Raw genomic sequence first — 71,582 nt, 5'->3', positions numbered from 1 at the left:
AGAGGGGGCTCGGGGAGGGAGGGCAAAAACAAACAAAAGACTAACCTTCACCCAAACCTCCACCTCCCCCCGGCCCTCAAACCACAAACAAACAGGAGACTTCCAAATAACCATAATGCTGTGAAGACATTAAAACAGAGGACAGGGCTGAGGGCAGGGCGACAGCTCTCTGAGGAGGTGCCGTTGAACTGAGACCTGAATGAATGATGTGGGCCTGTGAGCATCTGGGGAAAGGGTATTCAGCAAACAGCCCCTCAAGGAGGCACATGGCTTGTCGGGAAAGCCAAGGCAGTCACATTTCCATGGCTTCCCCAACACCCAGGGCAGCTCCGGGGACCTGGCCCCAGGGCCAAAGTCCCAGCAGGTGGTGGCAGAACTGGGGCGAGGTCTGTGGCTCCCTGAATCCAGGCAGCCCAGGGCTCTGAGCAGCCAGCTGGCGCAAGTCACCTCCCCAGACCATCCCCCCATGCCGCTGCGCCTCTGCTTGCCTGTTGCCTCTGACCCCCCACCCCCACCATCAGCTGCCTGACTGCGACAGTCCTCAACCCTAGCAGCCCGCAAACAGAATTCGGGCAACTTCAGAGGCTGGGGGGACAGGATCGGGACACACTTCCCAACAGCTGGACTCACCCTCCACCCCACCTCATCTTGTTTCTGAGTCAGGAAGCTGCATCTCCCCACCTCTCCCCCAGGGCTGATGGCTCCCCAGGAAAGGCACGGCCAGTGCTGTCCTCATCCTCCCTCCACAGTCCCCTCACCTGGTGGCAAAGGGACAGTGCTTGACAGTTTCCTAGACTTGGCACTAAGCCCTTCCCTGGGTGGGGTGGGCAGAGGAGTCCCTGCCTTTTTTTTTTTTTCCATGCTTGTTCAGCAGAAAAACAGGTGCACTCTGCCTCCTTAGCGACACCTGGGTCCTGCTCTGTGCTGACCGCCTGGGGCCTGTGAGGTTTTATTACTCCTTTGGTCTCTGAACTCTGCTGACTTCCCCCAGGAGAACATTTTCCTGGGACTTGTTGATAAGATAAAGGGTCACAGTGTGAATTCTGTCTTTGCCTCCACCAAGCCTCAAATTAGAAACTCTCCCTTGCACCAAGGAGAAGAAAAACACCACCTGCCCTGGGTCCCTTGAAACGAGGCATCTTGGAAACCAAGTCAGGCCTGATTGTCTGGGTCTTTTATGTGTCTCTTGTGTTCTCTCTCCATATGTGCTTTCTCTTAGGAATTTGGACTACTTGTTCCTTTTGGGGAAAGAGGATGCTAAATATTTTTAAAGAGATACAACTTAATTATTTCTACTTAAACTTATTAGGGCTTCCCAGATGGGGCTTCCCAGGTGGCACTAGTGGTAAAGAACCCACCTGCCAGTGCAGGAGATGTAAGAGACTCAGGTTCAATCCCTGGGTCAGGAAGATCCCCTGGAGGAGGCCATGGCAACCCACTCTAGTACTCTTGCCTGGAGAATCCCATGGACAGAGGAACCTGGAGGACTATAGTCCCTACGGTTGCAAAGAGTTGGACAGGACAGAAGCGACTTAGCATGCATACTTATCAGTACTAAATAAGTCACTAAAATATTGAACAAAGCTGCTCAATTCAGAAATATCTCTATTAGCAAAATAATTAGGGAATAACTGAATAACTTATGACAGACTGGAATGCCAGGCTGCCGTTTCAAGGGATAATTATGAAAATTACCTAGGGACATGGAGACATGTTATGAAAGTCATATTAGGTGACTAAAGCAAAATACACTCGTATGCCTGGGTAAAACCATGTTGGCACATGGACAGTAGCGTGATGGCCATAGGGAGAGGAGAAAAGGGGTCCTTATTTCTCCTAAAGGTCTGCTCATGACAGTTTAGGTATTCTCCCAAGGGCTATTAAATCTAAATGTATTGTCTGCTGTGCCCTTCATCCATTCTCAGGCCTCCCTAGCAGAGTGTTAACTCTTGGGACAGGCCTGGGCCTGGGACACTTCCTGCCAAGACGTTAAGGGCCTGCACAGTCTGTGCTGGGCTTTTCAGCTTAAGCTCAGAGTGTACTCCTGGGTTCTGCTTCAAGCACATGCGGCAGTGACCCACAGGCAGGCCCCCAGCTTCTGTATTTGAGACCCCACGGGGGAGGAGGTGGGACCCTCCCACACAGCATAGAGTGGGGTCTGTGGAGCCACACTGCCCTCCAGCGGGGTGGATACTTTGCCAGGGGCTGCATCTGACATACCCCCTCTCTCCTTTCTTGCAGTAAGTTGACGCTGTACCATTTGTGTTTGGTGTGAGAGGTTTGTCCTCAGTGACCTTGAATCTTATATTCATCTCCCCCCTGGGGAAGGGCACTTCCCTGCCTAAAAAAAAAGTTATTTATTTATATATTTGTTTGTACTGGTCTTCACTGCTGCATGCACGCAGGCTTTCTCTAGTTGTGGTGAGTGGGAGCTGCTCTCTAGTCGTGGTGTGTGGGCTTCTTGTTGGGGTGGCTTCTCTTGTTGCAGCTCGTGGCTCAGTAGTTGTGGCACTCAAACTTAGTTGCCCCGTGGCACATGGAATCTTTCTAGACCAGGGATCGAACCCAAGTCTCCTGCATCAGCCGGTGGATTCTTAACCACTGAGCCACCAGGGGAGGCCTTACCTGCCTTTTAACGTTGATGGCACAGCCTGGTCACTCAATGAGCAGTGAAATCTTAACATTTCTATTTCTACAAGGTCTGTCCAAGGCAATCTAGGCTTTTTCTGTCATGGTCCTGAGAGCACTTCCAGCTTCTTTCCATTGCCCAAGGCCAAAGCCATTTCCATGTTTTTAGGTATTTGTTATAGTTTCCCCCACTTCTCAGTACTGCATCAAGATCTACTGAAGGCAAGAGAGGGGGATGACAGAGGATGAGATGGTTGGGTGGCATCACTGACTTGATGGACATGAGTCTGAGCAAGCTCCGGGAGTTGGTGATGGACAGGGAAGCCTGGCGTGCTGGAGTCCATGGGGTCACAAAGAGTTGAACATGACTGAACTAAACTGATTAATTTCTTGTGGCTGCTGTAACGAATTACCACAAATTTATTGGATTAAAGTCACACAAATGTATTAACTTACAATTCTGGAGGTCATGAGTCTGACAAGGGTCTCAGTGGGCTAAAATCAGGTGTCAGCAGAGCTGTATTCCTCTCTGGAGCCTGTAAAGGAGAATCCATTTCTCTGCCTTTTCCAGCTTCTAGAAACCTTCCTCCATCCTCAAGGCCAACAGCATCAGACTGAGTGTTTCTCATGCTGCTGTCAACTAAAACAGATGTTCAACTTGAGAGTTGCTTGAAGTTTTATCTGGGGCAAAACGAGGACTGCAGCCCAGGAGATAGCATCTCAAATATCTGAGAGACTGCTCCAAAGCGGCAGTGGGGGAAGGTCAACACATAAGGGTTTGGTGAAGGGGGAGTTCAATGCCATAAAGCACTCATTTTACAAAAGGTTTTTTGTTAGTCGTGAGGGTCTGATGGCACCGTGAAGGGATTTAGTGCTTCTCTATCTATACATGATTATCCGGGTCATGAAGATCTTTTTTGTAGAGTTCTTCTGTGTATTCTTTCCACCTCTTCTTAATATCTTCTGCTTCTGTTAGGTCCATACCATTCTGTCCTTTATTGAGCCCATCTTTGCATGAAATGTTCCCTTGGTATCTCTAATTTTCTTGAAGAGATCTCTAGTCTTTCCCATTCTGTTCTTTTCCTCTATTTCTTTCCATTGATTGCTGAAGAAGGCTTTCTTATCTCTTCTTGCTAGTCTTTGGAACTCTGCGTTCAGATGCTTATATCTTTCCTTTTCTCCTTTGCTTTTCACCTCTCTTCTTTTCACAGCTATTTGTAAGGCCTCCCCAGACAGCCATTTTGCTTTTTTGCATTTCTTTTCCATGGGGATGGTCTTGATCCCTGTCTCCTGTACAATGTCACGAACCTCATTCCATAGCTCATCAGGCACTCTATCTATCAGATCTAGTCCCTTAAATCTATTTCTCACTTCCACTGTGTAATCATAAGGGATTTGATTTAGGTCATACCTGAATGGTCTAGCGGTTTTCCCTACTTTCTTCAATTTGAGTCTGAATTTGGTAATAAGGAGTTCATGATCTGAGCCACAGTCACCTCCTGGTCTTGTTTTTGTTGACTGTATAGAGCTTCTCCATCTTTGGCTGCAAAGAATATAATCAATCTGATTTCGGTGTTGACCATCTGGTGAGGTCCATGTGTAGAGTCTTCTCTTGTGTTGTTGGAAGAGGGTGTTTGCTATGACCAGTGCATTTTCTTGGCAAAACTCTATTAGTCTTTGCCCTGCTTCATTCCGCATTCCAAGGCCAAATTTGCCTGTTACTCCAGGTGTTTCTTGACTTCTTACTTTCGCATTCTAGTCCCCTATAATGAAAAGGACATCTTTTTGGGGTGTTAGTTCTAAAAGGTCTTGTAGGTCTTCATAGAACTGTTCAACTTCAGCTTCTTCAGCATTACTGGTTGGGGCATAGACTTGGATTACCATGATATTGAAAGGTTTGCCTTGGAAATGAATAGAGATCATTCTGTCGTTTTTTGAGATTGCATTCAAGTACTGCATTTCGGACTCTTTTGTTGACCATGATGGCTACTCCATTTCTTCTGAGGGATTCCTGCCTGCAGTAGTAGATATAATGGTCATCTGAGTTAAATTCACCCATTCCAGTCCATTTTAGTTCACTGATTCCTAGAATGTCGACGTTCACTCTTCCCATCTCCTGTTTGACCACTTCCAATTTGCCTTGATTCATGGACCTGACATTCCAGGTTCCTATGCAATATTGCTCTTTACAGCATCGGATCTTGCTTCTATCACCAGTCACGTCCACAACTGGGTATTGTTTTTGCTTTGGCTCCATCCCTTTATTCTTTCTGGAGTTATTTCTCCACTGATCTCCAGTAGCATACTGGGCACCTACTGACCTGGGAGTTCCTCTTTCACTATTCTATCATTTTGCATTTTTATACGTTCATGGGGTTCTCAAGGCAAGAATACTGAAGTGGCTTGCCATTCCCTTCTCCAGTGAAGTCAAGTGGGCCTTAGAAAGCATCATTATGAACAAAGCTAGTGGAGGTGATAGAATTCCAGTGGAGCTGTTTCAAATCCTGAAAAATGATTCTGTGAAAGTGCTGCAGGCAATATGCCAACAAATTTGGAAAACTCAGCAGTGGCCACAGGACTGGAAAAGGTCAGTTTTCATTCCAATCCCAAAGAAACGCAATGCCAAAGAATGCTCAAACTACCGCACAATTGCACTCATCTCACATGCTAGTAAAATGCTCAAAATTCTCCAAGCCAGGCTTCAGCAATACGTGAACCGTGAACTTCCTGATGTTCAGGCTGGTTTTAGAAAAGCCAGAGGAACCAGAGGTCAAATTGCCAACATCCACTGGATCATGGAAAAAGCGAGAGTTCCAGAAAAACATCTACTTCTGCTTTATTGACTATGCCAAAGCCTTTGACTGTGTGGATCACAATAAACTGTTGAAAATTCTTCAAGAGATGGGAATACCAGGCCACCTGACCTGCCTTTTGAGAAACCTGTATGCAGATCAGGAAGCAACAGTTAGAACTGGACATGGAACAACAGATTGATTCCAAATAGGAAAAGGAGTCTGTCAAGGCTGTATATTGTCACTGTGCTTATTTAACTTCTATGCAGAGTACATCATGAGAAACGCTGGACTGGAAGAAACACAAGCTGGAATCAAGATTGCCAGGAGAAATATCAATAACCTCAGATATGCAGATGACACCATCCTTATGGCAGAAAGTGAAGAGGAACTAAAAGGCCTCTTGATGAAAGTGAAAGAGGAGAGTGAAAAAGCTGGCTTAAAGCTCAAAATTCAGAAAACGAAGATCATGGCATCCAGTCCCATCACTCCATGGGAAATAGATGGGGGAACAGTGAAAACAATGTCAGACTTTATTTTTTGGGCTCCAAAATCACTGCAGATGGTGACTGCAGCCAAGAAATTAAAAGACACTTACTCCTTGGAAGAAAAGATAACCTAGATAGCAAATTCAAAAGCAGAGACATTTCTTTGCCGACTAAGGTCCATCTAGTCAAGGCTATGGTTTTTCTAGTGGTCATGTATGGATGTGAGAGTTGGACTGTGACGAAGGCTGAGTGCCAAAGAATTAATGCTTTTGAACTGTGGTGTTGGAGAAGACTCTTGAGAGTCCCTTGGACTGCAAGAAGATCCAACCAGTCCATTCTGAAGGAGATCAACCCTGGGATTTCTTTGGAAGGAATGATGCTAAAGCTGAAACTCCAGTACTTTGGCCACCTCATGCGAAGAGTTGAATCATTGGAAAAGACTTTGATGCTGGGAGGGATTGGGGGCAGGAGGAGAAGGGAACGACAGAGGATGAGATGGCTGGATGGCATCAATGACAAGACGGACGTGAATCTGAGTGAAGTCCGGGAATTGGTGATGGACAGGGAGGCCTGGTGTGCTGCTATTCACGGGGTTGCAAAGAGTCAGACATGACTGAGCGACTGAACTGAACTGATCTATACATGAGGAGATGCAAGCATTGAGATCATTGAATATTTTCCTAAAAGCGTCCAACTATCTAAAGACTTGTCCCACTAAATTCCCTGTAGCACAGAGTGCCTCGCTCCACCCTGAACTCCCTCTGGGGTTGTTGAAGGTCAGCAGCTATGGCAGCGTGGGGTTCCATCTCCATAGAGGCAGATGGCAAAGGCCTTTGTTGTTCACTCGTTGGCGATGCCCTTGGTAAGTGCCAATTTGTAGTTGACACTGCCATCTTTCTGGTTCTTCCTGTCCCTTGTGTTACATTAACTGCACTTGAATAATCCACAACAATCTCCCATCTCAGGGAGACCACAGTTCTCTCTCCATTTGTTCCTCAAAATGCTAGTTTTGTTTTGTTTTCTTTGCTTTATCACCTGAATTCTGTATTCTTTTGGCAGAAATCACAATGTCTAGTCACAATGCCCCTAGTCTACTAACATTGATTAAACACTGTATGGTTCTCCTTTTCTCTGAGTCAACTGCGACAACAAGGTCAAGCTGATGGCAAAACCAAGCTTCTTCCTGCTATTCCTTCTGCTTGAAACATACCTCTCGCAGGTCTCAAGTCAAATGTCACCTCCTTGGAGAGGTCCTCACTAGGCACACCCTTTCGAAAGTAACTGCTACCCCTTACCCTGCACTCTCCACCACTTTATCCTGAACACTATATAAAATGACCCTAAGTCTTTACTTGTACTTTTTACCATTATATCCATTACATCCACTGCTCATAGTAGGTGCTCAACAAATATCTGTTGAATGAATGAATGTCCTAGATGTATGATGCTCCCTCCTCCATGACCCTCCAAACATCTTATGCTCCCTTCCTGTACAAATCTTACCCATTCTTTTTTTTTTAATTGGAGGATAACTGCTTTACAATAGGGTGTTGGTTTCTGCCATATATCAACATGAATCAATCATAGGTATACATATGTCCCCTGCTTCTTGAACCTCCCTCCCACTTCCCACCCTATACCACCGCTCTAGGTTGTCACAAAGCACTGGACTGCGTCATACAGCAAATTTCCATTGGCTACCTAATTTTACATATGATATTGTATACGTTTCAATGCTACTCTCTCGATTCATCCCTCCCCTTCCTCGTGTCCACAAGTCTGTGCTCTGCATCCGTGTCTCTGTAGTTGCCCTGTAGACGGGTTCATCAGTACCATCTTTCTAGAGTCCCTGCGTGTGTGCTAAATTGCTTCAGTCATATCTGGCTTTGTGTGATCCCATATACTGTGTGTAGCGTGCCAGGCTTCTCTGTCCATGGGATTCTCCAGGCAAGAACACTGGAGGGGTTGCCATGCCCTCCTCCAGGGGATCTTCCCAACTTAGGGACTGAACCTGCATCTCTCACATCTCCTGCATTGGCAGGCGTGTTCTTTACTACTAGCACCACCTGGGGAGCCCTCCAGATTCCATATACATGTGTTAGTATACGATATTTGTCTTTCTTATTCTGACTTACTTCACTCTGTCTAATAGACTCTAGATTTATCCACCTCATTAGAACTGAGTCAAATGTGCTCCTTTTTATAGCTGAGTAATTTTCCAGTGTGTATATGTACTACCACTTCTTTATCCATTCGTCTGTTGATGGACATCTAGGTTGCCTCCATGTCCTAGCTATTGTAAAGAGTGCTGTGATGAACATTGGGGTACACGTGTCTTTTTCCAATTTGGTTTCTTCAAGGTATATACCCAGTAGTGGGATTGTTGGGACATATGGTAGCTTTATTCTTAGTTTTTAAAAGAATCTCCATACCATTTTCAATGATGGCTATATCAATCATGCATTTTTTTAAAAATTATTTTTAATTGGAGGATAGTTGCTTTATAGTGTTGTGTTGGTTTCTGCCATACAGCAATGTGAATCAGCCATAACTATACGTATATCCCTTCCCTCTTGAGCCTCTCTCCCACCCCCACCCCTCATTCCACCCCTCTAGATCATCACAGAGAACCAGGCTGAGCTCCCTGTGTTATGCAGCAGCTTCCCACTAGCTAGCTATTTCACACATGGTGGTGTATATAAGTCAATGCTGCTCTCTCAACTTGCCCCACCCTTTCTCCCCCCATGGTACATTTATACAATGCAATATTACTCAGCCATAAAAAGGAATGAATTTGAGTCAGGTTGAACTGAGGTGGGTGAAACCAGAACCTGTTATACAGAGAAAAAGAAGTCAGAAAGAGTATAGAGAGAGAGAGAGAGAGAGTATATTAACACATATATGTGGAATCTAGGAAAAATCTCACCCATTCTTGGAGGCTCAGCTTAAGGCAGGAGATAGATGGGTTCCAGATTAGGCATTTACCTCTGGCCTCCGGTTGCATTTCACGGTGCAGGAAGAAGTGGGCTTCAGGGTGGATACTTAACAATTAGCCTCCTGTTTGCATTTCCTGAGACAGGAGATAGGTGGGCTCCAGGTAAGGCATTTATAATCAGCCTCCTGTTTGCCCTCTGAAATAGAAGTAACAACAGAAACGGGGTAAGCAGCCAGGCTTTATCTCTTGTAAACACCTTAAGATAACAGCCATGGCAGGAACAGAGAGGGGAAAAATCCTGTTTGGGTAAAGGATTAAGTGATCTTCACTCCCTCCCTCCCACTCCCCCACCCCCTACCCCTGCTTTCTGGGGACGCTACACATGTGCAGAAAGGCTCCTTAAGGGTCAAAAAGTCAGCTGATAATGCCAGGCCATGATGAGTCTTGCTCCTCCCGGAAGCCTTCACTTGAAGATACATCTTGGCACCTTGGGTGGGGATGTGTGTGCACATCCGGGGAGGTAGAAGGCCTCCTTGAGTGATGGAGGTGGCTAGCCATGAGAGAGCCTGAACAAGCACCAGCCTGATGCAAACATACTGAAGCGAGAGAGGGCTGACCATGGTTTGGGGAGTGACGAGAGGTCGGTGGAGTTGGAGCAGAAAGGGAGAGGAAGGAGGTAGCAGGCACATAGATACTGAGCAGGCTGAGAGGACTAGGGGTTTTATTCTGAACATAATGGGAAGTCATTGGCTGACTTGAGTCAGACTGTCCTGGACTAATTTGCAATTTAGAGTCATTTTACATTAGAAAATATCAGGAGAAGGGAGGTCTTCCTTCTAGGCATCTTTCGTGCAAGATGAGCTCCCCATCTCAACAGGTCCAAGAATGTTAACTGTCTTCTCCCCAAAGCTGCCACTCAGTTCCCCAAGCCACTTCCTATCGGCCCCAGTTAGAAACCTGGCAGTGACCCCAGACCTGTGGTGGCCGAGTAGCTCCTGAATCCCACTGAGTCTCGCTGAGTTCTTGCTCTCATCTGCTCCACCACCACCCCCCTGCACTGCTGGCTTTGCAGAGCCCTCATTATTTTTCTCCAGTAGGCCTCCCTCCCCAAGTCCCACCCAGTCCTGTTACTGCCGTGGACCTCCCTGAAACTCAACAGCCATCTAAAGCCAGACTCATCTTGACGACAAGGTTCAGGCTCAGTGTGGCTCACAGGGACCCACAGAATCTCGTTCAGACTTTCTGCCTTCACTTTCACAGCAAGCAATCCGGCCTTCCCTTCAACCCCTCCACATGTCTCTGTGCCCTTCCTCACCTGGCACAACAATCCTCTCCCCTATGGCATCTTCTCCACCTGGAGAAATCCTTTTTGTCTTTCCTAAGTCCCCATCTTCCTTCTGTGCAGCCATAGCATCAGGCCCATACCTTTCTTCTGTTGTATTTGACTAACCCATAGAAATCCACGGATCTGTAAATATTCCTATGTGTAGCCATCTGTGTCTATATTCGGCTAAACCACATCTCCAACTCTAGTCTATTACCATGTGGACCATCCTAAACCCTCTCTCTTGGCTTATCTGTAATTTCCACTGCAACAGTGAGCTAGTTCCCAGCACCTGCCATCCACTTACTTGTTAAATCCATTTACATGTATAGTGATCTCTCATTGTATTTTATTGGTGGGTTTATTTGTCTTCCAGATCAATGCTTATTCCCAAGCACTGAAAAATAACTAAGTGCTTAACACAAGTCAGGCACTGGCTTCCCTAGTGGCTCAGCAGTAAAGAATATGTCTGCAAGGTAGGAGACATGTATTCAATCCCTGGGTTGGGAAGATTCCCTGGAAAAGGGAAGGGCAACCCACTCCAGTAATAAACCCACTTCCAGTGCCTGGAAAATCCCATGGAAGAGGAACCTGGTGGGCTATGATCCATGAGGTTGCAAAAGAGTTGGACATGATTTAGTGACTAAACTACAACTGATTTAAACACTACAAGCATATTATTTACTTCTCACAACCAACCATATGAGACATTTATGATTAGCTCATCAGAAGAAAGTGTTAGTTGCTCAATCGTGTCTCACTCTTTGAGACCCATGGACTGTAGCTCACCAGGCTCCTCTGTCCATGGGATTCTCCAGAAAGAATACTGGAATAGGTAACCATTTCCTTCTCCAGTGGATCTTCCAGACCCAGGGATCAAACCCAGGTCTCCTGCATTAGACAGATTCCTTACCGTCTGAGCCACCAGGATTTCGCAGGTGGCACTATTGGTAATGAACCCATCTGCCAATGCAGGAGACACAAGAGACTCCAGTTCAATCCCTGGGTTGGGAAACTCCCTAGAGAAGGAAATGGCAACCCACTCCAGTATTCTTGCCTAGAGCATCCCATGGACAGAGGAGACTGGCAGTCTACAGTCCACAGGGTCACAGAGTGTTGGACACAACTGAAGTGACTTAGCATGCAACAGAAGAGAAAAATCGAGGTACAGAAAAACCAAGGTGGTTGCCCAAGCTGCACAATTACTAAATGGCAGAACCAAGGTTGACTCCAGAGAATAGATCCACAGAATCATGAACTCCAGAGCCTCTCCTGGGTCAGGGGTCCTCCAGGTAGCATGAGCTGAGTTAATAATGGCATAGCTCCTTCGCTTCTGACAGTCCAGCCTTGCTGCTCCTCAGTGTTGAGAGCCGCTATCTACAGTTGTTTTCTCTGCCCCCTCACACTGTAGGTCCCTGCAGCAGAAGGTAAGGATGGTTCAGTCACAGCATTGTGCTTTTTAATTCATTTGGGCCCTCACTACTTTTCTAAGTCATGGAACACACCACCTGGGGAATCCCCATTTCACCCCCAAGAAAGTTGCTCGCAACTCCACCTCTGTCCCACCCTGCCCCTGGTCTCTACCTCCCAACTCCCGGGAGATTTCACATCCTGCCAGAGGCCTTTCAGTAGGTGGTCCCTACACTTTCCTTTCCCATGCCTTGGTTTTATCCACCATTTTGTATACGCCCTCTTCACACACGCACACCTCTAAGAAAAGCCTCCAGCTCTGCCGTGTGTTTGGGGGCACTCCCTCCTTCTCCCTACGCTCTTCTCATCTCATCTTCAGAACCCCTCAGTGCTCACTATGCACCTGAAGACATGCAGAGTTTTCCTCAATCTTAAATTTTAAAAATCACAACGTTGTAACCACCTCATCTCTCACTTCTCCCCTTCTTTCAGCAAGTATTGTTCGAGGGCCTCTTCCATACCAGGCTCTCAAGGCAGTGGGGATTCCAGGATAAACAAAACTGGGCAAACCCCTGCCCTCAAGGGGCTGACACTTCAGTGCAACCAAGCTCCTTGGAGGAGCAGGGAATGCCCCCACCTTCTACCTGCTCACAGAAACACAGAACATCTTGGTGAAAAGTGATTATATTTGTTTTATTGAGTATACAGAGGCAATGCCATGGTCCTGTGAGAATATAATTTGGGATCAGTAATCTCTGACTTGGTTAAAGTCTCCATGGGGATCTGCTTCCCAGATTCCTAGACATTATTTGTGACATCACACTTTCCAAGACTAGTGTTTCTGGAAATGGATCTGATGAGAGGAGGGATTCCACTCTGAACACATGCCTGTGGCTCCTGGAAGACAATGAGATTGGAGGAGAGATAGCTTCTTTAACCACATTTGATTCCTTCTGTCTTGACATCATGGTAATGATTTTTGTGATAGGAGCTGGTCTTACCAGGAGCCACACAATGGCTGAACCAGCATGGTTGAGGGACAGCTGCCTACCATGCGTCAGGGTTGGTGGTAGGTCAATCTGGAAAGAGACAGCCTGGCTTTAAGAACTGCACAGAAGCCCTTTGGACAGTCCCAGCGGTGCCTGCATTCCACGCTGAACTTGTCCTTATTCTGGATTCACAGAGTAGGAGAGAAGGTCTGCACAGATCCTATTGATGGGCTCCTCCTCTCAAGTTACTGCCTTGCAGTCGAGGGTGGAAACTCCTTTAGCTCCTCCTTTTCTGGGTGCACCCCTGGCACTTTGTTCATCTTGATGAAGATCTGATTGATTTCTATGAAGGTCTTCGACTTGGTTTCAGGGATGATCAGGAAGATGTAGACGGTGGTGAGAAGACATATCACAGCAAAAATGACGAAACTGTAAGCTCCAAGGCCCACCTGTGGGAGGGGAGAGGGTCCACATGTTTGAAAAGGTTATCAATTTACTCCTTGAGTATCTTGTGCCTCTGGGGCCCTGGGTCACACTTACTTGGATGAATGGGAAGACCAAGCCCACAGTGAAGTTGGAGAGCCAGTGAACAGTACCCGCCACCATGTAGGCAGCTGGCCGGGAGGACTGCAGGAAGATCTCAGTGACGAGCAGTGCGGGGATGGGACCTGAGGAGGAACAGGGATAGCTGACTTCTCTGTTGGCTAAGCAAGCCCACCACGGGTCCTGGAGCCCTACCCATGTAAGGTTCCAGAGGCCTCTGGCTCAAGGCAGAGCAAGTGTGTCTCCAGGACTCCTGATCTTGCGGAGAAGCAGTGTGAGAAGGCATCTACCAAGACTCGGGCACAACAGGTGACATCCTGTGATGTCCCCAGAAGGGGTCCATGACCATCCATAAAGATCTCTGCCCACCACATACATGGGCACTGTGTTCCAGCCTACACAGGCTGCTCTACTGTCCTCCCTCTTGTCATGCTCTGCCCAAACCCCTCAGCCGCAAGAATGTAGCACAGAAGCCATTCAGGGCCGAATCTAGCCCTCCCTGGAGCCTCTCTAAGGAGCTCAGACCAGAAGTATCTAAGCTGGTGGTACAGAAGAGGGGCAGTGAAACCACTGAATCAGCTCTGGGGTACATACTGGGCCCAAGGGCATGCCCTATGACGTAGGAGATGACACAGGCGATGCTGACGTAGGGCATCCAGGATATCACGTCCTGTGGAAAGGAAAGAGCTGAATCACACCCAAAGCAGAGACAACCTGGGTTGGGACCATCAGGACTCTTGTCTCCCAGAGGGCCAGTCGCTCTGCCTGAGTTGGGAAGGAGGCCCCCTGGCACCTTCTTCAACAGGCAGCGCCACCTGCATGCCTCTGGAATATCCACTGTAAATGAACAGTGGGTTGCTGGGGCAGGTGGAGGGCTGACCCCAAGCAGCTGACTCATCGTGATGATAAGCATGCACAGAAGGGCCCAGGTGGATGGCCGCACCCCAGGCCCCGCCTTCCTCACCTGCAGAGCCAAGGCACCCGTCAGCACGCAGCAGGCAGTGAAACAGACAGAGAAGCCCAGGAGGAGCAGGAATCTCCTCCCCATAAGTTCCACCACGAAAATCTGGAGGGAAAGGGTGAGGAAAAGTGGGAGGCTCAGCAGGCTGTGGCGCCACCCCAAGCCCCGCCACTTCCCTGCCCCGACCGGCCTTTCTGGGCAGCCCCACTTCCATGTTCCACACAACACCTTTCTAAAGGGGCAGCTACACTCCAGTATTCTTGCCTGGAGAATCCCATGGACAGAGGAGCCTGGTGGGCTACAGTCCATGGGGTCGCAAAGAGCCAGACACGACTGAGTGAGTGAGCGCGGCACAATGAGAGCTGGGTGGGTTTGCACCCACCTTCTCGTGTGTGTGTGTGTGTGTCCTTGAATGGCCAGTCCAGGGGCCCTGTTTATCACACGGCGGCCCTGGCACAGGTAGTGACCCCCAATGTATAAGACTGGAGAAGAGCCACCTCTCACAGGGTAGCTTCCAGCGTAGTGGGTGGGGTCTCCATCTTTGGGAGTCATAGGCTGCCCATCAGGAGAGACAGGCTGTCATCTGAGGACAGCCCAGAAGTTAGAGATGAAGGGACCAAGGGGCACATTGCCACCCAGATCTCGGCTCCTTCCTGGGCTGAGACCACCTGCCCCCTCAAGGTGCCCTCCATCCCTGGTGGCAGACGGGGACTTGGCTTCTGGGATACTCACGGCGCAGACGGTTATCAGCACGTTGACAGCACCAGTGCCTGCCGTCACATACTGGACATCGTCCTCTTTCACCCCGGCGCTCAGGTAAATCTGGTCTGCGTAGTAGTAGATCTAGAAGGAAACCGAGGTGGGGCCTGCCAGGCCACCATCTGGACCTCTCGGGGTGTCCCCCGCACCCGCCGTTGTCCAGGCCGAGCTCCACCCCCACCCCAACACCTGCTCCCTACCGCGTTCACTCCGGAGAGCTGCTGGCCCGCCATGAGGACGATGATGGAGATGACCTGCCACCGCAGGGACCTCATCTTGAACAGCTTCAGCACGGAGATGAAGCCCGCAGCCTTCTCAGCCCTGTCCTCCTCCAGGATCTCCTCTATCTCCGCGTCCACATCGTGCCAGCCACGCAGCCTCCTCAGAGCTGGGGGGAGCGAGCAGAGGGCGAGTCATGGGCTGGACCACGGTGCCCACCCCCATCCCTCCTGAAAAGATGCTGGAACCTCAGTCCCTTGTCCTCGACTCAAGGGAAAGCCTCACCGCTTTTGGCAGCTTCTTCATCTTTCTTCTGAATCAGCAGGTACCTGGGGCTCTCAGGGAAGAAGGGCAGGAAGAGGAGCTGCAGCACGGCGGGGATCCCAGTCAATCCGAGGAGGATGGGCCAGCCTGCAAGGAAACCAGTGTGACCAGAGAGCTGATCCCAGCGCCCCAGACCCGGCCTCGCTCCAGCTTGCCTCTGCCTCCAGCCAGGTGAAGCCCTGTTGGCTGCTCTGGCCTTTTACCCTGATTGGTTATCTTTGGGTCTGGAACACAGGGGATGGGGACAAGATCTTGTCTTTTTCATCCCTGTGTCTGCCAACCCCTAGGATGGTACCTAACAAAGAGTGGCCACTCTAAACAGTTAGAGAATGGATAATGAATAACTACTGCCCACCTACCCTGGGGTTGCAATGAGTCAGACACGACCTGAGCAAACGAGCACAGAGCACACCTACCAGCTGAACAAAGTGAAAAATTCAGATGATACCAAGTGCTGCTGAGAATGTGGGCAGGTGGGAAGTCTCCACATGCTGTGTGGACATGTGGCATCTTTAGGAGATGGTCTAGCAGAAGCTAGTGATGCTGGACACCACACAGGCTTTAACCGAGCACTCGTGCTCAGCAGTGTGCCTGGGTGACCAGGATACCAGAAGGAGAATGGGCCAAGCAGCACTGATTATAGAAGGGAAACCCAGAAGCAAGGCAAACCATCGTCCATAAACGATGGTTCACTCATCAGGTGGAATTTTATACTGTGCTGAAAATGAAGCAAGTCAGGACAGGAGCCTGTCACACCAATGTGGTGTTTGGTGCAGCATGGTTCCACACCATGTGGTCCCACTGTATTAAATCCAGCGACAGACATTAGCTCTATCTTCTAGAAAAGTGGTGACACTACAGGGAAGAACAGGGGCACAATGATAAGTGTTGGCACAATGGCTCCCTTTGGGGGTGAGAAGGCCGTGATTGAGGGGCACACAGGGGGCCAGTCAGTTCTAGTTCTGGATCCACATATGAACCATCATTTATGGATGATGGTTTGCCTTGTTTCTGGGTTTTCTTTCTATAATCAGTGCTGCTTGGCCCATTCTCCTTCTGGTATCCTGGTGGCCCCAGCACACTCCTGAGCACGACTGCTGGGTTAGAGCCTGTGTGGTGTCCAGCATCACTAGCTCCTGCTAGACCACCAATAAAAATGGTTAAATAGGGCATCCCTGGTGGCTCAAGATGGTAAAACATCTGCCTGCAATGCGGGAGACATGGGTTCAATCCCTGGGTCGGGAAGATCCCCTGGAGAAGGAAATGGCACCCCACTCCAGTATTCTTGCCTGGAGAATCCCATGGACTGAGGAGCCTGGTGGGCTACAGTCCACGGGGTCGCAAAGAGTCGGACACGACTGAGCGACTTCACTCTCAGGGCTTCCCTGGTGGCTTAGTGGAGGAGAGTCTGCCTGCCAATGCAGGAGACACGGGCTCCCTCCCTGGACGGGAGGATTCCACATGTGGTGCAGCAACTAAGCCCGTGGGTCACAACTGCTGAGCCTGTGCCCTAGAGCCCAGGAGCTGCAACCACTGAAGCCCACGCACCCTATAGCCCATGCTCCGCAATGAGAAGCCAGTACATCGCTACTAAAGAGGAATCACTGCAACTAGAGGAAAACCTGAGCTGCAACGAAGACCCAGCACAGCCATAAAAATATAAATAAAACTATTTAAAATAAGTGAATGAATGGTTCAAGCTCCTTCTAGGAGCTGTGAATGCCTGACTCACTCCCTCTTCTCCTAGGATTTGCAGAAGGTGATAACCTTGGACATCTGTGTGCCAGGCACTTTTCTGAGGGCTTTTCACCTGTAACCCACTCCCTGTCACAGCAATGTCAGGAGGCAGGTACCAGACAGAGTCAACCCCATTTTACACCTGCAAACACTGAGGCATGGAGGGTGCAGCTCCCTCACCCTGAGATCAGTTATTTTGGAGAAGATCTGAGATAGGAACTCAGGCACATTGAAACCTGAATCATCATCCTCCCAAGCTCCTCCCACCTCTTGGCTCCAAATCCAGGGCCTAGCTGATCTGAGTTCCGCTTCCATCACCCTTGCATAGGTTACAGCAAGTGTGGAACTGCCTGCCATTCGGGCTGTTGTCTGCCCTCTGGGCCTCCTCCCACCCACTACGTGAAATTCTTCTCACCAGGTCTCAGTGTCCCTGCCACATCCAGACACCTGGTTCTGATACTGACCTACCCCAGACTTCTTTGCAGCCTTTGTTCTATGGCTGCTCCCCTCCTATGCCCCTCGCTTCCATAAATTCTGACACTCTTCTCTTCTGGCCTTCCCGCCTTCCTTCCTTCTTCAGTGAGCACCTATTATGTGTTGTGAATTGTGCTGGAGATTCTAAGATGAGTCAGGCCAAGCCTTGCCCTCCATGCTCTGCCTAGGGGAGGTTGCAATGGCTGAAGAGTCACAGTGAAGGATGGAGGGACAAAGTGAGAGGTCACCAGGATATCTGCAGCTCCCTGGTCGCACAAAGAACTTCACGCTCCTGGCCTCTCTGCTCACACTGGAATGCTGGTCCTACTTCTCCCAGGGAAGAAGGGAGAAGTAGGGAAGCCCTGAAAGTGAAGTCGCTCAGTTATGTCTGGCTCTTTGTGACCCCATGGACTGTAGCCTACCAGGCTCCTCAGTCCATGGAATTTTCCAGGCAAGAATACTGAAGTGGGTTGCCATTTCCTTCTCCAGGGGATCTTCCCAACCCAGGGATCGAACCCGTGTCTCCCGCATTGCAGGCAGATGCTTTACCATCTTGAGCCACCAGGGATGCTCTATTTAACCATTTTTATTGTGAGATATAACATATATGTGGATCCAGAGAGCCCAGGCCCTCTCTGAGCCCCTCTCCCTGGCAGGACCTATGGCTCTTTCCCCACATACCAGAGTACTTGAAAGGTGCCAGGGTTTTCTGGGCCCTGCTGGCTGGTTACGTGCCATCACTGGGAGACAGGGACCTAGCTGCTTCACTCCTGGTCCCAGATCCTTACAAGGGTGATTGTAAGGTGGAAGAGAGGATAGTTAAAACTCCGACCCAGGCCTGCACTGTCTGCATTTCTGTCCTAACGACACCTTGGACATGTGATACAATCTTTCCCAGCCTCAAGGTCTACAGCTGTAAAATGGGTACAGTAACAGTACATGCTCATAGGTTGTTTGGAAGATTAAATGAATTAATATAAAAGGCTTTGTGTCTGGCCCATGACAAGTACTTTATATGTTTTGATTGGTGCTTTATTAGTGGTGATTTCCCTTCAGAGTTTTGAGACCTGAGACAAAGAAAGGGGAAGTCATGCAAACACAGTGACAGTTATGAGTTACTGTGCACCTACTATGTGCCAGGCGCCAGGCTCGTGGGGCAGGGGGTGTGGCTCTGGAGTCCAGGTCTGGGGTGGATGCTGGCCCTGAGACTCACCACCACCTCCACGGGGGCTGGGTCTTGTGACCCTCTTTCCTGGTCTGCAGTGGGATGACCACAAGTCCCTGGGCAGCTGAGTTGCCGGGAGGCCCCAGTGCAGGGGTGCTGGAAGCCTTAGACATAGAGTCTGGCACCCTGGCTGCTGGCATTACTGGGCCCCGGGTCTAGCAGCCACTCAGACAGCAGCTCAGCCTGCTCCCTCGAAGCCCTCTCCTACGTGTCCCAAGGGGGCCAGAGAACATCGTTCTATGTGTCCCCACCAACCTGTTCAGGCCTGCTCAGCACAACCACCACCTCCGCACTGTGGGCTCAGGGCTCTGCAGTGCTGAGCCCTGTCTCATGGTTTACAGAAAAGACCAGCTCATAGGAGCGGGCTAATGGTCTGGAGGCATCCCGAACTCACCTTCTTCGTTTGCCAGGAGACTCCGAAGACCAAAGATCTGGGCCACAAGGATTCCGATGGTGATAAAGAGCTGGGGCACCACCCCCAGGGCGCCCCTCCAGTTCTTAGGGGCCAGCTCCCCTAAGTACATGGGGACGACATTGGAAGACAGACCTGGGAGAGGGGGTGGAAGTAAAGACACGATCTGGAAACAGTGGTCTGGCAGGGACAAGCTGTGTCTTCAAATACATTTATTTTCCTTAGCAATCACATCGTTGTTGTGCTCAGTCGCTAAGTCACGTCCGACTCTTTGCAACCCCATGGACTGTAGCTGGCCAAGCATTTCTGTCCATGGGATTTTCAAGAATACTGGAGTGGGTTGCCATTTCCTCCTCCAGGGGACCTTCCCCACCCGGGGATCAAACCCATGTCTCCTACATTGCAGGTGGATTCTTTACCACTGTGCCACCTGGGAAGCCCTTAGCAATCATAACAGTTGGGCTGAAACTTTCTCAAAACTACAAGAGTAAGCAAACATCACCTTTTGCAATTCTTAGTCCTTTAGACATTAAGAGAAAATGGCCTGATGGAAGAAGTTCAGTGTTGTTGCTTCCAGAGTGGTGTCACCTGGGGACACAGGCCAGCAGGATCTCAGGAATTCCCTCCCTAGTGGTGTGGTTTCGGAGAGGAAAAGCCCAGGTGTGTTCTGGACAATCTCTCCTCTCTTGCTCCTTGTGAGGGAAAACCTGTTAACAAAAGGCCTGCCCGCCAGCTTGACTTTCTTATTTATACAATAAGCTGATGCACAGACATTGAAGCACAAGCTTTATTTTTTAATAAGGGCTGATAGTGGTAAAGAATCTTCCTGTCAATGCAGGAGACCTACGTTTGATCCCTGGGTTGGGAAGATCCCCTGGAGAAGGGACTAGCAAACCACTCCATGGGGTCGCAAAGAGTCAGACACAACTGAGCATAATACTCCATTAAGCATTACAAAAAAAAAAAAACACCTTCAATATTTATTGCGGACCAGTATTTATTGTGGCTTTCTTGGTGGTTCAACGTAAAGAATCCTGAGCCTGGTGGGCTACAGTCCATGGGGTTGCAAAGAGTCGGATCCGAGAGTGACTAATACTCAATACCAACTGTATTCTGGGATTTGTGTAAGGTCTGAAGTGTTTCTGAATCCTCAGTATTTGAACTTGTCAGTTTTCCTGTCTTACTACAGTCTGATCCCCTTATGAATAGGTGGAATTTAATTTTATAGACTCCAAAGTATTTTCACATGTATTATCTCATTTAATTCTCAGAGAAGCCCGATGAGAGGTTGAGGATCTGGGAAAGTCAGATGCGTTGTTCAGTCACTAAGTCATGTCTGACTCCTGCAGCACTCCAGGCTTCCTTGTCCTTCACTATCTCCCAGAGTCTACTCAAGCTCATGTCCATTGAGTCGGTGATGCCATCCAACCATCTCATCCTCTGTTGCCCTCTTCTCCTGCTGCCCTCAATTTTTCCCAGCACCTGGGTCTTTTCCAAAGAGTCAGCTCTTCACATCAGAAGGCCAAAGTATTGGAGCTTCAGCTTGAGCATCAGTCCTTCCAATGATTACTCAAGGTTGATTTCCTTTAGGATTGACTGGTTTGATCTCCTTAATGGGTTGTCACTGTTCCAAGTACAGCACACAGAGCCAGAGGCAAGCTGATGCTCAGCAAGACGTGGGGTCTGAGAGGGAAGCTCTGACCACAGGGAGACCAAGGGAAAACATGTGGGGCGAGGGGAGGCTGGAGCTGCTGGTGACAGGAGGGTGTCTGACAGCCCTGAGATAGGACACTGATGGACAAGTTTTCAAGCTCTGCATTCTGCCCAAGGACATCTCTGCTCAGTATTTTAAAAAGGACATCATCTTTCATTAATTAATATCAATTCTTTCTGATTTTCAGAGCAAAGAGGGACAGTCTTTAGAGCAGCTCTTAGATGTCTTGTGGGTGGGTGGGGAGGGACTCTGCAGGCCCAGTGCCCAAAGGGCTGTGGAGGAAGTGAGGCCCTGGAAGTGCCCACTCATCATTCAGGCCCTAGTGACCGCATCTCGAGGCCAAGTGCTTTGCAACTTAATTAAGAGCAACACTGGAGAGACAAACACTGGAGGCTGTGAAGAGATCGGGTTCCCCAAATGTTGGTAGAGAAGTGACTTTTAAAGTTTAAATTCCATTAGTGAAAGTCTGCAGTGTTTTTATCAAAGACCTTGACTAACAGCAAACCAGCTAACTGAGCATCTGGGGGTCTGAGCTGCACTCACCCTGTACCCCTTGGTCAGAGTGGCCACTTACTTCATTTATAGGGGTGTCAAAGTACCACAGAGTTTGATGACACCCTTTCTGGACTTTTCAGGAAAAACGTGAAGAAATGAATAGGAAATGGATTAGGCTTCCACTACCGTTCTCCAAGTATGACCTAAGGACACAGGGGGCTCCTGACACCTGGGGTTCTGTGACATCAAAACTATCTTCAGAACCATCCTAAGATATTATTTGTCCTTTGCATTCTCCTTCTCTGATGAGTTTTTCGGCAATCACACACCCGCTGACATCACACCAAGAGAACACAGAAGTAGGTTTGAGACTGGCTATCTTCTGTTTAGCCAGACATTTAAGAGATTTGCAAAAATGTAAAGCAATACCACTAAATTTTTTTGGTCTTAGAAAATAGAATTATTTTCATAGAGACATGTAATGGACTTATTATTGCTATTTTTAAAATGAATTAATTTAAATTCTTAGTCGCAATTTCTAATGTGGTAAATATTGATCAAAATAACACTTGAGCAAAAACTCCTTAGAACCCTCAATAATTTTATGAGTGTAGAGAGATGCTGAGGCCAAAACGTTTCAGAACTGCCAACTTGAACTCATACTCATTTAAAAGCAAAGGTTGGTTGGGAACTCCCTGGTGGTCCAGTGGCTAGGACTCTGGGCTTTCACCACCAAGGGCCAGGGTTCAATCACTGGTTTGGGAAACTAGCTCTCATATGTCATGCAATGGCAGCCAAAAAAAAAAAAAAAAAAGGAAAGGTTGAAATTGTGATTTGTAGAGCCTAATTTTTTTTTTTTTTTGGAATCAACTCTGAATTGTTGGCTGTAAATAGTAATGTTAACAGCACCTACCCATTGCCAACGACTTCTAGGAATCGTCTGTGTTTCATAAAGCTGAGCCCGGCTGCAGGAAAAACCCACAGGAGCGGGGCTGGGTGCCTTGCGGCTCCCGCCCAGACGGCAGATAAATGTCCAGGCACTCTCAGGCATAGCCAGAATGAGGGCAGTTTGCCAGGGGACCCATTACCCCTTCTTTGAAGTGACTTCTTCTCTTTTGGGAACCTTGTTTTCCTCTTTATTCCCCCAGGTCTGCAATCCCTTGCCACTTCCTTCAATACTAGGCTCCTCCTCATCTTCTCTATTGTCAGTAAACTCCAGGGAAAGGGTTTGCTAATGTCCAGGCAATTTATCCCTTCATCCCAATCTCTGTGTTTGGAAGGAGAATGAGTCACTTGATGATGCCAGAACCTGGGGTCGGGGGAAAGGGCAGTGAGTAAGTGCCCAGAGTGCAGCATTTCCAGGGGTACCCACCTGCTGAGAGTCCTTTCGACAGCACGGAGATCAGAAAAGGAAATCAACCCTGAATATTCATTGGAAGGACTGACACTGAAGCTCCAATACTCAAAGTATTGGCCAAGCCACCTGATGTGAAGAGCCAACTCATTGGAAAAGACCATGATGCTGGGAAAGATTGAGGGCAGGAGAAGGTGGGGCATACAGGATGAGATGATTGGATGGTATCACTGACTCAACAGACACGAGTTTGAGCAAGCTCCCGGAGTTGGTGATGGACAGGGAAGCCTGGAGTGCTGCAGTTCATGGCTTCGCAAAAAGTTGCACATGACTTAACAACTGAACAACCACCACAACCCTTGGGTCTCCATCCTGCAATGTATGGCTCTGAGAGTGGGCAGCTCTCTCCCTTTGATGACCCTGGCCCTTCTGCTTACAGAAGACGACAATGTGAAGGGAGGCCATGGCACGGCCAAAACCATGTGTCTTCAGTCTGAGGCATCATGGATGAGGGACTTTCCTATAACCAGGGCAGCCTGGGCTGGGCAGAATGACTCTGAAGCACTTACAGTCATCAACTCTTTTCTGATAGAGGGATTCTACATTAGATTGTTTCTCAAGTTTTTTGACCAGAACCCATAGGGCACAATATAGAAATACATGTTGTGTCCAACTTGGTTCTCACATATGTATAAAGAATTGAAACAAAGTTTCAAAAGACAGTCCTTACCTTTCCTGCATGTAACACACATCCCCATAACACACGGGCTTATGAGTCTATCCACAGCAGAGGTGCAGGAATAGCTTGAATCTACATGCTTTGGAGACCCCAGATAGGTTCAGGTCCCAGAGGTCTGTTCTCCCTCCCCTTGACTATCCCAAGTCACAGAATGGTTTACCTGCACATATTCCCACCAAGACCCTGGCCACAATTATCATCTCAAATGACTTGGCGAGGTCACTGAATCCCATTAAGAGCGCAGGCACGATGGAGAAGATGTTGTTGAACAGCAAGGTTCCTTTTCTGCAGAGGACAGAATACCAATTAGTTTGGTTTTAGGTTTCACTCACTCCTTTGACAAGTGTTTGCTGGGCCTCTACTCCATTACAGCAGTTGCTGTTGTGTTACACGCTTTGTTGTTGACCTAAGACAGATACAGGTCAAGTGGATGGCCTGATTCTCAGTGGGAGGAATGTAAATGACTCCCAGGAGGAGGACATCAGTGGCGCACACAGGGAAAGACTTAAATATTACAATACAGTAAAGGGGGAAAGGTGGAAGTACTGACAAATTTCCTCTTCTTGGGCTCTAAAATCATTGCAGATGCCGACTGCAGCTGTGAAATCAGAAGACAATTGCTTCTCGGCAGGAAAGCTATGACAAACCTAGACAATGTGTTGAAAAACAGACGTTACTCTGCTGACAAAGGTCCATATAGCCAAGGCTATGGTCTTCTCAGCAGTCATGTTTAGTTGTGACAGCTGGACCATAAAGAAGGCAGAACACCAAAGAATTGATGCCTTCAAACTGTGGTGCTGGAGAAGATTCCTGAAAGCCCCTTGGACAGCAAGGAGAGCAAACCAGTCAATCTTAAGAGAAATCAACCCCAAATACTTGTTGGAAGGACTGATGCTGAAGCTGAAGTCCGGTATCTTTGTCATCTGATGAGAATAGCTGACTCATTGGAAAAGTCACTGATGCTGCTGAAGATTGAGGGCAGAAGGAAAAGAGGGCATCAGAGGATGAGATGGCTGGACGGCATCACTGATGCAATGAACATGAACTTGGGCAAACTCTGGGAGATAGTAAGGGACAGGGAGGCCTGGTGTGCTGCAGTCCATGGGGTCACAAAGAGTCAGACACGACCGGGTGACTGAACAACAACAACAAAGGGGTTTGAAACCATAAACTACTGAGCTTTTAGTGTAGCCCTGAAATCCAAACTGGATAAGGACTTGAGAGGAAAAGTTTAGGCCAACCTCACTTATAAACATAGATGTGAAAATCCTAAGTGAGTTATTAGCTGATCGAATTCAACAGTACAGATGAGAATCTTTCAGGACTTCCTTGTTGGCGCAGTGGATAAGAGCCTGCCTGCTAATGCAGGGGACTTGATCCTTGGTCCAGACACACTCCAATGCTGAGGCGCAGCTAAGCCCATGTGCCACAACTACTGAGCCTGCATGTTGCAGCTACTGAAGCCCAAGTGCCTAGAGCCCATGCTCTGCAACGAGAGAAACCACCACAATGAAAAACTCTCATACCACAGTGAAGGATAGTGCCTGCTCACCGCAACTAGAGAAAGCCTAGGCAAAAACAGCAAATAAAAGGAATATTTTCCCTTGTGGCTCAGCTGGTAAAGAATCTGCCTGCAATGCAGGAGGCCTGGGTTCAATCCCTGGGTTGGTAAGATCCCATGGAGAAGGGAATGGTTACCCACTCCAGTATTCTGGCCTGGAGAATTTCATGGACTGTATAGTCCATGGGGTTGCAAAGAGTCAGACACGACAGAGCGACTTTCATTTTCCCTTTTCAAGGTTAAAAACACCATATTAAACATTATACTGGGGAAAATATAGAATTATCAAGTGAAGTAGTAAAAGAAGTTAACAAAATTTGATACCCATTATGATTTTTAAAAACCTTGCATAAAAATAAGGGATGGGGTTCCCTGGTGGTTCAGATGGTAAAGAATCTGCCTGTAATGCAGGAGACCTGGGTTCAATCCCTGGGTGGGGAAGATCCCCTGGAGAAGGCAATGGCACCCGATTCCAGTATTCTTGCCTGGAGAATTCCATGGACAGAAGAGCCTGGTGGGCTACAGTCCATGGGGTCTTATAGAGTTGGACAGGATTGAGTGATTAACACTTTCACTTGCATAAAAATGAGGGAACTTATGTGTGCTAATAACGGGTATCCCCTAAAAGAGTGAGTGAGTGAGCGAAAGTTGCTCTCTCGTTTCCAACTCTTTTCCACCCCATGGACTTTACAGTCCATGGAATCTCCAGGCCAGAATATTGGAGTGCTCTCTCGTGTCTGACTCTTTTCGACCCCATGGACTTTACAGTCCACGGAATCTCCAGGCCAGAATATTGGAGTGGGTAGCCTATCTCTTCTCCAGTAGATCTTCCCGACCCAGGAATCGAACCAGGGTCTCCTGCATTGCAGGCGGATTCTTTACCAACTGAACTATGAGGGAAGCCCATCCCTTAAAAACCTAAAAGAAAAAAACAAACCCAATTTAGTGAAACTTGCAAAGCATTCCCATTTAAGTCAAGACTGGACATGGACCTGGGCCCTGGGGAGCCAATGGCAAAGTGAAAGCTTCTCTTGGGCGTCTCCTTGCATCAGGCTTCCGGGAGTCCCACAGCCACCACTCCCATTACTCCCCGGGAAGGAGCAGTACTGTTACCGGACACACAAAACGATCCACCACATCCCACACAGACAGTACAGCTTCAGACAACAGGATTAGATAGAAGTTACAAAATATGTATTAAGTGAGTTGTGTCATAGGGCATACATGTACACCTATGGCTGATTCTTGTTGAGGTTTGATAGAAAACGACAAGATTTTATAAAGCAATTATCCTTCAATTAAACGTAAATTAATTGAAAAAATAAGGAGTCAAAGCATAGTATACAAAGAACAAGAAAGTATATAAAACAAAACTATCCAAAATAATAGCAAAAAAAAGATAGATTTTAAAAACAAATGAATAAAAATTATAGAAATGAAAAATATAGTCATTGAAACAAAAATGCAGAAGATGAACTGCAGCGGAGGAGAGAATAATGAATAGAAAGGCAAATCTGGGGAATTACATAGAAAGCAAGAGAGAGAGAAGGAGGAGGAAGAGGAGGTTAGTATGACAGATTAAGGTAGGGAGCATTATAATATCATTGGGCTTCCCTGGTGGCTCAAACAGTAAAGAATTCACCTGCAATGCAGGAGACCTAAGTTCGATCCATGGGTCGGGAAGATACCGTGCAGAAGGGAATGGCTATCTAATCTGGTTTTCTTGCCTGGAGATTTCCACAGAGGAGTCTGGCAGGCTACAGTCCATGGGTCACAAAGAGTTGGACATGACTGAGCAACTAACACTTTCACTTTCATAATATCATTAGTCACAGTAGCCAGAGAGCGGAAGCAACCCAGATATCCATCAATGAATGAAAGAATAAACTAAATGTGGTATGTTCATACAACAGAGTATTATTCAGCCTTAAAATGAAAGAAATCCCAATATGTGCTACAATAATATTGTACTCTGAGGGCATTAGGCTAAAGTGAGATGACCCAGTCACACAAGGACAAATCTTACATGATTCCATTCATATGAGGTCCCTAGAGTAGTCAAATGCACAAAGATAGAAAATCCATTGGTGACTTAGGGGAAGAGAGAAAGGGGAGTTATTTTTTAATGGGTACATGGTGTCCATTTTTGCAAGATGAGAAGTTATAGCGATGGATGGTGGTGATGGTTACACAATGATGTGAATACACTTAATGCTGATAACCTACAGAATTAAAATTTGATTAAAATGTTATACATGCATTTTACCACTTTTTTTTTCCCTGCAGGATCTTAGTTTCCTGACCAAAGATCAAACCCAGACCCCAGCAGTGAAAACGCCCAGTCCTAACCACTGAACGACTGAGAATTCTCACCATAACTTTTTTAAAATAATTTTTTAAAGAAGTCAAAAAGGTAACAACAACAAACAAACTGAGGAGTTTCCCGAAGAAAGAATATAGAAAATGGAGGAGAAAAAATATTCACAGAAATGATGGCTGAAAACTTTCCAGAGCAGAAGACATGAAACCTCAGACAAGCAACTGGAATAACTCTGGGATAAATAAATTAGCCATAGATTGCTCGTGAAAGAGAAGATTCAATAGTGTAAGGATGTCAGTTTTTCTCCAATTAAATGATAAATCCAAAGTAATTCCAAGTAGAATCCTTTTTCAGGGATTTCGATCAACTGATGTTAAAATTAACACAGAAGAGGAAAGGAATATGAATAACATATTTTTGAAAGCAATTGATTTTTTTTACATGAAAAAAACAAAACTGGCTTTCCCTCACCACTCACCTGTTAAATACAAAACAAAATTCCAGATCTATATGGGAAAGACAAAGTTGTAAAATTATTTTTTAAATTATAAAAGACTATCCGTATGACATCTGGTGCGTGCATGTGTGCTAAGTTGCTTCAGTGTGTCCAACTCTTTCCAACCCTATGGACAGTAGCCCACCAGGCGCCTCTGTCCATGGGAGTTGCCATGCCCTCCTAGATATCTGATAGGAAAGACTATTTAAGACACAAAAAGCAAAAATCATGAATAAGTTAAATGTGACCACTTGACCATTTAAAGATTTTGAATTTTTACTGTATGGGGACTTCCCTGGTGGTCCAGTGGCTAAGGCTCCAAGTTTGCAATGCAGGGGCCCAGGTTCGATCCCTGGTCAGGGAACTAGATCCCATATGCTGCAACTAAAGATCCTGCATGCCACAACGGAGACCGAAGATCCCCCAAGCTGCAACTAAGACCCAGAACAGGCAAACGAATAAGTTAATTCATTAAACACATAACAAAAGTAAGCTTAAAAAATACTATGTACAATTAAAAATAGAGCAACAGATTGAGAAGATATCTGTGCCTGAAATAACAGAGTCCAGTGTGGGCATTACTTGCACATGCTTAGAGGTGCAATTTCCTCCCAGCTGTGTAATTCTGGGTACGTTACAGCACCCTTCTTTGTCTGTTTTTCCCAAGTGTGAAAAGAGGAAGGGGCTTTTCTAAGGATAGGTGGATTTAATATCCCCTAAGCCAAAGAACTGATACTCTTGAGAGTATTTGGAGAAGACTCTTTGAGAGTCCCCTGGACTGCAAGGAGATCAAACCAGTCAATCCTAAAGAAAATCAGTCCTCAATATTCATTGGAAGGACTGATGCTGAAGCTGAAGCTCCAATACTTTGACCAACTGATGTGAAGAGCTGACTTATTGGAAAAGACCCTGTTGCTGGGAAGGCAGGAGAAGGGGAAGACAGAGGATGAGATGGTTGGATGGCATCACCGACTCTATGGACATGAGTTTGGGTAAAGTCTCGGAGTTGGTTATGGACAGGGAAGCCTGGCATGCAGCAGCCCATGGGATTGCAGCGTTGGATACGACTGAGTGACTGAACTGAATTGAATATCCCCTAAAAGCACTTAGGATAGAGCCTGGCACAGACGAACAAATCAATAAATTGTTAGCTTGCTACTGATATTTAAGGAACGCTGACAAATCTTTAAGAAAACCACAAACAACTGAACAGTATTTATCACCTCTTCAGTTGGACTTGTAACTGTCAGCTCCATCTGCACACCAGACGCTAGTCCTTCACTCAGGAGAAGCACCCTGCAGACCTGTGACCTGATTGATGTCCTGCCCCCTGGTGGTCCACAGGGAGAACTGTGCATCCAACACCAGACTGAGAAAGACTTCAGATCTCAGATCCCGATTCACAGCTTGTATGTGTCTATTCTCAGATTCTACTATTCGTGTGTGTGTTTTTAATATATATATATTTATACATAATTTGACTTATTTATTTTTGGCTGTGCTGAGTCTTCCTTGCTGCGAGCATTTTTCTCTAGTTGCAGTGAGGGGACTCCTCTCTAGTTGCGGCTTCTCATTGCAGAGGCTCCTTTTGTTGGGGAGCACAGGCTCTAGGGTGCGCGGGTTCAGTAATTGTGGCTCCCAAGCTATAGGGCACAGGCTCAATAGTTGTGTCACATGGGCTTAGCTGTTCCTCAGCCTATGGGATCTTCTCAGATCAGGGGCTGAACCTGTGTCTCCTGAGTTGGCAGGCAGATTCTTTACCTCTGAGCCACCAGGGAAGTCCTTCGATTCTTTTTGAAAAAGGCTGGGGAAGGAATCAAGTTGTAAAGTCGGGCCTTGACTCTTGAGCTCACTAGATCTGTGGCTGAGAATGGAGCCCCGACCTCAACCTGCCTCTGTGTGCCCATCCTCAGAGGGAGGAGGTTGGAGGGGAGGAACTCTTAAAAATATTATTCATAACAAGGCTGCTATCTCATGCCTGTGGATTTTTACCCAGGGAGTGGGGGAATCAAATACAGAATCTCTCATGTGTCTAGATTTAGAGGCAAGATTTAAGCTCTGCTCTCGGCATTCATGACCCTCACAATGAGGGTCACCCTGGGACCACATGGTTTCACCCGGAAGGGCTCGACATTGATCTCAGCCATTGCAGAGTTTTGCAGGAATTTAACTTGGGCTACATTTTGCATATTACTGGACCCCCATGTAAAAGAACAGAGCAGGTTAGCTTATGTTCACTTAGGAGGCAGAGTTTAGGAGCATTAGGCCCCATGTCTTGGCCATGCTGTCCTACCCTTGACTCTTCCAAAGGCCAGAAAGACACTGTGGTAAGATTTCAAGACAAGAGAGGGCAAGAGTGGGAGTGAGTCCTGATCTCTGAAGTACTCTCTGTTCTGTCCAAGCCCACCCCAGAGCCCGAGAACCGTCACCCTCACCCACCTCCACCCTTGAGACCTTCATCGCCTAAGTCCCCAGACACTTGGTCAAGGTCTTCTTCTTAACTCCATTAAGAAACAAAAATCATCACAGTAGTCATTACTTAATTTTACAATAATGATTTCTGCTTTAAGCTTAGCTTAAAAAATTTTTTTTCTTTTTTTGAAACTTTTTCTTTTATATTGGAGTATAGCCGATCAACAATGTTGTGACAGTTTCAGGTGGACAGCAAAGACACTGAGCCATGCATATCCATGTGTCCATTCTCTCCCAAACTCCCCTCCTATCCAGGCTGCCATGCTATGTGGCAGAGCAAAGCTCGCTGTGCCACACAGTGTGCCCAGTTTAAATACCGCAGTGTGTACATATCCATCCCAGACTCCCTAACTATCCCTTGCCCGGATCCTTCCCCCATGGGAGCCATAAGTTTATTAGTCTGTGAGACGTTTTTTTTTTTGGTCTGGGTTTTAAACTCTGGTGGAGTCTGTGAGTCTCACTGCCTCTTACCTGCCTAGGTTATTCACCAAGGGGCCGACCATGAGAGAGCCGAGGAAGCCTCCGAAGGGAAACATGGACACAGTAACCGACCACAGCAAGGTCAAGTAGAACTTGTTCATGTATTCACCGACTCTGTCATAGTAGGTATAGTTGTAGAAGTCTTTCATGAACTGGAGAGCAGAGCAAAGCAGAACACCAGAATCATTTGAGCTGGTTTGCAGAAAGAACAATGGAAGCTGTCGGGCCACCCGATGGGATGAGCTGGGCATGCGGACATCAACACGATGAAGTGGAGGAGAGGGAGTGAGGATTAAAAGCAATTAGCAGGGGGCACCCACGGGCCGGGGGCAGGAGGTTGAGAGGCCTCTGATAGGCAAAGCACTCAGGATGTTTCTAACCCCAGAAAGGAATGACTCCAGCGTTCCAATCACAGAATCAATGTCAGATGATCCCTTCCCCATCTAGACCCTGCTGTGGATTACCTGTCTGCAGAAGATCAGAACCCTCTCAAACCCCCCCCGCCCCGCCCACCCCTGAGGCCGGCCCGTCTTGTGTCCAGCCAGGCCTGGCTCTCCACAAGAATCTGAGGCCCGGGGACCTGGTGCAGCCCCACGGCCCCGTGCCTGCAGGTTCCTTGAATCTGGGCTGCTGTCTCCTGGGTGTGACCCCTCCCTTCACTCGAGGCCCCACCGTGTGCCCTCAGCATGTGTGCAGCCCTACCCAAGCAGCCACCCAGACACCAGCTGCTCCAAACCTGCCTCTCTGCTCCCTGGGGGGCTGTACCTTGCCCACCACAGCGACCTACCTCAGAAGGAGAGTTAATAGTAGCCACGTTGTACCCATACTGGAAGGACGACCCAAAGGCAGCTATCAGTGTCGCCAGAACAATCACGGCTGTCAGCCTCTGCAGGAGACGAGATCACAGCTTCAGGTCAGGAAGCAGCCCCGGGCTTCCAGGGAACTCAGGACTTACTCAGAGTCTTGTAGAAAGATGGACGTAATGGGACTTGAAGACCCATGGTCTTTCAACCACTCCATGTCTGGAACCCTACCCTCCACTCACCTGGGTAGAGCAGGTTTCCTTAACAGTAGCGCTTAGGCTTGGACAATCCTGTGTTGTCCTGGGCTGTCCTATGTGCACGGTAGAGACAGCCCTCCCCCATCTGTGACAACCTAAATGTCTCCAGACGTAGCTAAATGTCCCCAGAGCAGGTGGGGACTCATCGCTGGTTGAGAATCACTGGGTCAGAACAAAACTGAAGGGTCACCTGTTCCAGCACTCCATCCAATGTCTGAGTTGCTTCTGTGACATTTCTGCTGTGGAGCTGCCTTGGCCTCCTGCAGCAAATGCACTCAAGTACTGCCTCCAACAGCGCTTGTGTGTTTAGTAGCTCAGGCGTGTATTTGTGTTTAGTCGCTTGGTCATGTCTGACTCTTTGCCATCCCAAGGACTGCAGCCTGCCAGTCTCCTCTGTCCATGAGATTCTCCAAGCAAGAATACTGAAAGGGGTTGCCATTTCCTCTTATAGGAGATCCTCCTGACTCCAGGACTGAGCCCACATCTCTTATGTCTCCTGCACTGGCAGGTGGTTTCTTTACCACTACGCCACCTGGCCTTCCCTGATGGCTCAGGGAGTTAAGAATTCACTTAACTCAGGAGATGCAAGAGATGTGGGTTTGATCCTTGGCTCAGGAAGATCTCCTGGAGGAGGAAATGACAACCCACTCCAGTATTCTTGTCTGAAAAATCCCAAGGACAGAGGAGCCTGGTGGGCTGTAGTCTAAAGGGTTGCCTCTGACACAAACTCCCTTAAAAATCAGAGAGAAAAAAATGTGACAATTTTTAATTATTTAGGGTCACTGATTCATTACCTTTAACCTTTAGACTTTGCTATAAGAAGCAGAAGGCACAGTGAAAAAAATTTAAATATAGATTTCGGGGGACTCTTTAAACACACACATTCTGTGATATCCCCTTTAACCCTTAGGAAACTGAACACTCATTAAGTGGAAGGACATTTGCTGTTAGAATCTATGGATCTCGGTTTGAATTTGCTCACTGCTACTTTCTGGCTTAATTTCTTTGATCTTCAATTTCCTCATCTTTAGCATTAGGATAATGACAACCCTTGGAGTTATTGCGAGGATTAATTTTATGGAAGCGTCTAGTCCTGAAGGTGAATCCACTGACGGGGGGTGAGTCTGGGCGTGGCTCTCAGAACCCACTGTTGATGCACTTCATCCTGCGTTCCTACTGAGGTCCCTGGCACATGGGACTCAGTACCTCCTGTGCTGAGCTGAGGTCCTCACATCTCCTTGAACAACATCCCTGCTGATCTAAGGAGGACCTCTTGAGAGAGACAAGTAGGAACAGGACAGGCCGAGAAAAAGTGGTCACCTGGGCCTTGCCTAGTGCCCGGAAGGGGACATGCAAGCTAGTGACACCCCTCCCCCACCCCACAGAGCAAGGGTAGGACCCGCAAGGGCCCTGGTTAAGAGCCGAACCCTCCCTCCACCAAATGAATTAACAAACACTGTGTTCACAGGAAGTTTCTGCTGACGATGAGGAGGGCCACCGACAAGGAGCAGTGGGCTCAGGCCCCACCATTCCCTGGGGCCAGTAGAGCCAGTGGGTGATGGAAGTCGGGGAGCAGGCAATGGGGCCCAGGAGGGAAGAAGGGTTCCAGGGCAGTTGCTGCATGGTGTTTTCTAAAGACAGGGGTATACCGGTAGGCACACCCACCACCACCCCCAAAACCCTACCCAGTAGGTAGCATAGGGCCAACTGAGCTCATCTCCCGAAGTGCTCTGGGTAATCATAAACTCATTCATTCGACAGATTGAGCACCCACTGTGAGTCAGGCATGGTTCTGGTCCTATGTACCAGAGAATTAGTAGAGAACAAAGCAAAGATCCCTCCCCTGTAGCTGAAGAAGGGATAGGCTACCCACTCCAGTATTCTTGAGCTTCCCTGGTGGTTCAGCTGGTAAAGAATCCGCCTGCAATGTGGGAGACCTGGGTTCGATCCCTGGGTTGGGAAGATCCCCTGGAGAAGGGAACGGCTACCCACTCCAGTATTCTGGCCTGGAGAATTCCACCGACTGTATAGTCCATGGGGACACAACTGAGCGAATTTCACTTCACTTCATAGCTGTCCTATTGCTTGACTTGATGGAAGGGAGGAAGGAAGGAAGAAAAAATGTTGATTAAAATGTCTCTTCTTCCAATTTTCTTCTCAGTGAGTGAAAAACTATAAATGCACTCAGTTTCATTCATTCTGCAGGGGCAACTCCGACATTCTGCTTTAATGAGTCCTAAGATTTAAAGTCCTTAGCAAAGCTCAGCCAGGGAGCTGAGTGATGCCTTGAGTCATACCCTAACTTGGGAGGATCTTGCCAGGCACATGACTAGACAGCTCCCTGCCTGCTTTTACAGGATCCTAGCAAAACTCATCAGAAGGATCTCAGGCTGTCAATTCTCTAAGCCTGCAGCACATGATTCAATTTCTAGTCCCTGGCTTGAGTTCATACCCTAAATTGGGAGGATCTTGCCAGGCACATGACTAGACAGCTCCCTGACTGCTTTTACAAGATCTTAGTAAAACTCATCAGAAGGATCTCAGGCTGTCAATTCTCTAAGCCTGGAGCACATGATTCAACTTCTAGTCCCTGGCTTCTTCCTTGAATTCAGGCCACAGTCACATTCTAGGGACCCTTGCGAATCAGAGCTCACCCTTTGGGGAAAAAGCAAGGACATTCTGGTAAGTCCTCACTGACTTTGCTGGTCCAAATTCCTTCCTTTGGATGAAACAGAATTATTCTTAAGGCAGGAAAAGAAAAATTTAAGGTAAAATTTTCTTCGTTGCTTGGGTCACTATCTCCTCCCCTTTAGGGTGGATTGTACATCTGTGTTACACATTAACTAGGTCCCCTTAGAAAACACAGGAATGCCTACTCCTAAATAGATAAATTAAAAAAAAAAGAAAAAAAGCAATTTCCTCCTGGCCCCAGCAAGATAAAACCTTAGGAGATAACATTCCTTCTTCAATCCTATAAGGTGTCACAATAGCTCTCTACTTGCCTTGCTAGGCTATGTAAACCATCAATATGTGACTTTGATGTATATAACTCTCTGTCTCAGAAATTACATAATTGTGCTTTGACTTCTAACAGGAGGAAAAGTCCCCAGAGTTCTCTGAAAGGCTGTTTCCCAGGTTATAATCCTCAAGTTGGTGTGAATAAAAATTTCCATGTCTTTCTTAGATTGACTGTTGATTAATTTTTCATGGACAATGCATTAAACAAATATTTATCAACAGCCAACTATGAGCCAGGCACCACCCTACAGAATGCTGAGCAAAATGCCTGCCCCCAAGAAGACTGTAGTCCAATGGGGAAGACATTTTTTTTTTTAAGTACTTAATAATTAAACTAGAACTGTAGCAAGGTTTATGTAGAAAATCCATGGAAGTGGTTAAAAAGGGAAGTCAGGAAAGTGACTGAGAGAGGGTGGGGCTTTGGGTAGGGGAGTGACTGAGGCAGGGGCAAGAGGTGCCAGCTTTGAGGATTATTTTAGGAAGCAAAATCAAAGGATTTGGTACTCTGTGAGAAAAATGAAAATCAAACCCACAATGTGATACTGCTGCTCACTCATTAGGATGATTAAAGCCAACAAAACAGATAATACATGTTGACAAGGACGTTGAGAACACTAGAACCCTCTCACATTGCTGGGGGAAGAATGTAAAATGGTGCAGCCACTTTGGAAAACAGTCCAACAGTTCTTCAAACAGTTAAATGTAGAGTTAAGTATACGACCCAGCAAATCCACTCCTAGGTTTATACCCAAGAGAATGAAAACATATGTTCCCACAAACTTGATCACCAATGGTCATAGCAGCATTTTTACCATACTCAAAAAGTAGAAACAACCCAAATGTTCATGAACTGATGAACTGATAAGCAAAACGTGGAACAGTCATTCAATGAAATATTACATGTTCTTGAAAAGGAATGAAGCACTGTTACTGCCTACAAAGTGAACAGACCTATAAAATGGGCTACGTGAAAGAAGCCAGTCACAGATCACCTGGTTCAATCCGTGTGAAATGTCCAGAATAGACAGACCCACGGAGACAGAGATCAATCAGTGATTGCCCAGGGTTGAAGGAGAAGAGGAGGAGATGGGGGAAATGCAGAGTGACTGTCAATAGGTACGGAGTTTTTTTTAAAGGTGATGAAAATCTTGTAAAATTGATTGTGGTGGACTTCCCTGGTTGTCCAGTGGTTAAGAATCTGCCTGTCAATGCAGGGGACACAGGTTCGATCCCTAGCCTGGGAAGATTTCAGATGCTTCAGGGCAACTGAACCCATGTGCCACAGCTACTGAAGCCCGTGTGCCCTAGAGACTGTGCTCCGCGACGAGAAGCCCCTACAAAGAGAAGCCTGTGCATTGCAGCAAGGAGTAGCCTCACTTGCTACAACTAGAGAAAAGCTCCAAGACCCAGCACAGCCAAAAAAAATTAAAAGTGGCTCAACGCCCTCGAGACATGAGACGGGGCTGTTGTCCGAGCCCAGGGAGAGCTGTGATTTGTGCTTTAGAGAAAAGCTAGGGGTCACTTCCCTCATACTCACAGTAAGCTGGCTTCCTGTTTTTCATGAAGGTGAGAGCATTTTGAAACTCTAGTAGGACAGCCACTCTCAGGGCAAGCCTTCTGAGAGGGTGTGATTCCAGGTCTCTGGGAAGAAGGCCCCACCCAAACCATCCCTCTTAGGAATTTGGCCCCAATTTCTTTTCTACCATCAGAGAGACTCTCTTAAAGCCTAAGACTTTTGCTTGTCAGGCATCTCCAGTCAGAACAAAAATATGCCAGGAAAATAAGAATTATTAACACAGTAAGTCACTTTATCACACTATGGAAGGAATCCAAAATTTCACAAACATTCCTTGAGGTCTGAGTGCTGAAGGGAGGAGAGACAGACAAACTGGAGGTGCCCTGTCTCTGTGGGAGTTCACAGCTGCCTTTCTTGCTGCTGGCTGTGTGGCCTTGGGCCAGCTCCTACACTTCTCTGTTCCTTCATCTGTAAAATGGGGATGATGATACTGCCATCCTCACAGGATGGATGTGGGGAATAAATGAGTTCATACATGTGAAACGCTCAGACCCACAGCTGACTTGTGGTACACACTACAAGCGTTACACATTACATCAGAGTTTTGCTATCAATATTAATTATTAACGATGCAAATCAGAGGGAAGTTACTTGCTCAATGACACTCAACTAGTTGGTGGTGGCAGCATGCCACAAAAACACTCTGCTTTCATCTTCCAAAGCATTCTGGCATTTTATTTTTATAATCCATTTTATTTTGTCTTTCAAGCCCAAGAATCTCTTTTTCCCCGTGGGAAGTCTTGAGGCACACCAAATTTGTGTCTTTTCTCTTTACAGGTGAGGAACCCAAAGGCCAGTCAGGTTGTGGTCACATGCACAGCCACCAGGGAGAAAGAGAGCTGGGCCCTTCCCACCAGCCCAGCAGCGCCCGCAACCCACCCCCGGTGGCAGCCCAGACTCTGTGGCCTCACTCACTGCCCCCCCACTTCTCCTCAGCTCCTAAATGCCCCCTCAGCTTTGCTTTGTGACTTGCAGGTTCTTTTTCACAGCCACCACCGGCATAGTTCTGTTTTGATGTCCCCCAGCACGTATTTACCAAAGGACTAGGTCTGCCCTCAGGAGCCTGGAAGGGGAGCAGCATGCATCCCCCGGGACGGACCTGGAGGAAGCCTCCTTCCTGGGGGGGATCGCAGGAGCAGGTGACTATGATCAGCCCTTATGTTTTTCTATGTAACCGTTTAATCACCTCCTTTCAAAATGCATCATTCATTTTCAGGGACCACCACGTGGGGCATTTCTGTTATTTTGCAGCCGCACCTGGGAACACAGTTGGGTGGCACATTACTCTCTGAAGAGACGGCACAGAAAGGACCAGGGCTTCTCCTGATCCCCTAATCCCCAAGTTCTTGTTATCTCACAGTCTCTTCTCTGTAAAATAGAAGAGATAACATTTGACCTAACACGGTCTTGTTACCATCAGGTCCACAAGACAATCCCTGTGGAGTGACACACTGATTTCTAAAGCAGGAAATCTCATGGGCGAGGGTGAGACTGGCATCCGGTGAGTAGACACCAGAGATGATGCTAAACAACCTACAACACCCAGGTCAGCCACCACAAACCCCCTCCCCGGCCCCACAGCAAAGAACCAACTAGCTCCGAACGTCAGTAGCGCCCTGCTTTAAAGGATGATCAAAAAATAATAACATGGGGACTTCCCTGGTGGGACAGTGGGTGGGAAACTGCCTATCAATGCAGAGGACACGGATTTGATCCCTGATCCGGGAAGATCCCCCATGCCGAGGAGCAACTAAGCCTATGTGATGCAACTACTGAGCCCACGCACCACAATTCCTGAAGCCTGTGTGCCTAGAACCCGTGCTTCACAAGAGAAGCCACTTCAAGGAGAAGCCTGTGCACCTCAACGAAGAGTAGCCCCTGCTCACTGCAACTAGAGAGGGCCTGTGTGCAGCAACGAAGACCCAGTACAGCCAAAAATAAATTAATTTAAAGAATAATATGTATGGGGGATCTACTCGGTGCCAGGTAATTTACATGCATTATCTCATTGAGTTGTTCCAGCAGCCCTCTGTGAGTGGCAAGGCTATCATTCCCACTTTATAGATGAGAAAAAAGAGGCACAAAGTAGTTAAATAACTTGCCCAAGTTCCCACAGCTAGAATAGGCTGGAGCAGAAATGAATCTCAGGCATTTCTACCTTTCAAACCCCCTTTAATCTATTAACTCGAGAACATGTGTCCAACTTGCCCATGGCAAGGGTCTCATATTTATGAATAGTAATTTGCACAGATATGTATCTACTCCCATCAATATAAGCAGATGCTGTTGCAATGAATAAAATGCAAACTTCTTAAAAGTGTCAGTAATTTCATGTTACCTTTCTGTCCCTATGCATTTTCTTCAATCAAAAGATAATCAAAAGTACAGAAAGGGAAAATCAAAAATAACAATAGCAATTATACAGCAGCACACTTCAAGAGAAGTCCAGAAAAATCTTTTGTCTCTAAAGAAAAGGTAGGAAATCTCTGCTACCAAGCTGAGTTACATTCAAATCCTTCAACATCCTTTCTGTCTTCTTTGCATACTGGCTTAGCTGATTTACCTGCTGAAAAGGTTAATGAAAATGTCCAGAAGACAAAATCAAATCAAAAAAATCTCTCAGGGGCCATGGGTAAGGATAATGTTGCTGATTTCAGAAGCCCTTCACCTAAACTTCTTAAGGAAGTTGTGCTAAATTAATCCTTTTGAGTCCCATCAATTCTGCTCTAACTACTTTGAAAAGCTGTTCCAGAAGAATGCTTCCCAAAGAACCTTTAAACCTAAAAGTCTCTAAATCTCTCCTCTCTCTAGTCCCTGTAAAGTCCAGCTGTTGGGTGAACTCTGAGGGGGAGGTCCCCCAGTGCACACGGCTTTGAAGAGCATCCCCCAGCAATGCTGAACAGGTCCTGTGATGGGGCTGCTCCTCACTGCCTCCCTGAGAGCACACTTACCCCTTCCCTCTTGACTGGATCTTGCGGCTCCATCTTTGCCCTGGAAGTGCAGAGTTCTGCTTGTTTCCTTTCAGCCAAAATACCAAATGCACTGAATGGCGAGAGAAGACATTCTGGATGTACTTTGGCCGAGCCAGGTAACAGCCAATAGCATTTTTATGGGCAGTCTAAGGCAGAATAACCCTTTCGGGAACCCAGACGTTTGCCTTGTTTTCACTTCTTCTTTTGAAAGGAGCTGTCTGGGGTCTAGCTCAGCAAGTGGGCACCCCCCAGGGACTGTAGGCACCGTGCCTTCCTGATTGGGACAGTCTGCGGTATTTTCTTACTGCGAAAGTCAGACTCATGATGAGTGACTGGAAGGGTTATTTCTGTCACAAACACATGGGAAGCAACAGGTGCCACTGACCCTACAATACTCTAGGTAACACAGGGGCAAGAGATGGGGTCATTAGTGGCTTCTCAGAAGAGATCCCTGCCAGAAATCCTGCAGCCAAGTCTCTCTGCTGGAGACTCGGCTTTTGCCCAAATTACCATGCAACACTTTTCTCGGAAAGTTTCTTATTTTTCTTTTTAAGGAACTCAGGGTGGCCAAGGGATGCGATTTTCTGTGTAATCGTCACTATTGCAAAAGCAGTAAATATTTCAAATCCCTTTATCTGCAGGGCAGGGAAAGTGAGTCACAGCTGCTCATCTGGGTCCTCACTCATGTCCAGGCCATTGTTGGCCTCCTGCGCTCAGCATGTGTTCAGCCATCATGGGGGCACACCAGGTTAAGCAAAGCCTCATAACGTTTTCACCCTTACAGGGCATATTCCCTGTTTTATTTGCTGTGGCACAAACCCCAGTTAATATAGGCACATGACCTGGTTTACCTTCAAGTAACAGTTAACTGGGGGCCCACTGTGTGTCAGGCACTGTTCTTGGCATCAGTGGCAAACTGGGGAATTGCGCTCACGTCCCTCTGTGTGGGAGGCTGCAGAGGAAAGTGACCATGTGTGTGTATGTGGTCCCTGCTTCCCCATTAACATCTGCGTGGGGTGTACTGGGGGGAAGTGGGGAGGTGGGCATTGACCATTTTCTCTCTCTAACCTCACTTTTTGTGTTTTCCCTTCTGGGTCACAGCCCTAATACAATGATTTCCAGCTCAGGTTTGGCAAGACCAGAGGTTTCCAATTATTTCAAAAGAGTTTTGAAAAATGCTCCCAAGAAAATGCACTTTAGTTGGGGGCAGATGGGGAGGGGAGAGTGAAGAAAGGGGACAGGTTGGGGAAAACAAAAGCAATGTCAGAAGTTTGCCATCATGGGTCATTGCCAGCCCCAGAGAAAATCAAGAGAACCACTTCTTGGCCCAAAGCTTCCACTTGGCCCCCTGCGGGCCGGGGGGGAGCTGACAACTGAGAGAGGGGACACAGACCTCTCCTCTTCCGGAGGCCCTGACCTCCCACCTGGAGTTGGGGTGGCGGCGGAGACAGCGGTACAGGCCCCGGATGGGGTGGGGTTGGGGGGCCTGTTCCGTAGGCCTCAGGCAGGCACCGCCGCGGTGGCGTCACCAATGCCTCAGCGGCGGGAGCCCAGCGCACCAAGGCCTCAACGCCTCTCACCAACGCCTCAAGGCCTCTCACCAACGCCTCAACGCCTCTCACCAACGTCTCAATGCCTCAACGCCTCTCACCAATGCCTCAACGCCTCTCACCTACGTCTCAACGCCTCAACGGTGCCGTCACCAACGCCTCAGCGGCGGGAGCCCAGCGCACCAACGCCTCAACTATCCCGGAGAACGCGCTGGGAGGCCGCGGCGTGGGGGTGCGGTGGGGTGCCGCAGAACGCGGTCCGCTCCTTACCCTTGCCCAGGGATTCCCCCACCCCTGTCTGGAGCCTCTTCAGCCCAGGACCCTCGAGGGCATCTGGGGACCCCGGAGGGCCTGGAACAGGATTGTCCCCGCTCAGGTCGTCTGTGTCTGTCCCCTGGCAGGTCCTTCCCGCCCCCCGCCCCGCCCCGGGCCCAGCAGCCTGGGATCCTCAGGACCCTTTAGGCCCGTGGGAGGAGGGCGGTCCTTTGGGCGTCCACGGATAATGCGGAATCAGAACGCGGACTGGCCCCCTGGTCCGAGGCGGGGACTGTCCCTGCTGTGTGGCCTGGGATGGCCCTCTGCAAGTGTCTGTGGTTTACTGAACTTTCCATGTTTATTTATTACCCGCGAGAGTTGAAAACCGGGATTGGGAGGAGACGGAGGCGTGGGGTGGGGGTTGGGGGTGGGGGGTGGGGGGTGGAGGGGTGGTGTCCGGGAGCTGGGAGGAGGGGAGTGTCTTTACATCACTGGCCCTTGCTCTCCCGCCCTGCTCTCCTCTCCTTATGAACTAGGAAGGGAAACTACCGATTGAAATCGGATTTTGTCTTGGGGTTTGAAATGACAATAATAAACAACACTGACTAACCCAAGGACATTTTGCCTAATAGCACATAGCAGACCAAGGCGTGTCCTGGGAACACGTACTAATGTTTCCAAGAAACTGACCTGTGCTTGAAACTACCTCTGATGAAGAAGCCAAAGAATCATTTTTAAAGCAAAAAGGAGATAACTAAAAGAGATAACTATCGTATAGCACAGGAAGCTTGCAGCACTCTGTAACGACCTATATGGGAAAAGAATCTAAAAAAGATGGATATATGTATAAGTGATTCACTTTGCTTTTCAGCAGAAACTAAGACAACATTGTAAATCAACCATACTCCAATAAAAATTAATTTTAAAAAATAAATAAAGTAAAAGGGAAAAGTGGCCAGACTCAAGCCCTACCAGGTCTTACCCGATTTTCTCTTCTCCACCTTCCATACAGTTTGATTCATTACAGGGAAATTATATTAGGATTTTATCCAGAAAAGGACCTCAAAACTAATTTTGGGGTCCTTTTCTCTAGATTAGGTACTCTCTAATCTCTCACAATGGAGAAAGTGTTTGCTAAGAATACTTGTTTGCCAAGAATTCTGACAAGAGAATTTGGGTCCCAGATCTCATTCCCACATCATTATTATTAACACATATTATTATTAAGCATCATTAATATAAAGTGTAAATATATCATGTGGCTAAGAATCTAGCGGGGAAGGCAGAATTTAGTCTGGTAAAACACTTGATCAATTTGTAACTATAAAAGAGCTCTCAAGAAGGGTTGGGGAGCTGGTCAGGGAAGTCTTCCCTAAAAAAGTGAGCTTGAGCTGAAATGGAAAGATGAATAGACCAGTGCTGAAGCTGAAGCACCAACATTTTGGCCACCTGATGTGAAGAGCCGTCACGTTGGAAAAGACCCTGATGCTGGGAAAGATTGAGGGGAGGAAAAGAAGGGGTGACAGAGGATGAGATGGTTGGATGGCATCACTGACTCAATGGATGTGAATTTGAGCAGGCTCTGGGAAGTAATGGAGGACAGGAAAGCCTGGTGTGCTGCAGTCCATGAGGTCCCAAAGAGTCGGACACAACTTAGCAGCTGAACAACAGCAAACCAAAGGGGGATGAGATGGCGATGGGGTGGTGGAGAGATCCTTCCAGATAAGGAACAGTAAATGCCAAGGCCCTGTGGTAGAAGAGAAATGGCAAGGTCAGTATAGCTGAAGAGCATCAGACAGGAAGAGTGAATGAAGAAGGAGGCTGGGGAAGTGGGTAGGGCCAGACTTATAGCCCGGCTGAGAGAGCTTGGGTTTTGTTCTAGGAGAAGAGAAAAGGCATGAGACGATGGAGGGTGATCAGAGCTGTGTTTTTAAAAGCTCACTGTGGCCGCCTAGAAGAGAAGTGATGTGGAGACAAGAGACCAGTGGATTTGGGGAAGAGAAGAGAGATTCATTCTTTGCTGTTGAACAGGCAAAAGATGGGCTTTCCTGGGTGGCACCAGTGATCAAGAATCCACCTGCCAATGCAGGAGACACAAGAGACTCAGTTTCAATCCCTGGGTCAGGTAGATCCCCTGGAGGAGGAAATGGCAACCCACTCTGGTATTGTTGCCTGGAGAATTCCATGGACAGAGAAGTCTGGCAGGCTACAGTCCATAGGTCTGCAAAGAGTCAGACATGACTGAAGTGACTGAGCACAGACACAGGCAGAGATGCCAGTTGCTTGAACTGTAGGGTGGCAGAGATTAGAGAAATACATGCATTTGAGAGAGATTTAGGATGGAAATTGACAAAACTTGATGACTGACACCAAAGGGAATTAAGAGGATCTTTGTATTACTGTTGTAATACAAACAAAAAATAAAAATGGTCTTTCTGAAAATGAAGCTTTTCAGAAATTAAAAAGAAAAAGTTTATATGGGAAAATGTAACCAAGATGTGAGATGTTGAATTAGCATCACGCAGGAGGGTGGCAAATACCTGGGCTGTTCTTGAAACTGAACAGGACCCTGTGCAGCTCCTGGGCACAAAAGCCTTTCTGTGTACCCCATTTCTTGTTTGTAAGGAACAGACTCCAACCTCCATGACTTTCCCTGAGTCCCAAAGGATAGAACTGAGCTGTTGCTAATCTGGGAAGGGAGGGAAAGTAGAGACAAGAGAAACAGCCAACAAATAACAATACAGCCTTGGGGTAGGGTCCTGGTTCTGCCTCAAGGGATACACATAATGATATCTCTAAACTCTTTGTAGAACCCAAACTCCACAACAAATGGAAGATGTCAGCATTCTTCATTCCAGAGAAGCTCTCTAGATTAAAGGAACCACAGAAACCCATCAGATTACCAGAGACTAGTTTAAAGGAGTTTAGGCACACCCTCTAATTTTATCAGCAATCCCCTCCTTGAACTATTGCTGTAAAGCTCATCATCCAGTGCTCTGGGGCTGGGACACAGTTTGTGAAGGGCAAGAGTCCTCTCTGTCCCTCTTTGCCTGGCAAAGCAATAAAGCTATTGTTTTCTACTTCACTCAGAACTCTGTCTCTGAGATTCAGCGCTAGTGCAGAGGCCGAGTTTTAGGCATCATTCTGAGATCAGACGACGATACGAGGGCTGCAGAACAGTGCTGATGTCATCTCTACTAGGAATGTTCTGGAGTATTTAAAGTTTTGTTGTGGGCCTTATTGCAGAGACTGCTGTAGGTTCCCTAGTGAAAAGTGAACACTCAGTTGTGTCCGACTCTTTGCGAGCTATGGACTGTAGCCTGCCAGGCTCCTCTGTCCATGGGATTCTTCAGGCAAGAATATTTGAGGAGGTTGCAACACCTTCCTCCAAGGGATCTTCCCGATCCAGAAACTGAGCCCGTGTCTCTTAGGTTTCCTGCATTGGCAAGTGGATTCTTTACCACTAGGGCCACCTGGGAGGCCTATATATATGTGTGTGTATGTGTCAGCCGCTCAGTCGTGACTGACTCTGCAACCCTGTGGACTGTAGCCCACCAGGCTCCTCTGTCCAAGGGATACTCCAGGCAAGAGTACGGTAGTGGGTTGCCACATATATAAGCCTATATATATATATATATACCTGTGTGTATATATATATATATATACCTGTGTGTATATATATATATGCCTATGTATACATATATATATATAAGCTTATGTATATATATGTGTGTGTATAAACAAATGGGTTTTTGCTTTCAAGATGGCAAAGTAGAAGGACATGCGCTCATTTTCTCCTGTTGAGAACTCCAAAATTACAACTCGCTAATGAACAATCATCAACAGGAGAATGTTGGATCCCACCAAAAAAAGATACCCATGTCCAAGGTCAAAGAAGAGCCCCAGCAAGACAGTTCAGTTCAGTTCAGTCGCTCAGTCGTGTCTGACTCTTTGCGACCCCATGAATTGCAGCATGCCAGGCCTCCCTGTCCATCACCAACTGCCGGAGTTCACTCAGATTCACGTCCATCGAGTCTGTGATGCCATCCAGCCATCTCATCCTCGGTCGTCCCTTTCTCCTCCTGCCCCCAATCCCTCCCAGCATCAGAGTCTTTTCCAATGAGTCAACTCTTCACATGAGTTTGCCAAAGTACTGGAGCTTCAGCTTTAGCATCATTCCTTCCAAAGAAATCCCAGGGCTGATCTCCTTCAGAATGGACTGGTTGGATCTCCTTGCAGTCCAAGGGACTCTCAAGAATCTTCTCCAACACCACAGTTCAAAAGCATCAATTCTTCGGCGCTCAGCCTTCTTCACAGTCCAGCTCTCACATCCATACATGACCACAGGAAAAACCATAGCCTTGACTAGATGGACCTTAGTTGGCAAAGTAATCTCTCTGCTTTTGAATTTGCTCTCTAGGTTGGTCATAACTTTTCTTCCAAGGAGTAAGTGTCTTTTAATTTTGTGGCTGCAGCCACCATCTGCATTGATTATGGAGCCCCAAAAAATAAAGTCTGACACTGTTTCTACTGTTTCCCCGTCTATTTCCCATGAAGTGATGGGACCAGATGCCATGATCTTCATTTTCTGAATGTTGAGCTTTAAGCCAGCTTTTTCGCTCTCCTCTTTCACTTTCATCAAGAGGCTTTTTAGCTCCTCTTCACTTTCTGCCATAAGGGTGGTGTCATCTGCATATCTGAGGTTATTGATATTTCTCCTGGCAATCTTGATGCCAGCTTGTGTTTCTTCCAGTCCAGCGTTTCTCATGATGTACTCTGCATAGAAGTTAAATAAGCAGGGTGACAATATACAGCCTTGACGGACTCCTTTTCCTATTTGGAACCAGTCTGTTGTTCCATGTCCAGTTCTAACTGTTGCTTCCTGACCTGCATACAGATTTCTCAAGAGGCAGGTTAGGTGGTCTGGTATTCCCATCTCTTGAAGAATTTTCCACAGTTTATTGTGATCCACACAGTCAAAGGCTTTGGCATAGTCATTAAAGCAGAAATAGATGTTTTTCTGGAACTCTCTTGCTTTTTCGATGATCCAGCGGATGTTGGCAATTTGACCTCTGGTTCCTCTGCCTTTTCTAAAACCAGCTTGAACATCAGGGAGTTCACGGTTCACGTATTGCTGAAGCCTGGCTTGGAGAATTTTGAGCATTACTTTACTAGCATGTGAGATGAGTGCAGTTGGGCGGTAGTTTGAGCATTCTTTGGCATTGCGTTTCTTTGGGATTGGAATGAAAACTGACATTTTCCAGTCCTGTGGCCACTGCTGAGTTTTCCAAATTTGCTGGCATATTGAGTGCAGCACTTTCACAGCATCATCTCTCAAAATTTGAAACAGCTCAATTGGAATTCCATCACCTCCACTAGCTTTGTTCATAGTGATGCTTTCTAAGGCCCGCTTGACTTCACATTCCAAGATGTCTGGCTCTAGATTAGTGATCACATCATCATGATTATCTAGGTCGTGAAGATCTTTTTTGTACAGTTCTTCTGTGTATTCTTGCCACCTCTTCTTAATATCTCCTGCTTCTGTTAGGTCCAGACCATTTCTGTCCTTTATCGAGCACATCTTTGCATGAAATGTTCCCTTGGTATCTCTAATTTACTTGAAGAGATCTCTAGTCTTTCCCATTCTGTTCTTTTCCTCTATTTCTTTGCATTGATCACTGAAGAAGGCTTTCTTATCTCTTCTTGCTATTCTTTGGAACTCTGCATTCAGATGCTTATATCGTTCCTTTTCTCCTTTGTTTTTCGCTTCTCTTCTTTTCACAGCTATTTGTAAGGCCTCCCCAGACAGCCATTTTGCTTTTTTGCATTTCTTTTTCATGGGGATGGTCTTGATCCCTGTCTCCTGTACAATGTCACGAACCTCATTCTATAGTTCATCAGGCACTCTATCTATCAGATCTAGGCTCTTAAATCTATTTCTCACTTCCACTGTATAATCATAAGGGATTTGATTTAGGTCATACCTGAATGGTCTAGCAGTTTTCCCTACATTCTTCAATTTGAGTCTGAATTTGGCAATAAGGAGTTCATGATCTGAGCCACCTCCTGGTCTTGTTTTCATTGACTGTATAGAGCTTCTCCATCTTTGGCTGCAAAGAATATAATCAATCTGATTTTGATGTTGACCATCTGGTGATGTCCATGTGTAGAGTCTTCTCTTGTGTTGTTGGAAGAGGGTGTTTGCTATGACCAGTGCGTTTTCTTGGCAAAACTCTATTAGTCTTTGCCCCGCTTCATTCCACATTCCAAGGCCATATTTGCCTGTTACTCCAGGTGTTTCTTGACTTCCTACTTTTGCATTCCAGTCCCCTATAATGAAAAGGACATCTTTTTTGGGTGTTAGTTCTAAAAGGTCTTGTAGGTCTTCATAAAACTGTTCAACTTCAGTTTCTTCAGCGTTACTGGTTGGGGCATAGACTTGGATTACTGTGATATTGAATGGTTTGCCTTGGAAACAAACAGAGATCATTCTGTCATTTTAGAGATTGCATCCAAGTACTGCATTTCGGACTCTTTTGCTACTCCATTTCTTCTGAGGAATTCCTGCCTGCAGTAGTAGATATAATGGTCATCTGAGTTAAATTCACCCATTCCAGTCCATTTTAGTTCGCTGATTCCTAGAATGTCGACGTTCACCCTTGCCATCTCTTGTTTGACCACTTCTAATTTGCCTTGATTCATGGACCTGACATTCCAGGTTCCTATGCAATATTGCTCTTTACAGCATCGACAGTAGGAGGGGTGAAATCACATTTAGAATCAGATTCCATACCCCCCAGAGACACTCTGAGAGTGAAAGTTGCTCAGTCGTGTCTGACTCTTTGCAACCACATGGTCTATATGGTCCATGGAATTCTCAAGGCCAGAATACTGGAGTGGGTAGCCTTTCCGTTCTCCAGGGGATCTTCCCAACTCTGGGATTGAACCCAGGTCTCCCATGACTTTCCTGGTGGCTCAGACGGTAAAGCGTCTGTCTACAATGCAGAAGACCTGGGTTCGAGCCCTGGGTTGGGAAGATCCCCTGGAGAAGGAAATGGCAATCCACTCCAGTACTATTGCCTGGAAAATCCCATGGACAGAGGAGCCTGGCAGGCTGCAGTCTATGGGGTCGCAAAGAGTCGGACACGACTGAGCGACTTCACTTCACTTCACTTCACTCCCATGTTGCAGGCAGATTCATTCACAGCTGAGCCATCAGGGAAGCCCAAGAATACTGGAGTGGGTAACCTATCCCTTCTCCAGTGGATCTTCCCAACCCAGGAATCGTAACAATGTCTCCTGTATTGCAGGCGGGTTCTTTAGCAACTGAGCTATGAGGGAAGCTCAGATGCTAGCAGGGCTCAAACAAAATCTTGTGCGCACCAGGATCCAGAGACCCCACCAAGACTGAGCCAGACCTGCCTTTGAGTGAGTGTCTCCTGTGGAGGTATGGGTCAGCAGTGGCCTGCCACAGGGGCAGGGGCTCTGGGTGCAGCAGACCTCGGTGTGGCATACGTCCTCTTGGAGGAGGCCGCCATTAACCCCACCAGAGAGCCGCTGAGCAGACGAACTTACACAGGACTAGGGAAACAAACTCCTGTGTCTCGTGCACACCAGGACCCAGGAGAGAGGAGCAGCGACCCCACCGAAGACCGACCCAGACTTGCCTGTGAGTGTCCAGGGGTCTTCGGCGAAGCCGTGGGTCAGCGGTGGCCTGCTGCGGGGTCGGGCACCGAGTGCAGCAGAGTGTGGGGAGGACCTTGTGATGGAGGTCGCCGTTATCTTCATCATCTCCACCATAGCTGGGTCTCAGGTTAAACAACAGGGAGCGAACACAGCCCCACCCAGCAACAGACAGTTGAATTAAAGATTTACTGAGCACAGCCTTGCCCATCAGAACAAGACCCAGTTTCCCCTACAGTCAAGTCTCTCCTATCAGGAAGCTTCCATAAGCCTCTTATCCTTATCTGTCAGAGGGCAGAGAGAATGTGAACCACAATAACAGAAAACTAATCAAACTGATCACATGGACCACAGCCTTGTTTAACTCACTGAAACTATGAGCCATGCCTTGTATGCCAACACAAGACTGATGGGTCATTGGAGAGTTCTGACAAAACTTGGTGCACTAGAGAAGGGAATGGCAAACCAATTTAGTATTCTTGCCTTGAGAACCCCATGAACAGTATGAAAAGGCAAAAGATATGCACTGAAAAATGAACTTCCCAGGTCGGTAGGTGCCCAGCATTACTGGAGAAGAGTGGAGAAATAATTCCAGAAAGAATGAAGAAACAGAGCCAAAGCATAAACAACTCCCAGCTGTGTATGTGACTGGTGGTGGAAATGCAGTCCAATGCTATAAAGAACAATATTGCATCAGTTCAGTTCAGTCACTCAGTCGTGTCTGACTCTTTGCAACCCCATGAATTGCAGCACGCCAGGCCTCCTTGTCCATCACCAACTCCCTGAGTTCACTCAAACTCATCTCCATCGAGTCAGTGATGCCATCCAGCCATCTCATCCTCTGTCGTCCACTTTTCCTCCTGCCCCCAATCCCTCCCAGCATCACAGTCTTTTCCAATGAGTCTTTTCCTTTTCGAATGAGGTGGCCAAAGTACTGGAGTTTCAGCTTTAGCATCACTCCTTCCAAAGAACACCCAGGGCTGATCTCCTTTAGAACCTTGCATAGGAACCTGGAATGTTATGTTCATGAATCAAGGCAAATTGGAAGTGGGAAAACAGGAGATGGCAAGAGTGAACATCGACATTTTAGGAATCAGTGAACTAAAATGGACTGGAAAGGGCGAATTTGATTCACATGACCATTATATCTGAATTATAATTATTCATTATATCTGAATATACTGTGGGCAAGAATCCCTTAGAAGAAATGGAGTAGTCCTCATAGTCAACAAAAGAATCTGAAGTCCAGTACTTGGGTGCAATCTCAAAAACGACAGAATGATCTCTGTTTTTTCCAAGGCAAACCACTCAATATCACAGTAATCCAAGTCTATGCCCCAACTAGTAACGCTGAAGAAGCTGAAGTTGAAAAATTTTATGAAGACCTACAAGACCTTCTAGAACTAACACCCAAAAAGAAGTCCTTTTTATTATAAGGGGACTGGAATGCAAAAGTAGGAAGTCAAAAGACACCTGGAGTAACAGGCAAGTTTGGCCTTGGAATACAAAATGAAGCAGGGCAAAGGCTAACAGAGTTTTGCAAAGAGACGCATTGGTCATAGCAAACATTCTCTTCCAACAACACAAGAGACTAATCTGCACATGGACATCACCAGTTAGTCAATACCAAAATCAGATTGAGTATATTCTTTGCAGCTGAAGATGGAGAAGCTCTATACAGTCAGCAAATATAAGACTGGGAGCAGACTGTGGCTCAGATCATGAACACCTTATGCAAAATTCAGACTTAAATTGAAGAAACTAGGGAAAACTACTAGACCATTCAGGTATGACCTAAATCAAATCCCTCACGATTAAACAGTGGAAGTGACAAATATATTCAAAGGATTAGATCTGATAGAGTACCTGAAGAACTATGGACAGAGGTTTGTGACATTGTACAGGAAGCAATGATCAAGACCTTCCCCAAGAAAAAGAAATGCAAAAAGGAAAAATGGCTGTCTGCAGAGGAGAAAGAAGAGAAGCTAAAGGCAAAGGAGAAAAGGAGATATACCCATGTGAATGCAGAGTTCCAAAGAATAGCAAGGAGAGATAAGAAAGCCTTCCTCAGTGATCAGTGCAAAGAAATAGAGGAAAACAGTAGAATGGGAAAGACTAGAGATCTCTTCAAGAAAATTATAGATACCAAGGGAACATTTCATGCAAAGATGGGCACAAGAAAGGACCGAAATGGTATGGACCTAACAGCAGCAGAAGATATTAAGAAGAGGTGGCAAGAATACCACAGAAGAACTATAGAAAAAATATCTTCATGACCCAGATAACCACGATGGTGTGATCACTGATCTAAAGCCAGACATCCTGAAGTCAAGTGGGCCTTAGGAAGCATCACTACGTACAAAGCTAGTGGAGGTGATGGAATTCCAGTTGAGCTATTTCAAACCGTAAAAGATGATGCTGTGAAAGTGCTGCACTCAATATGCCAGCAAATTTGAAAATTCAGCAGTGGCCACAGGACTGGAAAAGGTCAGTGTTCATTCCAATCCCAAAGAAAGGCAATGCCAAAGAATGTTCAAACTACCATACAACTGCACTCATCTCACACACTAGCAAAGTAATGCTCAAAATTCTCCAAGCCAGCCTTCAACAGTACATGAACTGTGAACTTCCAGATGTTCATGCTGGATTTAGAACAGGCAGAGAAACCAGAGATCAAATTGCCAACATCCATTGGATCATAGAAAAAGAAAACATAAGAGATTTCCAGAAAAACATCTACTTCTTCATCAATGACTACACCAAAGCCTTTGACTGTGTGGATCACAACAAACTGGAAAATTCTGAAAGAGATGGGAATACCAGACCACCTTACCTGCCTCTTGAGAAATCTGTATGCAGGTCAAGAAGCAACAGTTAGAATTGGACATGGTTCCAAACAACAGACTGGTTCCAAACTGGGGAAGAAGTACGTCAAGGCTGTATATTGTCACCCTGGTTATTTAACTTATAGGCAGAGTACATCATGCAAAATGGATGTGCTGGCTGGATGAAGGCTGGATGAGGCACAGGCTGGAATCAAGATTGCTGGGAGAAATATCAGTAACTTCAGATATGCAGATGACACTACCCTTATGGCAGAAAGGGAAGGGGAACTAAAAAGACTCTTGCTGAAAGTGAAAGAGGAGAGTGAAAAAGCTGGTTTAAAACTCAACATTCAAAAAATGAAAATCATGGCAAACGCCCCATCACTTCATAGCAAATAGATGAGGAAACAATGGAAACAGTGAGAGACTTTATTTTGGGGGGCTCCAAAATCCCTGAAGATGGTGCCTGCAGGCATGAAACTAAAAGATGCTTACTCCTTGGAAGAAAAGCTATGACCAACCTAGACAGCATATTAAAAAGCAGAGACATTACTTTGCCAGCAAAGGTCCACATAGTCAAAGCTATGGTTTTTCCAGTAGCCATGTATGGATGTGAGTTGGACTATAAGGAAAGCTGAGTGCCAAAGAATTGATGCTTTTGAACTGTGGTTTTGGAGAAGACTCTTGAGAGTCCCTGGGACTTCAAGGAGATCAAACCAGTCAATCCTAAAGGAAAGCAGTCCTAAACATTCATTGGAAGAACTGATGCTGAAGCTGAAACTCCAATACTTTGGCCACCTGATATGAAGAACTGACTCATTGGAAAAGACCCTAATGCTGGAAAAGATGGAAGGCAGGAGGAGAAGGGGATGACAGAGGATGAGATGGTTGCATGGCATCACCGATTTGATGGACATGAGTTTGAGCAAGCTCCGGGAGTTGGTGATGGACAGGGAAGCCTGGCATGCTGGAGTCCATGGGGTTGCAGAGTCGGACACCACTGAGTGACTGAACTGAACTGATATATTGGTTTGTTTGCTTTAATTGATTACAGTCAAAATCAGATGTTTGAATTTTTGACTGAGCTGTGCAGCTTGTGGAATTTTCTTTCTCCAACTAGGGGGTTGGACACAGGTCCCAGATAGTGAAAGCATCGAGTCCTAAGCACTGGACCACCATGGATTTTCAATCAGATTTTAAATTGCGATGAAACAGCTCTCTACTAGAAGCAAACCACCTAAGGACCCTCATTTTAAAGGAGCAAGCAAGCACCCTGTGGCCTGCTGGGTACAAACAACAGTAAAGATTTATTCAGGCCGTTGTCTTTTAGACTGCATTTTCTTTTGTTTGTGTTCAGAGGTTAAAATTGCTGGCAGTCCGCCTCAACCCTGTTTTCCTCTTAAGCGCTGTACTTTATTTGCATGCTATGTTATAGAATGGGGGTTTCCTTAGGAACATGTATATCGCATTAGAGTACCTGCACATGTCTCGGAGGACACAAAGCAAGACTGCTACCAAGGTGTGTGTGCACTGTTTGATTGGGAGGAGGGGCAGGAAGGCAGGAAACAGCTCTGGGTCATCCCCATTCCAGGCCTAGATGAGGAAGGAGTAATTAACAGGTCCCGGCTTGCACCCAGCCCTCCACACAGGCAGCACTCCTGGTGCAGGGGTCTGAGAGGTTGACACAAGACTTCCCAAGCCTGGTGCGCAGTGGGGTCAACTACACCTTGCCCAGGCCTGCTGGGTTCTGGCCATTGGAACCCACCTCTGCAACGTGGGTGGAAGGAGGAGGGAGAGAACATGCCAGATCCAAGCTTTCTCGCTCTGCAGGTCAGACTCTGCCGTCATTGAATCAGGCCCATGATACATTGAATCAGGCCCAAGATTTTATCAGATGCCTCCAAGGCAGAAAGGCTGCCAATCATGCTGACACACCTGGTGAGTAAGCTTCAGAGACATTACAAGGTTCCTAAGTTTTCTTTCCAAGAACAGAATTTGACCTCACCTATTAAGGTGCCCATGCACTAAAGGGCGTGACCCTCGGGAATCACGGAGAAGATGGGTGAAAGGGGATCACGAGGCTTCTCAGGGACATGAGTGGCTTCTGTTGGTTACACGTTACCCTGGGTAGACAACTCTTTTTTTTCCACATTGTGTTAAAAATAAAAACAAAACAGCAAACATATAATAAAATTGACCATTTTTAGGCATACGGTTCAGTTGCTGCTGCTGCTGCTGCTAAGTCGCTTCAGTTGTGTCCGACTCTGTGCAACCCCATAGACACCAGCGCACAAGGCGACCCCGCCCCTGGGATTCTCCAGGCAAGAACACTGGAGTGGGTAGTACTAAGTATATTCACTGTTGTACAACCAACTTCCAGCACTTTCTCATCTTGCAAACTAAAGCTCTATATCCAACAAACACTAATATTCCCCAGCTCTGGCAACCTCCATTCTACTTTTTGTTTCTGTGAACCTGACTGCTTTGGCTGTTTCATATAAGTGGAATCTTGGAGGATTTGTCTTTTTGACTGTCTTATTTCACTTAGCATAATGTCTTCAAGGTTCATCTGCGTGTGGGCAAGGCTGCAGAGAAACTGGAACTGTTGTAGGCTGCCCGTGGGAATGTAAAATGGGGCAACTGCTGTTGGAAAACAGTTTGGTGGTTTCTTAAGAAGTTAAAAATAGAATTACCTTATGACTCAGCAATTCTACTCCTAAATATATTCTAATTCTAAAAGAATTTTTTAAAAAAAACTGGCATTCAAGCAGAGATATGAATATGCATATTCATAATAACGCTATTTACTATAACCAGAAGGTGGAAACAGCCCACACTTCCACCAACGGATGAATGAATAAACAGATTGTGATATATACACACAATGGATTATGCAGCTATAGAAAGAAATGAAGTACTGACACAAGCTACATTAGCTCGAAAGCATTATGCTAGGTGAAAGAAGCCAGGCACAAAAATGTCACATGTTGTAGGATTCTACTTATACTGGAAATTCAGAAAAGGTAAATCCATAGAGACAGAGAGCAGATGGGTGGTTGCCAGGGGCTGGGGGGAGAGAAGAAGGGGGAATGACTGCTTAATAGGTGTGAGTTTTCCTTTGAGGGTGATGAAAATGCTTTGGAACTAGATAGAGTGGTGATTATACAACATTGTGAAGGTACTAAATGCAACTAAATTGTACACTTTAAAAAGGTTAATTATATGTGAATTTCTCCTTAAAACAAAACAAAACAAAACAAGGGAATAGGGCTTCCCTGGTGGTTCAGTGGTAAAGAATCCACTTGCCAGTGCAGGAGACAAGGGTTCTCTCCCTGATCCGAGAAGATCCCACATGCTTCGGGGCAACTGAGCCCACGTGCCACAGCTACTGAGCCTGTGCTCTAGAGCCCAGTAGCCACAACTGCTGAAGCCCAGACACCCTGCAGCCCATGCCCCACAACAAGAGAAGCCACCGCAATGAGGATCCTGCATGTCACAACTAGAGAGTAACCTCTGCTCACCACAGCTAGAGAAAAGCCCTCCAGGCGACAGAGACCCAGCACAGCAAAAGTGAGTAAATATACAAAATTTTAAAAAATAAAATGAAAAGCAAGGGAATAAATGCTGAAATTCTCTAGAATGGTATGCCACCACCCATCTCTGACTCTGTAATTTTCACCTCATATTAATAGTGTTAAAGGATAATTTTCAGGGACTTCCCGGGCAGTACAGTGGTTAAGATTCTGCACTTTCACTGCAGGGGGCAAGGATTTGATCCCGGGGTGGGGAACAAAGATCCTGCATGCTGTGCAGCCAAAAAAAAAAGGAAATTTTTGAAAAAAAGTGAAAATTATGACTTTTTTCCTTCCAGTTTTATTGAGATGTAGTTGACATACAGACAGCACTGCTTACGGTGTACAGCATAACGATTTGACTCACATACATCATGAAACAATTATCACAATAAGTTTAGTGAACATCCATCATCTCATACAGACGCAAAATGAAAGAAAAAAAATTTTTTCCTTATGATAAGAATGCTTAGGATTTACTCAATTCCCAATCTTCATGTGTAACATACAGTGTGGTTAATTTTATTTACCTTGCTGCACTTTATACCCCTAGCACTTATTTCTTTTGAAACTGGAAGTTTGTACCTTTTGGTCACTTTCATCCAATTCCTCTTTTCCAGCCTCTGGCAGCCACTCATCTAATCTCTTTCCCCATGAGTTTGTTTTTGAAGTGTAATTGAACTACAGCATTGTGTTTGTTCCTGGTGCACAACCCAGTGACTCTCTATTTCTATACTTTTCAAAATGATCTAGTTACAGTATGTCACCCTACAAAGACATTACATAGTTATGGACTCTGCTCTCCACATTGCACCTTCCATGCCTGTGATTCATTCATTTTTTTTACCTCTTACTGTCCCTCACCTGTTCCTCTCTTCCTCTCACCTTTAACCCCTCGGGAGACTGCCTGTTTGTTCTCTGTATCTATGACTCTGATTCTCTTTTCTTATGTTTCTTCATTTGTTTCATCTTCTAGATTCCACGGGTAAGTGAAAGCATAACAGGATTTGTCTTTCTCTGTCTGACTTGTTTCACTTAGGATTAGGTCAATTTTAATTTCACGGTATTATCGTCTAGTTCTATCGGCAAGATTCCATTCTCTCTTATGGCTAAGAAGTATTCCAGTGTGTGTGTGTGTGTGTGTGTGTGTGTGTGTGTGTGTATACCACTTCTTCTTTTTGGCCATGCTGTACGGCTTGCAGGATCTTAGCTTCCTGGTCAAGAATTGAACCCAAGCCCTTGGCGGTAAAAGTGCGGAGTCTTAGCCACTGCAACATCAGTGAATTCTTACCACTTCTTCATCTATTCCTTTATCAGTGGACACCTGGGTTGCTTCCGTATATTGGCTATTGTAAATAATGCGGCAGTGAACATGTTGTTGTTGTTTAGCTGCTAAGTTGTGTCTGACTCTTTTGTGACCCCGTGTACTGTAGCCTGCCAGGCTCCTCTCTGTCCATGGGATTTCCCAAGGCAAGAATACTGGAGTGGGTGGCCATTTCCATCTCCAGGGGATCTTCCTGGACCAGAGACTGATTGAACACCCGTCTCTTGTATTGGCAGGCAGATTCCTCACCACCAAGCCATCAGGAAATCCCACAGTGAACACAGGGATTCATATATCTTTTCAAATTAGTGTTTTCATTTTTGTTGGGTAAATACCCAGAAGTAGAATTGCTGAATTATACGGTAGTGTTGTTTTTAATTTTTCAAGGCACTTCCATACTGTTTTCCATAATGTTGCAGTGAAAAGGAAAAAGAGGAATGAGTTTTTTTCTTTCCCATCCCTGAGAACAAAGAAGATAAAGAGAACAGTGAGCAGGCCTGAACATTCCTAGTTTTTTTTACTTTAACTGCTCCAAGCTCTGCATGTCTGTAACTGAGCTTGCTTTTTCTGCCCCCGACTCTGTAGGAGCACATTTCACAGCTGTTATCTCCTCCCTTTGTAGTTCTTTTCTACACACCATAGAGAAGGCTCCAGAGCCACCAAACTGCCAGACTTAATTACTGGGTTACTGACAGCCCAAGACTGCTTTCTAAACAATGGAAGAGGAAGGAGACAAGATCTTAAAACCTTTGTTCCTCATCGCCGACCCCTGACTGTGAGCCCTCATCTTGTATAAGCCCCTAGACTCCTCACGGTGGGGGGCACAGTTCTTGAGGCATGGGCCCACTGGGGTCCCCTCTCTGCCAACTGAGAATGAAAGTCACCTTTTCATTTCCCCCACATTCTGTATTATTTTTATTCAGCTCGATTGGCAGAGAAAGCCAAGATTTCAGCCAGCAACAATTGTTGTACCAATTTACATTCCCACCAACAGAGCAAGGGTTCCCTTCTCCCTGCATCCACATCAAGACTTCTTTGTTGTCTTTTTGCTAATAGCTGCTCGGAGAGGTATAAGGTGATATCTCACGGTGGCTTTGACTTGAATTTCCTTGATGATTAGCAACCTTGAGTATCTTTTCATGTGTCTGTTGGTCATCTGTATGTCTTGGAAATACAATGTCTATTCAGATCCTCTGCCAATTTGAAAATTTGGTATTGGAATTATTTGGGGGGGGGGGGGGATGCTGAACTGTGTGAGTTCCAGCATCAGGCACCTACAACTCGCAGAACTGTAAGCTCAAAGGCAGGACAGGGGTAGAGCCTTGTGCCAACAGGAAGTACACTGTGAGCAACGCACGACTTTACACTGAAGCACATGCTTTTTCCTACAGTTGTTTGAAATCAACCTTGGTGGGAGCATCACAGACAACAGTGTGAAGTGAAGACATACCCTGCCATATCACTAAACAAGAAATGTCACAGCCATCAGCGATTTGTGGCCTCCAAACGTGAATGAGGGCTCCATGGATGCTGCCACCCCCCACGGTGATTGCTGAGGAGCTGGGGGAATGCAAGAAGCAGCCATCTGCCACATCCTCACTCCTTAAGGTGACCAAGGAAATAGGATTTGGCCCCAGATAGCTGAGGCGCATATGAAAGGAACGAATTCAGTGAGCCCAGAGGCTTGCAGCTTCCCGTACAGAGAACGCCAAACTCCTTAACTTAATTTCTGATCTTCGATGTTCAGATTGGCTGCTCCCTTTGCTACAAACTTGTTTGTAGCCTGACTCCCCTCCTGCGTCCTTGGAGCAGTTTTCTCAGAGCTACTGAGATGCTGTCTCCCAGGCTCGGAGCCCTAAACATTTTCACCAAATAAAATAACTTTCTACTTTCAGGTTGTGAGTGTAGTTTTTAGTCGACATCAGCAAAGTCTCTAAATCAGTGCCACGCTCGCCTCCAGTTGGTCTGTGACTGGGTAGTTTAGGGCATCCCCCAGAATCTGGTGCCACATGGGGTCCCAGGACCAGATAACAGGTTTTTACATTTCCAACTGTTGCAGCGAAAAGGGAAAAAGAGGAATGAGTTTTTTTCTTTCCCATTCCTGAGAACAAAGAAGGTCAAGACAATGGTAAGCAGGCCTGAACATTCCTAGTTTTTTTACTTTAACTGCTCCTAAGTCTGCATGTCTGTAACGAAGTTTGCTTTTCTGCTCCCTAACTCTGCAGGAGTTACATTTCACACCTATTATCCTTTGACTGTATGCTAAATACACCCTGTATCTGGTGTTTACCCTTAAAACACCCTTCCCCTGGTAGTTACACATCAGAAAGAAGGCCGCAGAGCCACCGAACTGCCAGACTCAGTCACTGGGTCACTGGCGCCAGCCCACGACTGTCTTGGAAACAATGCCAGAGAAAGCAATCAAGATCCTAACACCTTTGTTCCTCATCACTGACTCCTGACTGCAAGCCCTCATCTTATATAAACCTCTAGACTCCTCAAGCAGGGGGCACAGTTTTTGAGGCATGAACCTGTGTTCCCCTCTCCGCTGGCTGAGAATTAAAGCCTTTCTATTTCCTCCAGACTCTGTCTCCGTATTTTTCATTCAGCTTCAGGGGGCAGAGAAAGCCAAGATTTTGTCCAGCAACACAACTAGGATCTTGAGGAGCATGTTATGGAAGCCAGCAGCCCAGTGGGTGCTGCCTAGCCACTTAAGTCCCCCTGGAAGCCAAACTCTGCAAGCATCTGACCATGCTCTTGAAGATCCTGCAACCAGAGTTCCTCTAGGTCTCCCAGGTCTGTGGACTGGCAGCAGCCATCTCACCTGGGAGCTTGTGAGAAGTTCCCAGACCTGCTCAAATCAGAACCTGCATTTTAACCAGAAGCCCAGGTGGTCCTGGCTCTCAGGAAAGTCAGAAGCACCCCTCCGTGCTTTGCCTGAAAGCGACTCTCCCCAGACACCCAGCCCCGAGTTCTCCCAGCTCTGTGCCCGGCCAGGGCAGGCTTACCCCCAGGGCTGACACAGTATCCCCAGTGCTCTCGTCATCACTCATGTCTCTCATCTCAGCGACGGTTGGTTCACTTTGGATGGCACCTGCCCTCCGACTCTCCACGATGCTTTCAGCCTGCTTTTCCTGCCGGGGTGGTGGGGCTGAAGACAAGGACAAGACAAAGGCTGGCTGCTGGTATTTAAGGAGCTCTCCCGGGTGCAACAGGTCCAGGCAAATCCAGGGATTTGCTGTGTTCCAGGGAGAAGAAAAGCTGCAGAAGGATTAGAAGAAGGAAAAGTCTGCTCTCATCTCCGTCATAATGGTCATGAGAAATTCCCCAAACACTTGTTAAACAGGGACTGCTCAGCAGGAGTGAGTGTGAGACTGTTGCATCTGGAGCTGGGCCTGGGGCACTGGAAGGAGGGGAGGATCCAGCTGTGGGGGTGGGGCAGGAAGTAGTAGGATCTTCTGTGGCACTTAGATACTCAGGGAACACAGACAAGCTAACTGATCACAGTGATGGGAGGGAGGGGGCTTGCAGAGCATTCCTTGGGCTCAGTCATTGTACTAAGCACTGGGTCTCCGTGTTAATTTCGTGATTCTCTCCTTTTTTGATGAAATTGAGATACAGAGAGGTCATGATTGTTTGCCTAGAGTCACAGGGTTAGGAATGGCAGGGTCTTGTTTGACACAGTTTCTCTCCTTTCGGTGCTTCATTGTTCACACCTGTCTCTCTCCTGACCCCTTTCCTTGCACCATGGCTTGCCTGTCAAGATGTGGCTGGGTGAAGACATGACTGGCCTCATCAGTATTGCTTTACTATGCCCAGGAGACTGGCCCAGAAAGATATAAGTTGCAGGAGTCAACTGGGAAAGAAAAAAAAAAGCTCAACATAAGAGCTGTAAGTTGAATTTTACTCAGTTATCATACTGAGGACTATAGCCTGGGAGACAGTCTCTCAGCTAGCTCTGAGAAACTACCAGAGTTTAGAGTAGGAGGAGAATGTATATGAGAATTTTTGACTGGGAAATACATGTAGTCAAGCCTTGCTGTTGTTTAGTTGCTAAATCATGCCTGACTCTTTTGCAACCCCTTGAACTGTAGCCTGCCAGGCTCCTCTGTCGATGGGATTCCCCAGGCAAGAATACTTGAGTGGGTGGCTATTTCCTTCTCCAGGGGATCTTCCCAACCCAGGGACTGAACCCGCATCTCCCATACTGGCAGGAAAATTCTTTTACCACTGAGCCACCAGGGAAGCCTACATCTTGGTAAAAGATGACTGCCAATCCCAAGAACCAGATATCTCTGGTTAATGATTTTAGTACTTTGTTCTACATGGGAAGTGCAGAAAATCTGGGGTCATCAAAATTCTTCCTTAGATATGCATCTTAACTGTCTAGAGGCCCATGTACCCAGAACACAGGGTGCTTCATCCTGAATTCCTTTCAGGGTGTGCTGTTGGTCAGAGGCTAATGACTTGTAGAACTGGAAGAGTGGGCAACATTTTTTCATTTCCACAAGTAACATCTAGTTCCCTCCAAGAACTTTCAATAAATGCTGAACATTCTTTAACAGAGAGCATCATGACAGTTTACACCCAGAACTCTGAGAATTCCTTACCTTCAGAGCCTTACCTCACTATACCCTCTAATCCCAAACTGTGATATCATAATCCTTGCCCAATCCCAAGCACATTAAAAGACCCACTTCAAATCACACTTCAAATATGTGCAACTTCCAGAGGTTAAGACTCTGCCTTTCAATGCAGGGGTGGTGGGTTTGATTCCTGGTTAGGGAACTAAGGTCTCAAATGCCCCTGTGTTCAGCCAGAATTTTTAAAAAGTACCACTGGTTGTCCAGTGGTTAGGGTTCCATGCTTCCAGGTCAGGGGGCACAGGTTTGATTCCTGGTGAGGGAACTAAGATCTCATAAGCTGGGCTGTGCAGCCAAAAAATAAAAATGTCACTAAATATCCCACTAAATGTCCCTCCCACTCTGTGAAGTGAACATCTCTCATTTATGTCCAACCCTTGGTGACCCCACAGACTATACAGTCCATGGAGTTCTCCAGGCCATAATACTTGAGTGGGTAGCCGTTCCCTTCTCCAGGGGATCTTCCCAACCCAGGGATCGAGCCCAGGTCTCCCACATTGCAGGCGGATTCTTTACAAGCTGAAACCTATAGCTAAGGCCCTGTTGAGAATACTTTTTCTTATCCTGCCAGCAATGCATGGCATTGTCTTATCAATAGTCAGGGCTGGCTCAATGGCAGACCTGCAACCCATGCAGTCACTAGGGACTCTGATGAGAAGGGCAACCTCATTTGGCCCTACTGTAATAAGATCTCAGTAAACACTAGCTATTAAATCCTATCAATGTCTTGACACCATAACACCAGGAAAACTTTTTCTTTATGGAACCTGGATTCTGTTCTAACAAGTGATTCTCAGTTTGAGAGTTGTTTTTCTTTTTTTTTTTTTTTGAGGGGGGGACCCACATGCTTCATTCAGAAAGTCATTCATCTCTTCCCCCCAAACTCCTAACTTTTTAGATGTGAAAGGTTTAGGCCACATGTACACTCTGGGCTGATGCCAGGGTCTCACTCTGTGCCCAGAACCCCACTGGTTTTGGGGGAACAGGCCCAACAGAGTGGTCCATGGAACTTCTGGTCTCTATGGAGACCATGGCATCTCAGAGGTCTGCTTAGAAGGCTATGGAGCAGAGGGAGGTGCTCTTCAGGGTGTCTGCTGCTTGAGGGCAAGAATACTTGCCAGAAGTAGGGGGTCAAGTAGGAAGGGAAAAGGAGAGCTTTCCAGGGAGAGGGATTAGCATTAGGATATCATGATTTATAATCAGAAATCTGTATTTCATCTTCATCTGTTCCTGGAGATGCTAAGATACTTGGAATTTCCTCAGCATTGAGGGTGTCTTTGTTATGTCAATGAGATGACTTTTGAAAAAGCACTGTGTAAACAAAGAATGGGACTGGTTGCCAAGGGAACCAGCCCCCTGATTAGGGGGTTGTAACTTTCAGGCCCACCTCCTCAACCTCCTGGAGGAGGAAGGGGCCGGAGGTTGAATTGACCACCAGTAGTTAACGATTGAATCAATCATGCATGATGCCCCCATGAAAAACACAAAAGGATAGGAGAACACAGAGGTTTGGGGAAAGTAGGACTAGAGGCAAGAAAGACCTGAGTCTTTTCCCCACACCTGGCCCTGTGCACACCTGCCCTTGGGCTGCTCTTGAATTGTATCCTTGGTAATAAGCAGTGATCTAGTGAGTAAAATGTTTCTCTGACTTTTGTGAGTTAATCGAGCAAATCGATCAGACCCAAAGAGGGGGTCTTGGAACCTCCCATCTACAGATAGTTGATCAGAAGCATAGCTGACAACCTGGACTTTGAGCTGGTGTTTGAAGCGGGGAGGCAGTCTTTGGGACTGAGCCCTTCACCTGTGGATGTGATGCTCTCCAGGTAGAGCTGAATGGTGGAACACCCAGCTGGGCCTACAGCTGGGGTCAGAGAATCGCTTGTTGGAGTTGGGAAAAACTGCACGCATCACTAGCATGAAAGGGTGTGCTGTCGCTGGGGTGACAAGGATGGAGGGTGACCTGAAGAGGCGGCAGGTGCAGGTTGGAGGAGGCCTGAGACTCTGGACTGTTCCCAGCCGCTGGAGTTGGGAAAAACTGCACGCATCACTAGCATGAAAGGGTGTGCTGTCGCTGGGGTGACAAGGATGGAGGGTGACCTGAAGAGGCGGCAGGTGCAGGTTGGAGGAGGCCTGAGACTCTGGACTGTTCCCACCCGCTGTTCCGGGCTGCCTGGCCATACTGTGCCTCGGGTGGTGTTCAGAGCCTCCCTGAGCCAGATGAGGGGGCTGGTGGGAAGATCAGAGAAGGGTGATGAAGGGTCACCAAGAGGAGGCGGGATGGACAGAGAGAGGCACACAGCACCCAATAAGGAGCAGAGGGTCTCTGAAAGGTTTCTTAGCACCAGTTGCTTTTTCCATTTTCTCGCAGGTAAGCACATAGTGTCTGGTTCAAGATGTGGGGACCAAGGCAAGAGAGAGTAGCTAAAAAACTCTCCCAAGTGGTTGCCTGGAAGAAGCAGGACACTGCTAATTTTGTATTGTTGAAGTTTGCGTGTGTTGCATCTTTTTTTGATCACTTTATTTTTTTTGATTAAAATTTTTTATTTTATATTGGAGCATAGCTGATTAACAATGTTGTTAGTTTCAAGTCTACAGTAAAGTGACTCAGTTATACATATACATGGATCTATTCTTTTTCAAATTCTTTCCCATTTAGATTATTACAGAATATTCACCAGAGTCCCTGTGCTATACCGTAGGTCCTTGTTACCTTCCCAAACTCCCAGTCTATCCTTCCCTCCATGTTGCATCTTAATAACAAAATTAATATTAAAAAGATCCAAGCCATTTCTAGGGGCTAGTCTATGTACTTTTCAATTACTTAATTATATTAAGACTTTATATTTTTAGAGTAGTTTTAGGTTTATAGCAAAATCAAAGGGAAGATACAGATTTTCAATGTGACCCTTGCTGCCACTCTTGCACAACCCTCTCTATCATCAACACCTCCCACCAATGGCTCACTTGTTACTTGGGATGAAGATGCACTAACATGTCATTATCACCCAGAGTGCAGTTTACATCAGGGCTCACTCTTGGTGTTGGACATCCTGCGTGTTTAGATAAATCCATCATCATAGGGCCCATGTTGTGGCAAGTCGCTTCAGTCGTGTCTGACTCTTTGCAACCCTTATAGGCTGTAGTCCGCCAGGCTCCTCTGTCCATAGGATGCTCCAGGCAAGACTGCTGGAATGGGTCACCGTGCCGCGCTCCTCCAGGGGATCTTCCCAAAACAGGGTCATACAGAGTGGTTTCACTGCCCTAAAAACTCCCTGTGTTCCACCTCACTTCCTCAGCCCCTGGCAACCACTAAACTGTATCCGTAGTTCTTGCCCTTGCCAGGATGTCTTATGTTGGAATCATACAGGATATAGCCTTTGCAGACGGGCTTCTTTCACTTAGCAATGCATTTAAGTTTCCTATGTCTTTTTATGACTTGATAGCTCTTTTCCATTTAGTGCTGAGTAATGTTCCACTGTCTGGATTGTTGTTTAGCTGCTAAGTCGTGTCTGACACTTTTGTGACCCCATGGACTGTAGCCTGCCAGGTTCCTCTGTCCATGAGATTTCCCAGGCAAAAACACTGGAGTGGGTTGCCATTTCCTGGTAAAGGTAATCTTCCTGCCCTAGGAATCGAACCCTCGTCTCCTGCATTGGCAGTCAGATTCTTTACCACTGAGCCACCAGGGAAGTCCCACTGTCTGGGTGCACCACAGGTTATTTATCCATTCACCTACTGAAGTGTATCTTGATTGCTTCCAAGTGTTGGGCAGTTATGGATAAAGCTGCTACAAACATTCATATGGAGGTTTTTGTGAGGACATAAGTTTTCCCCTTGTTTGCAACCCTTATAGGCTGTAGTCCGCCAGGCTACAGTTTAGCAAGGAGCACAGTGGCTGGACTGTATGGTCACAGCATGTTTAGTTTCGTAAGAAACCACGCAACTCTCTTCCAGTGTGGCTGCACCATGTTGCATTCCCACGAGCGGTGAATGAGAGCTCCTGCTGCTCCACACACTTGCCAGTGTCTGGGGGTGTCGGTGTTCTGGATCTGGGCCGTTCTCCTGGGTGTGTAGTAGAGTCTCCTTGTTCTAATTTGTGTTCCCTGGTGACATGGGATGCGGGGCATCTTTCCAAGTGCAGATTTGCCACCCATGCATCTTATTAATATGTGGCCGGCATCTGTCAAGGTCTTTGGCCCATTTCTTAATCAGGGTGTTTTCTTCTTCCTGAGTGTTAGACAGCCCAGTGTATATGTTGGTAAGATACAGAAGTGTCTCCCCCTCCTCCCAGGTTCACTGAGAAATAGCTGACACACATCCCTAAGTTGTATCAAAGTGTATAGTGTGATGGTGATTCATCAATATTGTGAAATGATGACAGTAAGCTAACATCCATCATGTCTTTTGCATACATTTTCTTTCAGTCTGTGGCTTGTCCTTTCATCCTCTTGATAGTTAATGTATTTTTAGCCTGACAAAATCCAGGAAATCAAACAAATAAACAAGCAGCACTTTGGGAAGCAAAGTTCCCCAAGATATAGCAGTTAAAAAAAAAAGATTGAAGGCAGGGCTGCATGAGCTGTGAGGGTCTGCACAGAGTGAGACAGTGGGCTCTGATGGGTGGTTTTGGAAGGCTGAGAGCCCTCGTGCTCCAGCAGTCCCCAGCCACCAGGGAACCTTAGCAGCCACTGCAGTGGGTCACTGAGTGTCATGATAAAATCATGTAGGGAGACAGGGGTGGTGGCTCAGTGTCTGCAGTGGCTCAGGAGAGTTTAGCCTCAAGCCGTGAGCCCTTGAAACTTGGATCTGTTGATCCTCAGATGGGATGGAGCCTGGGAATCTGTATTCTAAACACCACTACCCCTGTCCCCCAACCATCACTGACATCGCTATCTCTCTCTATCAGGCAAACTCAGGAGCAGCTGGCTATGCCAACCGAGTGGCCTCCCACTTGACTGCTTTTGCCCACAGATGGGACCCAGACGTTGTTTCCAGGGCCCAACAATGTGGAAGGTGCTGAACATGCCCTCACAGCACAGATCAGTCTGAGCCACCCTGCCCAGCTCCACCCACATCAACGGCAATCAGTTTACCAAACACACAAAAGAAAACTGTTTTATTTAAAATAGCCGCTTTGGCCTGGACCCAGTCAGGGTTTCCATGACAACTTTGCATATGCCAGAAAGCTTCTCTCAGTGTCATTATGCCACTACAGGAAGTCTGCAAAAATGCTCTTTCTCTTGCCATGGACGCATGCAGAGCTCTGTCTGCACCCTCAACCGAAACTAAAGTCATAATCTTTATTAACCAACAAACACATACACACACACACAACAAAAACAGACACGATTCAGAAGCTCACAAGTACAGAGAGGCAGAAAGTGCTTAGTAAACCTGAGAAAAAGACCAAGGTTCAAAAAGTGCCTGAGAAGAGAGGGGCTCGGGGCTGAGCCCATAGCCCCTGTGCAGACTGAGGTCATACAGCGGTGCCCAGGGAATGCGGGTGTATAATCTTTAAGTACACTGACACACAGAGAGAACCCGCAGGAGGAACGCACTTCTGTCTTGCTCTGATACGAGGCAGGAACCCCTCCTAGAGTTCAGAAAGGGGCTTTATTCCACTCGTTCCACTGCTCTGAACTCCACCCGCCCAGCTAGACTGACCTGAGTGAGAAAGAGGAGATGCTGCTGTTTGCCAGCACAGGGACGAGTGCCTCCCCTGCCCACCCCTGTTCCCCTCCCAGGAACACTTTCACAGAGATGGGGTGGGGAGCAGAGGGAGGGAATGGAAATAGGTGCATCTTTGGGGTGGTTTTCACAAGAGCAGACAGCACAGCAGAGGTGCTCTTCTCTGTGCCCTGACTCCCTCTGCAGGTGTTTCCTGGCTGCGTCTGGTCTGGGAAACCCAGGTCAGGCAGCGGTATTGCACCATCTGATCCAAGGCCTCTGGGGCCCCCTTGAGAACAAGATGTAGTCTAGCATCATTCTCCCTGGGAGCTCATACTCTAACTCAGCCGTGACTGATTTTCTCCTTTGCAGCAGCAACTTCCTGAATTTCTGCTCTATTCTGGAAGCTAATGTGAGGCTCATTACCATCTGGGCACCCAAGATGTGCTGTAACATTCTTAGGGGAACCCCAACTCCCCAGACATGGCCCATTTCTATAAAGCAGACTGCCCTCCTGCCAAGCAGCCCAGAACTTTCTCTGAATCCTAAAGGGATGTTCACCCCTTGTTGATTTTCATAAAATCTGTTTTAAAAAGGAAACCCAACAAGAGCGTTTTCGACCTAGTTCTGTAGACGACTCTTCCTTTCAGTCTCTTCCTGTTACAGATTTTGCTTTTGAGAGTAAAAGAGGGATCAACAGTAGGCTGTGGCTTTGATTTTAATCCAGAACCATTTTACGGGTTCAGAACATCACTGCAGTTACAGAGTGCTTGTGGGACCCATGGGAGGGGCAGCACCTGTTGAGTTAAGTTCGACTCCTCCTCCTCAAGCCCCGCCCCCCATCCCAGGGACAGGTACACCTCCCTTCTTAGCCAGTGGCTTCTGTGACTTAACAGAGAAACCGTTTTCTGACCTATAGAGGAAAGGGTTGGTGGAAGAGTCACAGACGATAGAAATACGGATGCTCCTCTTAAATCCTTTTTCTTTCAAATCACCCCAGGATGCGTGTGTCATGCCCCCCAATCAATTCCCCGAACTTTCCCCTTCAGGGGGGAATCAGTATTTGGGTGATTCCCTAACTCTTTGGTTGCCTTTCCTGTAAAAAATTAACCTAGGAAATAAATAAATCAGCAATCTCCAGGCAAGAATTACTGTAGTGGGTAGCCATTCCATTCTCCAGGGCTCCATCCCTGGGTCTCCTGCATTGTAGGCAGATTCTTTACCATGTGAGCCACCAGGGAAGCCCGATTCTTCCCCAGCGTTAAGTGTCTCTTAGAGGCAGGAGTCTGGATCCTGGCCACACCATCTCCATCAAGGGCAGGGAGCCCATGGACACAGTTCAGGAGGCCCTGAAGACCACCGGCCATCCTGAGCAGCTGTGGGCAGCTGTGCCCATGCTGGTCACTAGGGAGCCCCCTGGTTCAAGGTAACTGAACCTTGTGTTGACCAGCAAAGCCATCTAGGAAAAGCCAGGCTCTCAGGGGAATCCCGACACCCTGACAAACCGGGAATCTGTTGTGTGTTGTCTCGGTGGGGGCCCCATCTTTGGCACCCTGGCAGTTTATTGAGGATTGGTGCACGGTTGTACATGTATCTCTTGGTGCCTTTCCCACCCGTGTGGGCCCCTCCGACTTTAAACAGTGCCATGTGGTCAGGGGCCCCAGATTCCTGGGGTCACTCCCAAGGTGACCTGGCAGTGCTCACGAACCACTGGTTTCCCTGAATCTCAGTGCAGCCCTCGTGCTGACACAATCCCCCAGTGCAGAAGGACTCGGCGTGAGGGGGCTGTGCCCGAGGGTCGAGGAGGTAGACGAGCTGAGTTTGCACTGCTCCCCACGGGGACCGAATCCCCCAGTGCAGAGGGACGCGGCGTGAGGGGGACGTGCCTGAGGGTCGAGGAGGTAGATGAGCTGAGTTTGCACTGCTCCCCACGGGGGGTCAGGAGCTGCAAAGGCAGGAGGTTGACAGGGCACCTGACGTCCCCGCTGGGGACTCGGAATCGCCTGCCCCAGGTCGGCCACCGCACTACGCCTGGAGCCGGAGGAGAGCAGCTCAGCTGCTGGGAAGTTTGTCTGGGGTCCCCCTGGGCCTCTGAGACTCGCCCGTCTTGGAGGGCGCGGGGGCCTTGGGAGGGCCGGCCGGGCTCTCGGCCGCGGGAGGCTGAGGGGCGCAGCCGCAGCAGAGGGAAAGGAGCCGGGTCCTGACGGCGCGCGTGCAGAAGACGAACATGACGCAGTTGGCGCCTCCCTGGAAGGTGTTCCCGATGCCCTGGCAGGGAGAAAGGAAGCGGCGTGAGTGCCAGGGCTGCACGGGCCTGAGCAACACACGCAGGGAGGAGCAGGGGACCTGGGACCTTGTCCTCCACCCGTGGGGGGTGGTCCGTGGGGACCCTGACCACCAGGACCTCTGACAGAGCACCGGGCAGGCCTGAACTTGAAGGCGTGCCTCGAGTCTTCTGGGTTGGGAAGGGCTAAGGGTCAGTCCACTTTCCTGGGGTTACTCCTAGGCCATGGGACAGCAACTCAACACCCACGGGCTGCCCTGGAGCCACGCTGACCTTCCACCTTCTCTCATCAAGCCTCCCTGTTGGGCAGGACACGGAGAAGGACGCAGGGGAGCAGGGCCCCCCCACCCGCCTCCGCTGGCTGGAGCGTTGGGGCCTGCCTGCCCCACTGGCCCTGCGGCCGGCCAGGCAGGGGAGGGCAGACCTACGTGCAAAACCACCAGCACTGGCATCCGCACCGCCGGGGAGCCACAGAGGGTCAGGACGAAGCGCAGGGTGCTCCAGACCCGCAGGCAGATGAAGATGAGCGGGATGAGCACCAGCTTCTTATCCGCCACGGAGGTGCGGTGCTGGAGCTGGTGCGCCTCGCAGACGATGGGCCGGTACTCCGAGAGCTCCGCGTGCTGTGCGGGGAAGACAGAGAGCAGACGTGAGAGGAGCACCTCCTGGGGACAGACTGGCTGGAGTGGGAGGGCGTGAGGCGTGCAGTGCCTGATGCTGGCAGCCCAGGTTCCATCTCTGGACTGCCTTATCCATCCACTGGCCATTCCACCTCCTCATGTGGATGTCTAAAGCATGTCAGAAGCTTCTCGTGTTCAAAACAGATGCCTGACCTCACCCCCAAGCCTACTGCCTGCTTCCCCATCTCAGCCCTGTCCTTCCAGCTGCCCGGGCCATAAGCTTGGGAGTGGTCTTTGGTTCCTGTCTCTGTGCGACAGCTCACATCTGCCCCACAGGCAAGCCCCACAGGTTCTGCCTTCAAAAACGGACCCAGACCTGGAAGTTCTGTCCACGGTCACTGCCACCAACCAGGTCCAAGCACCACCACCACTTCGCTGGACGGTTGCCACTGCCTCTTCACTGGTCTCCCTCCATCACCACCCCAACCCCCTCTCCACTGCAATGTCACTCTCAACACAAATGCAGTATGGTTCCTTGAAAACCAATGTTCGTTACAGCACTATTTACAACACCAGGACACGGAAGCAACCTAGATGCCCACTGAAAGATGAATGGATAAGAAGACGTGGTACATATACACAGTGGAATATTACTCAGCCACAAAACACATCTGAGTCAGTTCTAGTGAGGTGGATGAACCTAGAGCCTGTTACACGACTGAAGTAAGTCAGAAAGAGAAAAACAAATGTCCTCTATTAATACATATATATGGAAACTAGAAAAATGGTACTGATGAGCCTATTTGCAGGGCAGCAGTGGAGACGAAGATACAGAGAACAGGCTTGCGGACACAGTGAGGGAAGGAGAAAGTGGGACAAATGGAGAAAGTAGCATCAACATATATACACTATCACACATAAGACAGATAAAAGCGCTAGTCACTCAGTCATATCTGACTCTTTGTGACCCCATGGACTGTAGCCCACCAGGCTCCTCTGTCCATGGGATTTCCCAAGGCAAAAATACTGGAGTGGGTAGCCATTCCCTTCTCCAGGGGATCTTCTGACCCAGGGGTCCAGGTCTCCTGCATGGCAGGCAGATTCTTTACCATCTGAGCCTCCAGGGGAAGCCCCCATAAGAGGGATGGCTGGTGAGCAGTTGCTGTATAACTCAGGGAGCCCAGTGTGGTGCTGTGAGATGACCTGGAGGGATGGGCAGGGAGGGGGACGGGAGGGCAGTTATGGAGGCTATGGAGGGAGGGGATGTATGTACAATTATGTCCAACTCACATTGTTGTATGGCAGAAACCAACACAACATTGTACAAATTAAAACAACAACAATAACAAACCTAAGTCAGATCAAGCCAGTCTTCCACTCCAAGCTCTTGGCGACTCCTCGTTTCGTCTGTTCCTTAAAAAGTCCCCAACTCTAGCTCTCTCTGACTTCATTCCTGCCACGTTCCTTAGTTTATTCTGCTCCAGCCACACAGACCTCCTAATCCTCCAAACATGCCAGGCACACCCCACCCCTGGGTCTCTGCACAAGTTCCGTCCCGCATACATGCCCCATCAGTTCAGTTCAGTTCAGTCGCTCAGTCAGGTCCGACTCTTTGTGACCCCATGAACTGCAGCATGCCAGGCCTCCCTGTCCATCACCAACTCCCAGAGTTTACCCAAACT

At 47.4% G+C, this 71,582-nt stretch overlaps 2 protein-coding genes across 2 annotated transcripts in view; both read right to left on the bottom strand.

Moving 5' to 3' along the window:
• Nucleotides 1–12,811: 12,811 nt before the first annotated feature.
• Nucleotides 12,812–39,489, bottom strand: LOC138090462 (solute carrier family 2, facilitated glucose transporter member 5). The gene is made up of 12 exons (XM_068986064.1): nt 39,457–39,489; nt 31,639–31,737; nt 30,843–31,003; nt 23,683–23,807; nt 19,203–19,355; nt 15,334–15,459; nt 15,030–15,217; nt 14,803–14,913; nt 14,074–14,175; nt 13,704–13,779; nt 13,107–13,234; nt 12,812–13,015 (listed from the first exon to the last, which is right to left on the bottom strand). The coding sequence occupies exons 1-12, from the start codon at nt 39,487–39,489 to the stop codon at nt 12,812–12,814; spliced, it is 1,506 nt and encodes a 501-aa protein (XP_068842165.1).
• A 29,559-nt stretch (nt 39,490–69,048) lies between these two features.
• GPR157 (G protein-coupled receptor 157) overlaps nt 69,049–71,582 on the bottom strand; it is a 22,164-nt gene continuing 19,630 nt past the window's right edge. The window contains exons 3-4 of the mRNA XM_068985609.1: nt 69,709–69,903; nt 69,049–69,264 (exon numbers count right to left, since the gene is read on the bottom strand). Of these exons, the coding sequence (XP_068841710.1) occupies nt 69,049–69,264; nt 69,709–69,903 (411 nt within the window). The remainder of the gene's footprint in view (nt 69,265–69,708; nt 69,904–71,582) is intronic.

This window comes from Capricornis sumatraensis, chromosome 14, assembly GCF_032405125.1.
Source record: "Capricornis sumatraensis isolate serow.1 chromosome 14, serow.2, whole genome shotgun sequence".
NCBI classification, from domain to species: domain Eukaryota; kingdom Metazoa; phylum Chordata; class Mammalia; order Artiodactyla; family Bovidae; genus Capricornis; species Capricornis sumatraensis.
The sequence above is the reverse complement of the archived record's forward strand: the minus strand, read 5'-3'. Positions and strand labels throughout refer to the sequence as shown.

Excerpts from the sequence above, each read along its gene's own strand:
- LOC138090462 (XM_068986064.1), bottom strand. The coding sequence starts at position 39,489 with ATGGAGCCGCAAGATCCAGTCAAGAGGGAAGGG. Across the intron at positions 19,356-23,682 it reads CTTGGTGGGAATATGTGCAG|GTCTGTCTTCCAATGTCGTC; the intron begins GTAAACCATTCT and ends CCCCTCTCCCAG. Across the intron at positions 15,460-19,202 it reads TCTCCTGGCAAACGAAGAAG|GCTGGCCCATCCTCCTCGGA; the intron begins GTGAGTTCGGGA and ends GTTTCCTTGCAG.